The 62,228-nt window shown below is 48.1% G+C and overlaps 2 protein-coding genes across 2 annotated transcripts; one reads left to right on the forward strand and one right to left on the reverse strand.

Moving 5' to 3' along the window:
* Nucleotides 1–1,489: 1,489 nt before the first annotated feature.
* Nucleotides 1,490–3,789, forward strand: TPBGL (trophoblast glycoprotein like). The gene is made up of 2 exons (XM_075105365.1): nucleotides 1,490–3,224; nucleotides 3,414–3,789. Exon 1 carries the CDS (start codon nucleotides 1,722–1,724, stop codon nucleotides 2,784–2,786), a length of 1,065 nt encoding a protein of 354 aa, XP_074961466.1. The 5' UTR covers nucleotides 1,490–1,721; the 3' UTR covers nucleotides 2,787–3,224; nucleotides 3,414–3,789.
* Nucleotides 3,790–11,550: 7,761 nt separating this feature from the next.
* On the reverse strand, nucleotides 11,551–56,514 carry PGM2L1 (phosphoglucomutase 2 like 1). Its single transcript, XM_075105512.1, has 15 exons — nucleotides 56,408–56,514; nucleotides 56,084–56,311; nucleotides 38,717–38,884; nucleotides 31,514–31,620; nucleotides 28,807–28,891; nucleotides 27,740–27,823; nucleotides 25,980–26,173; nucleotides 24,854–25,043; nucleotides 24,513–24,610; nucleotides 23,204–23,384; nucleotides 21,490–21,583; nucleotides 20,211–20,340; nucleotides 18,610–18,799; nucleotides 17,947–18,080; nucleotides 11,551–15,668 (listed from the first exon to the last, which is right to left on the reverse strand). The coding sequence occupies exons 2-15, from the start codon at nucleotides 56,192–56,194 to the stop codon at nucleotides 15,566–15,568; spliced, it is 1,869 nt and encodes a 622-aa protein (XP_074961613.1). The 5' UTR covers nucleotides 56,195–56,311; nucleotides 56,408–56,514; the 3' UTR covers nucleotides 11,551–15,565.
* Nucleotides 56,515–62,228: the final 5,714 nt, after the last annotated feature.

A 62,228-nucleotide genomic window follows, 5' to 3' on the forward strand; every position in this document is an offset into this window, starting at 1 on the left:
TAGGGTTTGCCCAGTTTCTGGGAGTGCAGTAAAGCAGCTTAAGCCACCCGGTCACACCAAAATTTACCTGGTCCCTGCAAAATTCAGGAGAGCTTCAGGGAGGGGGAATCCCAAAGGGGGAAAAAATCCTTTGGGAGAAAGGGCAGGATGAGAGATAAAGTCAGGGAGGAGGAGAAAAATCAAGATCCGAGAGAAAATGGAGTTTATTTAATGCAACCCCTGGCTCAGGTCTGCAGAGGTTTTTAGGCACCCAAAGAGGGTCCAGCACCCAAATCCTGCCCTGCTGTGCATCGCTCCAGCATCCAAAAATCCCGTGCCCATCCCAACACCGTTGGCAGCCCCCTGGGACGGCGGTGAGACGAAGGCAGGCTTTGCAGTGGAGGTAATATCTTTTATTAGCCCGGCGGGTACAATAAAGAGAAAATAAAGCCGGGAGCACACAAGGGGCTGCATGCCCGACGCCGGTCGGGTTTTTTCCAAGCCTGTCTAATAAAAGCGATGACCTCTCCGTCCCTCAGCATCGTCTCTCCGGGGAGTGCGGGCCATCCTAGGGGCTGGACCCCATGGCTCCCCGCAAAGCTGGGGCGGGGATGGGGACCCACGAAGGATGATGTGACCGAGTCCCGAAAAGCAAAAGCAGTGGTAACTTGGAGGCAGCAGTGACAACCCTGCCTGCGCCTCTCTCGAGGCTGCAGCGCTCAGGGATGCTGCGGGGTGTCCGGCTTGCGGGGCAGGTCGGGGAGTGGGGAGCAGGGCTGGAAGGGGACTGGGAGAGCCCCCAAATCCTCCCTGGGCCGGAGGGGGGCTGAGAAAACCCCAAATCCTCCCCGGGCTGGAAGGGGACGGTGACAGCTCCCATCCCCCGCCGGGGGCTGGGGTGGGGGGGACCGCAGCAACCTCCAACTCCCTCCATGCTGGGGAAGGACCGGGACACCCCCAAATCCTCTTCGGAGCTGGAAGGGAGACCAGGACAGCCCTCAATCCCCGCCCCCCACCCGGGCTGGAAGGGGACCAGGACAGCCTCCAAATCCTCCCCAGGCTTAAAAGAGATCGGGACAGCCCCCAAACTCTCTCCGGGGACCGGGACACCACCCCACCCACCCCATCCTCAGAACCTCCCCGGGCTCGATGGGGACGGTGACAACCCCTAACCCCTCCCCGGGCTGCAAGAGGACCCCGTCAGCCCCCCTTCTCCCCCCCCACCCCAGCCCCCCCGCAGTAGCGGGGGTGCGGTGCAGGCCGGCGCTTGCGAGTGATGCCGAGCCGAGCCGAGTGGAGCCGAGCCGAGTGGAGCCGAGCCTAGCAAAGCCCAGCCGAGTCCAGCCGACAGAAGCCGAGCCCAGCGGAGCCGCGCCCCCTCCGACGGCAGCTGCCCGCGGCGCTCCTCCGCCCAGCCCGCAGCGCCAGGCAGCCCCAACCCGTCCCCCTTCCTCCTCCTCCTCCTCCTCCTCCTCCTCCTCCTCCTCCTCCTCCTTCCTCCCCCCTCCTCCCCCCCCCCAGCCCGATTTGGGCAGCGCCGCGGCCGCCGCTGTCAGCAGAGCCGCCGTGTGCGGGAGCCGCGCCGGAGGCAGCTCAGCCCCGGGGGGGGGAACTGAAGGGAGGCAGCTCCGTGCCCCCCCCGCCCCCAAACCCTCCATCACCCCTCCCCGACCCCCCCCAATCCGCACCACCCCCCCCCCCGACTCCCCCCACCCCCACCCCTGCATGCCCGGGCGGCGAGCATGGCCCGCAGGCAGGTGCGGGCAGCGGGCGGTGGGCGCTGGTTGCCCTGGCTAGGGCTCGCCTTGCTGCCCCTGGCCGTGCCCCCCGCCGCCGCCCCCGGGGGCTGCCCCTCTGCCTGCTACTGCGTGGCCACCCCGGAGCTGGTGCAATGTCGGTACGAGAGGTTGGAAGAACCGCCGAGAGAGCTGCCGGCCACCGTGCGCAACCTCAGCATCGTCGGCAGCAACCTGAGCGTGCTGCACCGCGCTGCCTTCGCTGCTCGCCCGCTGCCGGACCTCCGCCTGCTCCACCTGCGCCACGATAACATCCAAACCATCGAGGACATGGCTCTGCAAGGGTTGCCCGCTCTACGCACCCTCGACCTGAGCCACAACCCGCTGCTCTCGGTGGCCGCCGGCGCTTTCGCCGGCGCGCCGCTGCTGCATACGCTGCAGCTGAACCAGGCGCTGCTGGCCGCCCCGTTGGAGGAGCAGCTCGCCTTGGCCCTGCGCAACCTCAGCCTGCGGCGCTTGGAGCTGGCGGGCAACGCGCTGCGGGCGCTGCCTGCCGCTCTGCTGCCCGCAGGCCTGGAGGAGCTGGACCTGTGTAACAACTCGCTGCAGCGGCTGACGGCTGCTGAGCTGCGCAGCCTGGAAGCGCCGGGGTTGCAGAGGCTGCGGGTCACGTTGGGAGCCAACCCGCTGAGTTGCGACTGCGCCCTGCGCCCGCTCCTCACCTGGTTGCGCATCGCAGCCGCCCGGGTGCCCGACGCCCGCAGCCTGCGCTGCACCGCACCGCCACTGCTACGCAGGGCCGTCCTGCTGCACCTGCGGCCCGAGGCGCTGACGTGCGCGGCCTCCGAGCCCGGTCGGCTGGAGACGGCCTCTTACGTCTTCTTTGGCATCGTGTTGGCCCTCATCGGTATCGTCTTCCTCATGGTGCTCTACCTGAACCGCCGTGGCATCAAGCGTTGGCTGCACAACCTGCGCGAGGCTTGCCGCGACCAGATGGAGGGCTACCACTACCGCTACGAGCAGGACGCCGATCCCCGCCGCACCAGCACCATCGGCACCCCCGGCCTCTGACGGCATCCACCTGCCATGCCGCCGCTCGACGCCTCCGCTCCCAGCACCCGCCTCGCCCTGGCCCCATCCCCTTGCCATGGCATCACCGAAAATCAGCTTCCGAGGATGAGCCAGCCTTGGGGGTGGGTGCTGGGGCGCATCAGGGTGGAGAGCACCCTCCCCAGAGGGCTCCGGACCCGCTCTCCCTGCCCGTGCCCTAATCGACCCTGTAGCGCTCACTGATTCCCGCAGGGAACCAGGCTGGATCCGTTCTCCCCATCCCAGCGCCTGCGGGCAGGGGGAAGCGCATCCGGATCGCTCCTGCGGGATGCCGGCACGCGCAGCCCCGGTGCTCCGGTGAGGATTACGAGCTGCTTCCCGCGTCTCCTCTCCAGCGGCAGGTTTCTTCGGCGGACTGCGGGACGCCACGCTGCCGGCGGGGCTCGGCACCGCGCGCACGTGAGTGTTTGCTTGGCACATCCCGGGAAGCAGCGGGCGATACCTGAAACTGTCCTCCTGGATGTTCCTGGAGCCTGGACTTGACTTTGGCCATGTACAGCTCTCTTTCCTATTAGATTTCTATTTGACAGATGCAAAACTTAACTTGTTTTTTTTTCCTCTTTTTTTTTTTTTTTGCTCCAAACACAGAGGAAAACACACCGTCCAGCTGCTCCCCCGAGAAGCGACGTGCTTTTCCGAGCCCTTTTATCCATTTGGTTTTGTTCGATGGCATTTCCAGCTCTTTCCAGGCACAAAATGATGCAGCTGCGTAGGAAACGCCTCCGCCGGCTGCGTGCATGTTCCCCAGGGCACGCGGGGGCAGCCCCTTTCTGACTCTAAAATATATCCTAGACTAGGCTGTCTCAGCACTTTGTCATTTAAAATGAGCGCAGCAAAAGCTCTCGACCTAGTTCGCCCGCCCGTGTTTGCTTTAGAACCGTGCCTGTTACTATATCCTAGAGCAAATATATTGAAAGCTGCATCCACTCTATTGTCTATTTTCTATAAAGCTTCTTGCAACGTTTGCCGGTTACCCCTGTCGTGGTTTAACAGCCGAGGCGATGTCACAGCGGTTGGTTTGCCGGAGGAAGGGAGCTGTGGGCTCCTCCGTAGTTTGGCTGATGCTTAGAAACTTCTTTTCCTGGGCTGGTTTGGTGGTTTTGCATGGCTTGTGCGCAGAGCTCAGGCTCTGACGGTCCTAATCCTTCCCTGGTAGCGGGGCAGGGGCTCAGGAAAATGATCCAGGTAATAGGTTTTTAAGGCAGTTTTTATCTCCTGGGTGTTTTGGTACCTAATTCATGCGACACCGGAGTGCTGCGCACCTACAGACGCGGGGAGAGGCAGCGCGGGGCTGCGACTTGCAGTATTTCCCGAAATGAAGCCATAACTTTTGCAATGCGGCATCTTAAAAATGCTGAATTTCGGCTGAAAACTTTAGTGTTGCATTTTGATACCTCTGCGTTTGCCTTTCTTCGTACCGGGAGGCTGATAGGGGCAAACAGGCAGGGGTGAGGACGGGGGCTGCATCCCCGCTGCCGTGCTGGGACCAGCGCCGGTGTTTGCCAGGAGCTTTGGGGTCCTTGACACGGGGAGCTGCAGATACCTGGTGTATCAGGTTTGAAAATGAGAGTTTTCTGGGATTTAAGGTCCCTGAGCCTGCGCGCGTGTGTACTCAGCTGCCAGGCAGAAAGCTCTGCTGGGGGAAAGCACAATTATTTCCATCCCAGGTGTACCCGGAGGCCCCAGGGAATGACGCGACCTGGTGCGGGGTCCTTTTCATTTTACCCCTTTGCATTTCCTCCCCTTGCAAGCCCACGGTCGAGGTGGGCAAGCCTGTACGGAAAGGGGGCTGGGATGTGTGCAGAGCCGCGCATCTGAGCTGTGTTCAGGTCAGGATGCAGCACTGGGAGGCAAAATGAGTTTCCTGGGTGCTCCAGGCTGGTCCTGCTGCAAAGGGAGGTGGTTCCCCACCGCGGCTGGCTCCCAGCTCCTGGGGAAGCCCCAGAGACCCCCAAGGCTCAGCTCATCAAAGATGAGTTGCTCTGGCAGAAACTTTTTGCATTTTGGGGACCTTTTCCTGAGGTTTTCTCCCCATCCTAAGAGCTTGTGAGCTCTGGTCCCACCTCACCACCCTGTGCAATGAGTTACTGGGCAGGTTTATGGGGGAGAAATCTCAGTCTGCCTCACTGTCATCTGCTTTCCCACCTCTTCCTCAGTTTCCCATCCCCGTGGAGCCGAAACGCAGCCCCAGAGCAAGAGAAAGGGTGAAGGAGTGGATTTCACATCTGGCAGCCACATCTGGCAGAGCACGCCGTGCCGGGTGCGAACGCTGCTGAGCATCGCGGGTCGTCCCAGGCTGCGATTCCACTGGAGCACCATCCATTCGTGGGGATGGTGCTGAGGAAGTCCTGGCGAGATTTAACATCTTGCAGCGAGGAAGAGAAGTGCCCGGAGGGTTTTGCGGGCAGAGGGGTGGTTGTTGGACCAGGGAACACCTCATCCGCCTGGCAGCGGCCGCCGGTGCCTGGCAATAGATAATGGGAAGGAAATTACCTCCGGGCAGACAAAAAGGTGGCCAAACGCCTCCTGGCCCCCAAGCCCTTTGGCAAAGGGGGAGGCTGGCGTGGGTACCTGGTTGCTCCAGCTTTTCCCAAAGGGAGGGATGCAGTGGCTTTTGGTCCCTGGGGACGAGGATGCTCCTCCTTTCAGCACCAAGGAGCAGGAGGTTTAGAACATCCTCATCCTCACTGGGTGCACGGAGGCTCCGGGGTGCGTGCGCTGACCTCCTTCGGGGAGGTTAAAGCCCCGTCAGCCCGGCAAAGGCGACATACATGGTCAGACGTGGGTGGCTGGGTGGATAACGAGCTGTAGGAGCATAATTCTTGTGGTTTGTTAATATGGATATTATTCTGTACAGCACATACCCCACGCATGACAAATCAGCAGGATTAGGGAACCTCTAGATTAGCAAAACCAAGACCTGTCACCAAGCCAAGACTCAAAAAGTGCTTTTTGGGTTCCCAAAAGAGCCACCTGTTTAGAGAAGCCCGGCTGCCGTCAGGTTTCTGCGCGGTCCCTTTCCGCAAAGGGCTCAGTGAGGGGGACGCAAACCTGCCCCGAGCCTTCGGCAGCGAGCGGCTGCCCGAGTGGAAAGTTACCCCCACGGCTCCTCGAGCCGAGTGAAATGCAGGGTATAAACAGCATCTGCAATATGAATCAAGCGAAGGATGCTCAGAGCCCTCGGCCGTGGCTCGTTACTGATAAAGAGGGGAAAAAAAACAAAAAAGGGCTATTTATAAGCCCTGCATAGGAGATGCTGATAAGGTGTCAGTGCTTTGCAACTTTTCCTTCCTTAGTTTTCACATAGCTCAGGTGTTTCTTGGGCCAAGAGGTAAGGAGTGAGATTTAGCTGAGGAGGTGGACATGGGTGCAGGTGGAGTTGGGCCGGGCAACCCTGCCCGCCCTGCCTGCATCCATCCTCCCCCTGCACACGTCCTTGGAGGGTTTTTGGCGCTCACGTCGCTGGACCAGGGCATCCCGGGTGTGTTTTGAGAAGCGTTTTTGCTCAGGTTTGGTGGAAGTTGCTCCCTGGCACCCAGAGCCATAGGAGAGATGCTGAGCATGGTCACATTTAGCATGGAAGAGGCCAAAAATACCAGCGTGGTGATTGCTGCCTCATTTATCAAATGGAAATAACCGGGCTGGAACATCATCCTCGTCCCTGCTGAGTGCAGGGCTGCGATGCCCCAGCACTCGGGCAGGAGGGAAGAAAATGAGCCACTAGCTGCCTCCCCCTTCCAAAAATACATAGAATTAATAACAATTAATTCTCCCCAAGCAGCTTCACCCCCGAAAACCTTCACACCAGGCTCCTTCATTTTTGTCCTCCTCCTCCACTAGCAGGGATTGACCCAAACCTACAGAAGGAAAAAAATAACGAACCAACCTCTGCTTTTAATTTATCCCTTTAGGAAGAAGAAGTGGGAGCTGTTACCCTCATGCACTGGGGAAACTGAGGCACAAACAAAGCGGGGCCAAGTGCCTGATAGCGGGGAAGGGTTTGGGCAGAAAACACACAGAAATGGATTTCAAACCTCAGCAAGGTTCACTTAAAACTCTGGGCAGCTGTGGGACTTCCAAGCCTGGGACAGTCCCTGCTCTGTTTGTCCTTCCTCCGGCTCAGAGGAGACCCCTGCACCTTGCCAAAGAAATCAGGATTAAATAGGATCCCACCTATTTATCTGCGAGTGCTTCTATTAGCTGTGTTGGGGTAAGGCTGGAGGATGGGGTCTCCCAGTGCAGCTGAGCACCGGCCTGCTCAGCATAGCAATGAGCCCCCCGTGGCAGGGAGGGGGCTGTAGGCTGCAGCACCGCAGGGTTGGGGGCCTGACCTGAGAGAAAGGGGTTGGGGGGATGCAGCCCGGGCATGGGGGGGCAGGTCAAAGCCCCCAGCCTCAATAGCGGTGTGACCCCTCCCCGCTGCCCGTGGCCTGCCCTGGGGTGGCAGGGAGGGACAGGTAGGGGGCTGATGGGAGCTGGGCTGAGGGAGCAGCTCCCCACATCCCCCAAAGAGGTCTGAACCTCAGCAGCCCCCCAGGGCACCCCCAGCCCCCACAGCCTCACCCCCTCCCTGCCACACGGGTCCCCAGCGTGTGGCACCTCGTCCCCCCTCAGGGTGGGTTTTTCACCCTGGCATGTGTTTTCACCCAAGCCTGGCTCCGGGCAGCCCCGCAGGGGGCTGGCTCGGCCCTGCCCGGGCAGATGGGGAAGGATGTGTTTCCACTAATCTGCCCCAATCTGGATTATTTTTTCAAAATAAACCTGCTTTCCCAGCTGTTTTAAGCATGTTTTTGGCATGTTGGGGATAGGTGGGATCCTGAGGATGGGGAAGAAGCTGGCAGGGGTGGAAGCGATGGAGGGGGTGACATGTCTGCTGGGTGTCCCCCGCCTTTGCTTGGAGAGTGGGGACCAGAGCATCTCTGCGGTGGTTTTGGCAGCACATCACCCAACGCACGGGGCTGGGATCATGCTGTGGGGCTCACTCCGGGTGGGAGTGGGCGTCTTCGCTGAAGATTTCCCCTACCAAAAGCCACAGAGAAATAATTTACATTGAGGGACTGGTGTCAGCCATGAAGCCCATCTCTCCCCACCCCATCTCCCCCCCAAAGCAGAGCTGGGATCTTCTGCAGCTCCCATTGGGATAAAACAGCACAGAAAATGCCTCTGGCCATGGATGTCCAGGATGATCTATGTCAGCCAGTTTCTGGGGGTGTGGGGGTATCTCAGAGAGCCAGGGTGAGCAGGATCAATCTGGGACAGGTCAGTATTGGTCCCTGACCCTGCATAAGGATGCACCGGCACAGATAACCCCATGGAGCCGCTCCATCCTCCCAGCACGTTCCCCAAGCACTCGCCAGCCTGACATTTACAAATACCTATATTTAGATGAATTAATCACTTCTAATTGTTCAGGCTCCTCAGCCTCAGAGGACACATCCTCAGCTCGGATGGAGGCAAAACCAGTTCCCTCTCTCCAGTCCCAGTTCCCTTCCCCCTCATGTGGTTTTAACACCAGCGTGACCGGCCCCAGCCCTTGGCCCACTACCCCGGTAACGCTGCCACATTACAGATGCTCACAGCTCCATTCCCTTCCCATCACAGTACAATCAGCACAAAACATCCTGATTCAAGGGAATTCCCTAAGAAGGACCTTTCTGTGATGCCCTTCTCCATGTTCTTCATGAAGAGGAACCCAAATAATCTCTGTAAAGTGCAAGTGGAGAACCTGGGCCCCAAAGCCAGGGAGATGCTGCTCTGCATGTGCAGAATCAGCCCCTTTCCATCCCCAGGGGACAGGTTTCCAGAACCGAAGGGCAGCCCTTCCCTTCGGGATGGCCCAAACCGGCAGCCACTTGCAGTCATCTGGCTCAGGCTTGGGAGAGGAGAGGAGCTGGGGACCACAAGCACGCCGGGAGCTTAGCTCGGCCCTGCCCAGCTCCGCGCCCCTCGCAGAACGCGGGGACACCCCTCCAGCGCAGCAGTCACTGGGTGACATTGTGCCATTGGGGTAAGCACCCCGAAGGCTGGGGGGACCCAAGGTTGCAGCAACAGTCGCGGGGGATTCACCTCCTGCCCTGTCCCTCTCGGCTCGGCAGGAGCGAGAGCTGCCCGTGCCCGGCACGGTGACGGCACCGAGGAGAAGCAGCACGACCGCCCCTTCGCTGAGGGCCCCGTGGGTCAGTGACCCACAGGCAAGGTCCATCACCTGTGGGCCAGAGCTGGTGCTTGGGGGACATGGGCTGAATTTGGCTGTACTGCTCTTGGGTGGTGTTTCTCTCTTCCTTTGTGCCTCAGTTTCCCTTTCATGGAGCAACACAGTTTAGGGCCTCCCCTGGATGCCAGGAACTGAGTTTTGGGGGCTGCTGGCCCCACTCTGACCTCAAACCCTTTGAGGCAACTTCAGGAGCTCTAGCGTGCTCCGTATGTTGCTGCAAGCATAGAAACCACTCAGCTTTCCCCCATAACAGGATGGCTTCTTGCTGCCCTGACCACAGGGGGTACACGAATGCTGGCCCACAGCCCCCGCACCAGCAGCCGGGGCACCAGCTGTGTCCTCCTGTGGTGAGATGGATCCAACCAGCAGGACAAAAACCATGAGACACAAGCTCTGGAGATGGCTCCTGAGCCCTGGGAGAGCTGAGCCCAAGGGACAAGCCACATGGGCTGGGCTTGGCACGTTGGTAATTAATTTAGTAACTAAATTAACATTTAAATTGACAAGACCTGAATATGAAGCCAAGCACCGCTGTCTGCCAGGACTCACCAGCCTCCAGCGACCGCGGCTGCTCCCAGCCTGATGTCCCTGCGTCCTGGTGCTCAGCCGGCAGCACGGGGGGACCCCAGAGCCTCCATGCGATGCTCTGGTCCCCCAAATCACTCACACATGCCCTGGAGGAGGCTGTGTCGTGCAGGTCCTGGAAGAGATGTCTTTGTTTAGCAGGGATATGGGGCGCAGAGCCTGGCGCCGGCGGTCCTCCTCTCCCTGCTGAGGCATGCCCCGCTGCTCTGCGCCCCAGCCCCGCACCCCGGGGTGCCCAGCCCGTCCCTTGGTTGTCCCCACACCTTGCGGAGGGTGCAGCAGGCCAGCTGGGGCTCCGTCCCTCCGCACGGGCTTGTGGTGACATCCAGCGCCGGTTCCTGCAATTACAGACCGCTGGAGCCCGAGGAGGCTCAGCCATCGCTGACCCGACCAGGTCCTGTCCCTCCTGCTCCCTGCCCTGCTGTGTCCGCGGGTGGTACCACTGCTCCTCACCCCCAGCCCAAATAAACCCCTCCGTCTCCACGGCCATCCACTCTTTTCTCATTTAACAACCATGCTGAAGGCTTCAGGGGTATGGTTGAGCCTCTGCCTGGAAAGCACCATCCGTAGCACAGCAGAGGGAGTAATTCAGAGCTAATTCTGGTGAGTGGGCAGGAGGAGAGCGGCCCTGGTGCGGGGCGAGGGGGCTCGCAGCCTTGGCAAGGAAGAGGAACACAGTTCACATGCAGACCCCCCTGGGATGAAGCCTGCAGCCATCACTGAAGGGATGCGGGAACCCTCCTGACATGCTGCTGCGCCGCCAGGAACCATCTTCTATCGACCTGGACGATGCTTTAAAGCAGCCTTAAAATATTAAAGCCAAGGTGGGGTGAAATCAGTTCTTGCTTCAGTTTAACAGTAAGCATAAGAACCCCTTAAAGCCCTGAGCAGAGGGTGATCTGAGGACAGAGGCACCAGCAAGAGGATGGTCCCTCTCCTGCACCAACTTTCCTGGTGGGACTCTTATCTACGGAGCTGAAACCTTTCCTTTGGGCGAGTGCTGCCCTGAGTTGGACCCCGCTCTCTGTCCTCTGGTGCCCACCCCAGCTCACTGGCAACAGCAGCCGCTCTCCTCCTCTCCCCCAGCCCCCTTCTCCCCACCACAGGCTCACACACAGACCCCTTCGCTCCCCTCACCTGCTCCCTTCTAGGCTGTTGCTTGTCCTGAAGCAACTTCACCCTCAAAACACCGGCCTCTCCTTCCGGCTTGTGCTTGCCTCATGGCCCCAAACATTCACCTAAACCTGCTTGAGAGGATACCTGCGATGAACTTGCGCCTCTCCTGGAGCACAGGCCCCTTTACATCGTATTAGCCATCTGGTTTCTCTCCCGCATTCATGAAGATGAAGATGACCTCTATGTCACCCTAGCTAAAAGACGTCAGGCATGGCTGGGAAGCGTCCCTTGAGCAGGGAGCTGTAGACACGGGATGCTTTCTTCCTCTGGTTCCTGCCTGGGATAAAGGAAAAAGAGTAATTTATGTACGTGCCACCCATCAGACCCACTCTCCCCTGTTTTGGGTAGTCGCGCTCTCCGCTAATTCACCTGCCCTGGCTTGCACAGCGGCAGGTCACTCCCCATCTCGGTCCCCTGACCGTGGCTCTCTTCCCGTCTGTCCTGTGGTGGCATCGGTGGTGGTTCAGGTCACGACTAGCCTGACAGTACTCGGCGCTCTGCCCTGGGACTACTTCAGTGCTGAGCCCCTTGGAAACAGCGTCAGTTTGACACGACGGATATCATTTAGCGCCTTCATCAGAAGGATGAGCCTCACAACAGCTTCAGGGAAGGCTGCTGCTCCAGGGGCTTTAGGTATCCCAGTGGCACACGGTCAGTATTCCTCCCCCACCAAGTCAGGAACGGTTATCCACCAGCTCCTTTTTTTGAGCAACAGAGACTGACTAAAGACGACAGAAGACACATGAAGGATTGCTACTACGAAGAGAATATTTTATTACTTGTAACACTTCATTCGGCTAAATCCACATAGCAACACACAGAGAAATACTTCAGAAAAGTGCAAATTCTCACTCTGTATTTGTAATATGCCCTACTTTTACAGAAGAACTGACACCGGGTAAACAAGAGTACAGATCCAGAACTCCCCAGGATTCCAGACAAGGAGAACGACGCAGCTTCAGATACCTCAGTCACCTCGTACAAAGCTACTCGCGAGCACGCAAAGGGCAGGGGAGGATGGAGAATGTGCTGTGCACCCGGAACTTGGTGTCAGGGTGGACTCTGATCATCCAGGCGCCACCATGCAGAGAGTCCCCCTCTCTTACTTGTGGAGAGAAGAAGGCAAAAAGGGGGGAAAAGACAAAATGAAGTGATGACAACAATAGTTTTCAAATTGAAGAGAAGATCCAAGTGCTTTCTAACGCTTTTGGAAGTGCTTTCTGAGGCAGACCACACATTCCACCCTGCCCCAAATGACAGAAACCATTATTCCACCCTGTGGCCTCTCCCTCAGTACTCTGGCAGTTTCGCACAAACACGCTCCCTCGAACAAAAAAGAAACTGAAATCCCTAATACTTCAGGAGCCAGACGGAGAGGGGGCACAAAGTGCCACCCGAGTACTGCTAACACCAGGGGTTAACGCCAGAAATTTCAACACGCAGGTATCCTGCAAGCAGAGACACAGTGACAGCTTGAGGTTAGCCCAGAGCTGCCCCAGGCAGCGCGTACTGCATGTCGTACGTCACCCCAACGTCCGAAACAGAAACACACAGAATTCCAATTCTTAATTTAGCCCGGGGATGACACAAATAAGAATTTCCCCTCCTCAAAAGGAAGAGCTGGGTATTTAAAGTGATGGGAATTGGGAGACCTACGCAGGCAAGACCCCAGTTCTCCTGCAGCCCAAGGGAAAGCTGGCTTCTTTGAGCTGCAGCTGAGTGAGACAGAGATTAAGCCTGTCACGTCAAAAAGGGAAAAGACAAAAAACAAGCCCTCCTAATTTTATCAAATGCTAAAAGCAAATCATTGGCTCCATGATTACAGTTTAAGCCAACGATGACTTGTAGACCAACCTTCGGAAAGGCGTACTTTAACTGGAAGCGCCTAGTAAACAGCATCCACAATGCACTTTGATCTATTATCTGCTTCCTACTCAAGTTTGAAAAGCCTTTGTTCTTATCTGAAAAGTAGTAAAGAGCAGATAACAACTGAGAGAAGATCGTGCACGAGCCCAAACTCTAACACGATGTATAACAGTGTACAGGGCGATGGAATAAGAGATTAAAGTCCTTCACAGTAACAGAAGTAAGGGAAGCGAGATCAGAGGGAAGAGATAAAGGAGGAGCTCCACAAACGCAACAGTATAAATATATCAAACAGTTCAAATACAGTAGGAAAACAACGGTAGCAGCAGTTTTAAAACAGCAATAGTTATACCCTTAAAATACATTCAACACATTGTGCCTGTTGCTGTCATTCCAAAAGCACTACTATGTCTAGAACTTACTGCTCAAGTCTATCGACAAGAAGAATCCCAGATACTTAACTCCCTGTATTTGTTTTTTATTAAACATATTTAGAGTATGAAAAGTTACCGACTTCTAAGAATGCCGATTTGGAAACATAATCACAATTTTCTTCCATACTGCATTTCTAACACTTGCCTACTGAGATCAAGCAGATCTCTCCGGGAAATTGCAGATTCCCGCTCTTTGTAGGAGCACAGAGATAACTCACAAGACGTAACTCCTAAGCTAACTGCTACAATACACACACAGCTGGCCTCATCACACACACTTACGCTTTTTACAGTGTTCACTTCTCTTCAAAATAATGTTCCTACTCACTTCTCTTCTGAGCTACTAGCAGGCTGTCTAGAAACAAAAATCCAAAACGCCGACGGCTTTAATACGCTGCCAGCGGAACAAACGGCAAGGCCTCCTTCAAGTTCAGTGCAGTCGGGATCCAGATCTGCACCTTCTCGTGAAAACCGAAGACAAAGCAGCAGTCAGAAATGCCTTCGCACCTTCCGAGACCTACCCAGCACTGTACAACAACAGGAGTATACTCTAAGCGTAAATGCTTTCACCCATTTCCCCCCCCATCAGTCAAATGTACAATCAAGGGAAAAAAAAAAGGTTTTTGGCATTAGATACGTTTCACTCAATTGCAGAACAATTTGGGAATATTTTCTCTTAAAGTAAAAAATAAATAAATATCAGCGGCAAATAAGAATTTGTGCAACACAGACCTTCTGCAGTACATGTACATTCACATACAGCAAAATACTCAACGGCGGTGATAGTGCAAAGCTTCTGTCAGCATGAAAAACCCGATACCTCCACGGACACAGAAACCTCGGTGCTCTTTAAAGCCACCTAGATGCGACACACACAAACCCACGCTGCGTGAACCTACGCATCAAGCTGTAAGGGTATAATAATAAGATGGAGGACAAATGGAGAGATTTAACAATAGTGGCAAAACAACGGCTTTTACTTAAGTGCATCTTAGGTTCTCCTCCCGTAACCTTCAATACAGAGGTTAAGTGTTCGTTTTATCTGTTTTATCTAATTACTGTGAAGCGATAGGGGGAGACGTCCAGAACGTCACTGACTTTATTCTGAAGGCTTATTTTAGCAATTTAGTAGCCCACATTAACAAGTATTATTCTCCGTTAATCAATACGCAGTTTTTCTTGAAGGGTTCTTTCAGTTAAAGTATTTTCCACAGCTTTTCTGTGCCAAAACATGGTTTTTATTTCCTGAAATCCTAGATACCTACATGAGAATTTCTGTATTGGTCTTTTTTTTTTTTTGAAAAAATGATTAACAGTATCGCTTTCTGCTCAAAGGTAGGAAACAGGTAATGGGAAGTTGTTAAAAATGTGCCCTAAAAGATAAAGTATAATAGTATTTGCAAAGAAATTAGTTTACAAGATGTGAGAAAAAATATCATGATTTAGTAAAAAACAAAAAGAGAAATAAAAAAAATCAAGGGTGTCAGCATCTCACCTTCACTTTCTTCCCTTCTGTTTTTTTTCTAAATAGACAGCATGAACTCAAGCCATCAAAACAAAAAAAAAGTCTCTAACTGGAATTTTCATACAAAGATACTACATTTCTGAAACCTTTATTTAAAGAAAAAGCTGAAGTCCCTTCAGGGATGTGGGACAAAAATGGTTACAAAGCCTACAGGAGTTAGAATGGGCAACTGAACCAAGGAACGGACACACTGCTACTCCTTTGGAAGCCTTGGAAAGGCACTATGAAATTCAAAACCCAGCCGCAAGTGGAACTGCATGTGTTGCCACTATTGTTTCACCATCAAGTAAATATTTTAAGATACACACAGGAAAGATACAATGCACCAAGAGCACCTTTAACAACAGAAGGATACTTAAGTAGCTGAAAAATGTCATATTGAACAACTTGCCTCAACAAGAAACGCTAAGCGCTGAACTCTACTTCAACACGTCTGGAAATTAAGACCGCTAACAGCAATACCTACACTCGCACACAACAGCTAGGAAGAAGGCGGCTCTTTTGTCAGTCTGGAGCAATCACTTCCTTCAAATACTACGACTACCCAACTTTAAAACCTCTTCACACAAAAGGTATTGGGTGCCTGAAATTAGTTTAAGACAAGATCTACTGGCTAAGATGGGCTGCCTTAAACCCACTAGGGCGGTTCATTTGCATTGGTGTGTGTTAGTTAGTCTTTTGGTCAAAAGAACAGAAAATCATAATAATAAATTCCGCCCTTTTCTCTCACTTCCCCTCCTCATCCCAGTTTTCTAGCCCAGACTTTGGTGAAAAGCCTGACAAAAGAGTGCTGCTTCTTTATAGAATAAAAATGTAGCTGTTTGTTTAAACACACATACACACACACACACACGTATTAAAGTGAGTTCTGTTCTTGGTTCCTTTGTTTCACACGACGCAGTGCAGACGGTCACTTCTCTGAACACCAGTTCCAGGCGATCTAAGCAGAGCGCCAGATCAGTCCATTCTTATCAGGTTCAAGGAAATTCTCGATCAAAGCTTCAATAAGCTTCTGAAGTTCTTCTTCCAGCACGCTTCTGTCACTAGAAAGAGAACAATGCCGTGTCAGAGGTTTGATAAACACTAAGCATCTGTTAAAAAAAAAGTGATGGTGAGGGACTAGCTCCGTTATGTCTCCTCAGGCACCAAGGTGTAGAGACTCCAACCTCCTCGCTTTAACAAGCTACTTTTCGGTAGGGACTATTGCCATATTAATTTAAATTAATTTAATTAAATTAAAGAAAAAAATAATCGCCACTAGAGGGCTTCAGGCTAGCAGAGAGAACACGGGAACTAATGACTGCAAACCAGCGCGAGACCGGTCAGATGCAGACGGCAAATGCATTAAAAAGTAAGAACGAGCTACTAACAGAAGAGGTAGATGCCCTACATTCTTCTCTACACGGCATCCAGATGCCTGTCCAGGGTATCTGACTGTATTTTGACTAAAGTTCAATTTAGGGGGATTGAGTAATCAGGCAAAGTGTCACGGCTCACAAGGGGACACCACAATATACTGATCCTTTCCCTATTTAAATGCCCAGTTGTTCATTTGAGAAAAAAAACCCCAACATCCACATGCGCAAACACTAATGCGCTGCAGCACTCCTTTAAAAATGCATAACCCCTCTCCTACCCCAGAAGTCTCACTGGAGGGAGAGGAACTCAGTTTGTTTTTAAAGGAAAATAGGCAAAACAGGCTTATTTACATTTGCTTTGTTCATTTGTGGAATGGGCAAGATATCATTGCCCTTCAGGTCACCGCTTCCTTTTAAAAAAAACACCCCAAAAATGGTGCAATAAAACCAGCTTTCCTGATGCTCAGCTTTTAAGAATAAGCAATAAACAGCAACTCAGAGAAGTATCTGCAAAGCTGTCTCAGAGAAGAGTGCCTTTTGCGGTTCTTACAGACCCTTTTATGCCTTGAACCAGGGAAGCTTGAAAGCTTTTCAATTTCACGTTCCAAATAATAATTGCCATTAACCATAGGTATTACTAAAATCAGCGGTCGATGTGTTTTTCTGACTTAGCAGAATGAACAGCAGCAGAAGCCCAAATGATGCCTCAGAGCACCTCAGGTACTTTGTTTCTCTTCCCACCACCCTTACTCGTCTGGCGCTCACTTGTGTTAAGATGAGGTTATTTGTAGCGTTGATTTCCTCCTTGTTGACAGAGCTGTTTGCCTCAACTGCAGCTTACAGTTTCTTTAGCATTTACACCAGACGGTACCTTGCCCGCTCCCAGGTTTACGGAAGCGAGAACTTCCATACCCACATAACAAAGCAGCGCATTTGTCCGCCAGACGATCAGAAAGCTCTCTGCCCAAATAAATACAAGCTTCTGGCAAGAGCAGCCATTCAGAAAACCGGTGGGTAGAACTCCTACCGCTTCTCTGACCCGCTCTTTTTCCCCAGCCAGTTCAGAACAATTTAAAAACATGATTCAAAAGATGGGCCATACCTGTGTTAATACGCTTCATGTAGCAATAAACCGTGTTTTAAAGACTATTTCAGCAACCTGTGGAAAGCTGTCTAGGCATGGATCTGCGTATCCCCTCACATTTTACAGGCAAAGACAATCCACCACTCACTAACTACCGACTGCCTAGATCTGACCAAAGCATTCAGCCATAAAAACGTGCTCACCCTGAATTCCTGCCAACAAGCAGAAATAAATACCGAATCAGAGGTCCCTTTATGTTATTTTCAATTCTCTGCTCTACAGGAATGTTGGGACACGAGTCTAAAAGGAGGGGTACTCACGCAGTTTAGGCTAGGAATCCAGCTGAAGAGCCTGCTTCTCCCCATTAGCCAGGCTGAGAACCTAGGCTCCTCATTCACGCTCCGGATTTCAACGGTGTAAGGCTACCCCGTATTTCCCCCTCCCCTTTTAAACTGGAAGAAGCTCAATCCAGGTGGCTGTCAAAAGGGGGCAGACCTCTGCTTACTGTCCAGTAGCTCCGAGCCACACAGCAGATTCCCAAATGCAACAGGGATCCACCTGGGTTTAAGCATACTTGCCAGCAGCAGCAGAACTTTGTCACTTTTTAATTCTAATTAAGTGAATGAAGAATTGGGTTAATAAAAGAAGTTTCCTACTGTAGCAGATGCTGAAAATTCAATTCTTTGTCATATCCACTATGGAGGGGATCCCTTATGAGCAGGAATGCGCATCGCTGGCCAGCTTAACAAGCGGGAAGAGCCAGCTGAGGCTCAGGTTTCCAAGGAGGCAGCAGAGGAATCCCCCACCAGGCGGGGAATCAACTGCCACATGCGGACCTTGCGGCCCAAAGGCACCTCGCGATGTGGACCTGCTACTGACCTCTGTTCGGGAAGCGCGCACATCTCTGCGTAGTACTTGATCTTTGGTTCTGTTCCACTTGTCCGAAGTGTGGCAACGCAACCATTTTGAAATGTAAAAGTGATCATCTGACTGCTTTTACTCACCGGCAACACCTACATCAACGACAACAATTCAGTACAGAACCCCAACTAACAGAAAAGTGATTTGGGTTTTTGTTTTTAAATAAAACATTCTGTAGATACAAAGCTAAATAAACGTGCTGCAGTCCCCTGCGGTATGCATCCACCAGCCAATCGAGCAGACTAGAACAAGCTGTTTCAGCCCAACTGACAGGCCTATCACCCAGATCAGACTCAGTATTTCAGGGGAACAGGACAGTCTCTTACTCCCACTGGAATTCCGACATCTGGAAGCCTGCTAGACAGCTTAAGAGTTGCAGCAGCATCAAGCTCACTTCAACTAATAAAGTTCATTTGTTGTTATATCAAAATAGTCAAGACAATAGCCAAGCCATGTCACATTTAAGCAGTCTTCTCCCCAGTAAATGTTGTTAAGCAGAGGACGGTAATTATACTGCCTTCTTAGTTGACATAGTACATCTTCCTGCATAGTTCTTGGTGTATTTAACTTTCAGACTCTTCAAAAAGAGAACCCCCCCTGCAAAAATACCTTATAACTCACCGATTTCTTATTCGGCTGGCTGCTATCATAGCCAGTGGTAATATCTCGTACGTGTAATATATTGTAAATACCACAAAATTTTGGATAAGACTGAGGGTCATCGAAGTTCCGAAGTTTCTCAAATATCCTTTTGATAGTAGGAGGATCATAGCACAAGAAATAGGACGTCTTTGATATGTGATATCCATACCTACAAGCAGATTAACATTCTCAGCTATGAGATTCAGAAGTTTTCTGCACATTTGGTATCTAAATAAAGGCCCTGTTTGGAAAAGCAATAACAGAAAAAGAACATAGTTCTCACAGCTGTGGAGACAGATATTTATAGGCAAATGTTTGGACTCTGAAGCAGATTTCACTGCATTACTCAGATCATCTAAAGCTATTTTTAAATTCAGGCAAAGGTTTCAGTTCCAAGGAAATAAAAGCCAACCATTTGGCTAAGCGCAGCCTTGGTAGCCCTCAAGATATTAACATGCAGTATCATTCCCACACCATCAAAAATTGTCGGCTGTAGCCACACGAGCAGCCACAACAACAGATTATTTCAACAGCCTCTGAGGAAGGTGACTGATTATTTCATCCAAGTTAAAACTATTACCCCCGATCAGACCTAACGCAAACACTCACTAGGTGCAGCAACCGTGTTCGCACGTTGAAATGGTTGTTCTTCACTATATTCCACCCACTCGTCACTCTACAGAGACCCTTTTCTGCAGCTTAAAGAATTAAGTGTGACTGGAAGATGAATCCTGCTGTTATCGTTGTCACTGACAGCTTTTCAATCCAGCTGTGCAGAATCGGTTTTGCTACCGTTTGCATACGACAGAGCGAACTCCTGAGTGCCATAAAGCGATAAATGCTGACCATTGTTCGTGCTTCCTTGTTCCAAGTTTCTAAGGGCCACAGTCTCTCCTTCTGCTGGGCCAGCAGGAAAAGGAATGGCATATATGATTTGCTGTAACTGTGCCACCAGTTGCGTTAAAGCACGCTGTTAAAACTTCTCCTGATGAACTGGCCTCATCGCAGTACATGACTTAATTCTGACATAAACACATTCCTCATTTAATTGCCAGGAAATGTGGCATAGCTATTGAACGCAGGCCAGTCCTTTAACCCCTGTTCTAACACAAGTCTCTGCCAGAACAGCACGTGATCTTCTAACAAACCCCAGACCATGTTTAAGTGAAACTAGTAAGTGTTTGAAGCGAGGCACACAGCCCACAACTAAGATACGGCTACCCATCGGAAGGTAAGAGAAGTAACATAGCATGAATTAAATAAGAGAAAAGTTTGCCCTGGTGGGCCCGTATGCAAAATTCTACTCTTTCACAATTTAGTGCAGAAACACAAGAGAAAGGGCCTCTTTAGCCCTGTAGCACAGCACTATACCAGCTACAGCGAAGAAAATTAACTCTATCCCAGCTAAAACCATGACAGGTATTCAAGCAGTATCCGTAATACTGATGTAGTCCATCATAGCATCAGAAAAAACAACTTCCAACAAGAAAACATCTGAGGAATGCAGTAAAAATATTTACTAGATTACTCCCACCTCCAAAATAGTTACCTAGAACATACTAATGAAAACTATAACTTACGTTTCGTATATCTCAATGAGTTTCTGTGCTAGTGTCAGGTTCTTGCTCTCCAGGTAGGCTGCCATTTCAGCTATGACCACAGCTGCGCTTACGCCATCTTTATCCAACACTGATGTGCCACACATGAAGCCTAGAAATAAAAAAATTGGTTGTGGCAAAATAACACAACATACTGTTACACTGACTTCCTTGATTGAAGTTTTAACCTTTTTCCTGTAGAACAAAATTGGCCACTGTGTGTAAGCTGGTTTTATTACTGCATATGCATTCCCCTTTTCTAAGGAATCTGATTAACTTAGGGGTTATAGGGCTGGAATGTGCTGTAATCAATTAATTCCAGATCGATAACAACTGCTCTCTGTGGAGATCTGTCAGGGCTAAAATCTGCTTGTTTTGTGCAAGCACACAGATACTGCAGAGTCTCGCCAGTAATGTGAATCAAAAGAACGCATACAGATACAGCTTTGCTAACCCATAAACAAGCGCTCCACCCCGCTGCCAAGATGCCTCCTTTCTGAGGGAATGCACGAGAGAGATCTTAACTCCTTATGCTAAAAGCTTCTTTCATTTTATGAAGGAAGCTGGCACGGACACACATGCTCTTCAGTACATGCTTCATTTTCCAATGCCGTATTGTATGTGAACATGCTTTCCCAGAAAGCTGCCATTTATCCTAAGAAGCAGAGGATTCCTACAGCTGAAACGTTCACTGCAGAGGTCTCTACAGATACGCGGTGTCAGCAAGATTACCAAGGTAAACAGAGTGCTCAGGGCAAGGTAGGCAGGAATATTCACACACTTCCATACTTCTGTGTTACTCCTGCACGTGTCTGGATTCCTCATGTATTGTTCTGAAGTACAAGGGGACAGCGCAGAGCTCCCACAGCCACAGCAGTACTGGTGCGATGGTAGCCACCTCCCAGCTCTACATAGCCATTCAGAGTGAGTCCTCGCAGAGAGGACATCTAGGGTATTAAACCCATTAAGAGCAGATCCTGTGCTTAATCTCAGCTGAAAGGCCACAAAGCAACAGTAGTTTGGCTCGCACATCTCAGGCCTTTCAACCTGTACCAGAACAGGGCTGTATGGGGAAGCTGCACAAGCACAATACCAGGATCAGACGTTCACGCATCGTTTATTGTGATCGTTGGCAAGTTGATTTGATGAGAGCAATATTAGTAACTACAAGAATGAAAATAAAGTACTTCTGCGTTTCGTTTCATAACTAGGACCACCCGCCCCAGTTCTCAACATTTTGAAGTGATATTAACATACATACCAATAGACTCTTCAAATGCAAAGAGAACTTCTTTTCCATTATCCAGGAGATCTTTCACTCTACTTCCAATCCATTTAAAACCAGGGAGTGTTTCCTGAAACAGGGAAAAAAGAAAAAACAAAAAAGTGCATCAAATACACATTTTCAATGCAGTTTTCAAGTCAAAGAAGAAAGCGTAGCTGCTATTCCCTTCACTTCTGGGATGCTTCAGACTCAAAAAAGAAAAGGCGATGCATTCTGAATTTTGGGGTCAGTGGGAGAGACTGCTGCAGAGTCGAAACACTAAAGCTTAAGGATGCTTTTCTGATTTTCTTGAAGTAATTTCCCTGAATTTAAATCTAAATATTTGACAAACAGAATAGGGACAGTAAAGACAAAACGTTAGACAAGTTACATCTTCAGTTTAGATTATGAAACTAAGGCAGAGAGTCACTGGGTAGCATTTCCTAGTGAACACTCAAGTAGGACATGAATATCAAATCAAGGAGTAAGTGTGCTTGAGAGACTGAGGTTCTCTGAGATCAGATAAGCACCACGGAAGATCTTATCAGATGAGCAAGTTATTCAAAAGGAAAAGTTACAGAAATACAAACAGCAATCTGGGGGATGGGAAGGAAAAGCACTGCTTATGCTCTTCAAATCATGCAAAAGCAATCAAAAGCTTAGGAACAGTCCTTGGAGAGGAGGAAGGTACAAAGAGGGGAAGCTTTCGGGGGAGACCAAGGGGTTCTGTAAATTCATAGGGATTTTTCCCCCAGTCAAATTAATCCCTCTGTAAAAAAAAAAAAAAAAAAAAAGAATATTTAGTGAGATAATGAACAGTATTTAGTGAGATAATGACATTTACTACAAGGCAGCGATATTCAACCCGATTACGTGTATCTGGACAGTCACTCAAAATGGTGTTCAGAGTTGCTTTGAATTTTAGTTTTTAATTCCTCATTTTTTTGGCAAAATAGTTTTGCAGATTGCACATGGATTTAATTAAGACACGTATTAAACAAACCCGATCTTTGTGTGGTTAAGCTTTAGAGCACTTGCACCTCTTGTGGCTAACATCTGACAGTCTCACAGATCAGAGCAAGTACTTCATTTGAAGGCATGAACTAAAATAATGACTGTCAGTCTGTGGGGCGCCCTCCATTTTCTTTTTTAGCGAGTCCTTAATGAAACTTTTTAAAGATCTGAACATAAGAGTTCCTCTGTCTGTCACAATTTGAAGTAAAACCAAATTTAAAACCTACTAGTGATCTGGGCACCTGAGGGAACATTGTGTGACCTGTAAGTGTTTGTGACAAATCCATCAAAAAGCGCTCAATTTTTGTAGTAAACGTGTCGAAGTTGCACACACACTCATCCTCTCACGCAGAATTTATCTCTAGGAGAAAGAAATGCCTTTGGCTTGGTTAATTATAGGTAATTTGGGTTTTAATTTGTGTCACCTGTCACAGCCTCCTTGCAGCTTTGCATAAGTTGATGCCACAGCCTGCGTTCACTGTAACGTGCACTGAGAAACACTGCAGATGCTGAAGTCGGGCTCGTCTAGGTGAAACAGCATTCTCTGCAGGTGGGAATGGATAAAATCTCCCAGCCAAGAGACCGGAAGTCATCTGCCTATTTTTCATTTTGTTAAGTCATAAGCGGGGGGGCGAGATGGAGAACACAGCAATCCAATGTCAGGCTGCCAAGCAGACATCATAAACCCCACACTTACTTCAAAGTGAAATCCCTCTTTAAGTGCAATTGCCCTCAAAATTTTTGAGGAGACTGTGGTTGCTAACATGTAAACATTCTTCACATCAGCATCTTCAGAGCAGTTTTCCTTCCAGCAAGAAAACATCCACCACCCAAACAAAGCTGCCAGCTCGTTGCCAGTGAACACCTTCCAGCAGCCACTGCAGACAGGATAGAAAATGTAAGAGCTCTTTCAGGTTTCCCCCGAGCATCCGCTCAGGGGGGAGACATCTTCCGCAGTCCCTGGAACACCAGGAGCCTGAGCACACTACTGACACGCTGCTCTATACAAAGCCACTGTACTAACAGGACTCCACGTTCATCATGTCTTAGTGATTTACAAGCCCAGTGCACTCTGTTAGCAAGCAAAGATACCAATTAAGTATTCTTACTGTCAGCTTTAAAACAGCTCAGGTCTTTTTAATTTATCAAACAGTATAGCAGTCTATAGGCTGCAGTCAGGGAATGCCTGCGCTACCGCGCGTTACAGACAGTTACTTACACAGTGATCAGAATTTTGGCCTGTTAGTGGAAGAAAAATAATTTCTATTCAATAAGAAGCAGCCAGGGAAAAACAAACAAACAAACAAGCAACAACAACAAAAAAGAAACCAGCTAACTGTCCCAAGGCAGAATTTTCTTGCCTAATAGAAGCAAAAAAAACAGTAACAACAAGACTTTGCTGTCTTCAGTAACCAAACTTCTCAGTGAAGTTTTATTTGGCCATTTACTGTAACTCTGATAAGTGCTTGGTCTAATCTTTTCTAAGTTATTAACTGATTTTATTTAGAATACACTATTTCAAGAGGCTGGAGTGAGGTGGGAGTTGGTCTCTTCTCCCAAGTCACCAGTGACAGGACGAGAGGGAACGGCCTCAAGCTGCGTCAGGGGAGGTTTAGGTTGGATGTGAGGGAAAATGCCTTCCCTGCCAGAGCGGTCAGGCCCTGGCACAGGCTGCCCAGAGAGGTGGGGGAGTCACCGTCCCTGGGGGGGTTCAACCACCGTGTAGCCGTGGGACTTGGGGCCATGGTTTAGGAGGCCTGGGGGTGTTGGGTTGGGGGTTGGCCTTGATGACCCGAGAGGTCTTTTCCAACCTTAATGATTCTATGATTCTATTTCAGGTGGAGCTATGCCAAAAGATCAAGCTAGAAAGAAAAATATCTGAATAGCTAAGCCACAACAGGAAAGAGTGGGCTGAAGGTGTTTGCCTGTCAATCATCTGGGGACATTCTGCGATTTTCAGTACCTCTTCTGCAGAAAGAGATAAAATAAAATGTCACGTCACTTACTTTTCCCGCTGTTCTGCCACTGCTAGTCTATCTGCATCTGGATCAGTGGCCACTACTACTTTGGCATTTTCTTTCTCTGCAAGCCTCAGTGACAACTCCTGGTGGGAGAAGAGGGAGGGGGGAAATAAAAATAAATAAAACCCACAAGAGCAAATAAACCCACAGTCGTCCTACTTACATATAACATGCAGTGAAAGAAAATCTCATGTGGATTGCCCACTGTATTAACACAGCTAAAAGCCAGGTACTCCCTGTTCTCTTCCTCGATTTGTTTTTCGACACAGTACCATATCCAAACAGAGGAAAGCTCATAGACTACAATGAAGTAGAAACAAAAATACCAGCACAGATTCTCCTTCTTCAGGATTCGGGCATTTGACAGTAGAGAAGTCTGGATCTGGATCTTTTTGTTCAGGTACTGGAATGGGGGGCTGAAAGCCAAACGCTTTGAAAGCCAACTGCACGTAGTCGTGTCCCACTCCATGAAAAGAGGTATGAACAAACTTCAGATTTGTTTGCACATTTAGCTCCCTGAGAAGGAAAAAAAACTCAGTAAGGTTTTAATTATTTAATAAGACTACTTTCATGTGGGAAAGCAAAAGAAAATGCAATTACACTTTGTGCTAGTCTGCTGACTTCTGCATTAATTTCAAAGAAGGAATGAGTGAAAAGTGCTCATTTGGACTTTCACTACAAATTGCTGGTTTAAAGCTCCTTCTCATGAAAAATGAGATATTTACTTTCTGCTGAAACTGCTGGAAATCTCCCAAGAACAAACTGTTGATTTCTGCATCAAACTCAAGCTCTTCCACAACCCTGAATATCTTACTCTGGCTCTACTCTACCTACATTATCCATCCTCCTCCTTTTAGCCTTGTCTTCTGCCCCACTTAGCCTTTAAACTTAATCTTCTCATCTCTATTCCATGCATGTACACCTCACCCTTACTCTGAATTTCTGCATTTTATTCAAAACTCTTCAAGCATATTCATTTGCATAAAATTGATCACATGAGGGTGCTTTACTGTAGCTTTGTGTCCAAAGGCAGGCTGCTTTATAGTCAAGAGGTATGGTTTAGTCCTAACGATGGGGACCACCTAATTTCATGACACATCAGAGATGGGATGGGGTGAGGCAGGACATGACCCAAAATTGTTCCCACCATGAAGAGCACAGAGCAATGGCCCCAAGCAGACAGTGATGTCTGTAGCAGAGTGGAGCACCCAGCTGCTGTGAACCATGAAGGCAGAAATCGAGTCACTGATTTGTGACTATAAAAATCGCTATGGGCAGGTCTGAAACTATTAAAATTTTGGAAGAAAGCCCAGTCCCTCTACCCAGCTCAGAAGTGTTTACGTACGGCAGCATCACATGCTTTATTATTGAAGTCTATCCGTCAAGTTTTCCACATGTAACCCAGAGCTTACCTAAAAACATAATTTAAATACATTTTGTTTTATACAATACCTATGATAACAGATCTTTTTCAGATCTTCCATGTAACAGTCACAAATTTTCTTCAGAGGATCCCGTCTAAGGGGACTGGTGTCTACTAGATTCTCATTCCAAGAGCCACTCCATGGTTCGACGCACTCTTCTATACATTTTATAATTTCCTTATCGTGAGGAGAGGTGATCTGTGCTCCATTTTCCCAATAAACCTGGGGTAAGTTTAAGGAACACAAGACACGGTTTATTTACAAAGGTTATTAACTTGATAAAAATTCTTTTAGCTGTAGGATTCCACATGCTTCCTGCTTCTTGAAGTCATACAGGAAAGGTTAGCATCAGACTGGCTTGATTCGCAAAAGTCATTTGGAACCACAGCTTCTGATCTCGGGTATGTGGTGATAGCTGCTCAGCAACACGGCCTATTTTCAAAAACGCTGGCATTCAACTATTATGACTGAAATCATCAGGACGTGAGAAACCGAAACTGGACACTTACATTTGAGTGTTGTGCAAACTGCAGCAGAAGGAAAACATTACCTTCTACATAGTCAGGCATTCCTTTTGAAAAAGAAGCACAACTTGTTTTTGAAATCGAAGCAAAAGAGATAAGCAGCGTGCCAAGGTACATGTTTTCCCATCACTGAACAACTGTAATCTTTCAGCTAGAAACACTATCAAACCCTGAACTATAAACAGTCTTTGTTGAAGAATTATTTAGATGCCAGTTTTCCCACAGTTTGTTTCCAATAGCACAGCTGAGTTCACAGTGCAGACTTGCTAATCGGACCAATCTGTCTCTCTTTTCTCATCCGCTGGCTTTCATGAAACCCACAGGTACCGAGTATCTTCAAAACTATGGGTTCATTGAATTTGGTTAGAATTGTCCAAAACCTTCAGAAGCTGCTGAATTCACAGGGGAAATAGTGAAAGATAAAACAATTCCTGTGAAAGGCTAGAAAAGACAATATCCTGACAAAAGTAAAATGCTTTGCATCAGAAGACACAAACAGAAATGAAGCACCTGGAAGACTGGTGTGGCTTATTTTATTCATTGCTATGGATAAGCATAAGTAAAGCCTGGTGAAGTACTCCACAACTTGTCCTCTGCGGGACAAGTGCAGTACAACCACCTCCAAGAGTTACCTCTGTACAGAGTGCGGCTGGTTCTCCTATCATTGCTATGACTCACTGACCTGTTACTAAGCTTCTAGAATGCTGTTTAGTTGAAGTTCAGAGCTTACTTCAGATTCTTATAAAATTTAGGAAGGGAAATACTGTGTTACAATACTGCACAAGCAGCATTTGTTATGGATGGTTATTCTCTTCCAAGCTTCCCAAATGAAGCACCCGCCTCTCTCTCCATGCCCAGAAAAACAATCTTACAGGGAGTAACACACTTAAACCACCATCATATTCAGCAGTTATCTGCTATGTGGACTAATCCACCTAAGTTCTAGCTTAGTTTTAAACTCATTTTTAAGTCTAAGAAGTGAACACATTATAAATCGCTTAAGCATTTCTGCAGCTGCTGCTTAGACTCTATGAACGCCACAACACACTTGTGCTCAAGATACACAAGCAGTGTGGTCTTAAGTTCTACTCGCAGAAGAAAGCATGTGTATTTTAGGTTATAAAAGGATGAATTACTTGAAATCGTTTCCCTTCCTGATGTCCACGCATGCACGCTCCAGAGAACCCAAATGCCAAAGGCACATAGGTAATACGGGAAAGCAGCTGGCTGTGACGTGCCATGAGCTTCAACGTTCAAGCCTCACCTTGTACCCGTTGTCCTCCTTCCGGTTGTGGGATGCTGTGATCATCACACCAGCCACAGCTTTGAGCTGCTGAACAGCGTAGGGCTGCAAAGGAAACCCAGAAATGCCCATTTACCCAGGAGTTCTGCAGCCGGCACAAATGTTATTAGGACAGCAAGTGTTATTAGGACAGCAATAGGATGCTACAGAAGTGGCTCTTAATGTTTCACCAGTTTATTTGAAAATTGTATACAAATGCTCATCATTCTGTTTCCTGTAGCTAGTAACAGAGGGAAAGCTTGTTCTGTTCTGGTGCATTAGAACATAATTCTATTTACCAATTACATAAACACAATTGTTAATTGGCCAACTAGAGAAAGTCTATACTCGGATTAGTCTCATACTTTAAAGAGAAAAGAGGTTGAAACAGAATGAAGGAATTCACCAAAAGGCTTGTAGAAAAACAAGTTACAGGTATTTCCAGCTAAAGAGCAGCCAGTCCTTTCAGTCCTTCCCTCAAAACAAGACCCAGAGCACACACAGCACGCTAGAAAAGCTTGCAGAATTGAAAACAAGGATTTAAAACCCTACAAGAAAAAGCTTCTGTGACTAGAACAGAAAGCTCTGGTTTTGAAGATATTAAAAGCAGAGGCAATCCTTAGTTTCTTCCACTCTAAGCAGCGTAAGTCAAAGTCTCATGTCCAAAGCGATACAGTCCCTATCTATGTGTATATATTCACATACACGTCAACGCAATCTTCAACGCTTATGACACCCAGGTGTTCAAGCACAGAGAAGACTAGCAGAATGCTTCACCTGTACCCAACAGGGAAAGCCTGGGCTGCAGTAGCTATTGCCCTCACACAGCAGCCTGGGGTGAGTGTGATTCTGCTGGCTATCTGCACACAGGGGATTTCAGTGACATTCTTATTACAACCTCCTTGAAGAGCTAAGTGCATCAAGCAGCCTCTATTTTTCTCTTTAAGTAACAGAATTTGAGAAGAAAATCGCTAGTTCACATTTTCAGTACACTTTCAAACACTTCTTTGACTGCATGGTTCCACAATATAAAAGAGAAGATGACTCACCACAAACGGTGTAGGGACATACGTGGAAAAGAAGTATACGGGTACATCTTTAGCCAGTAAGACTGCTGCAGTGAGCTTGGCAAGTCTACCAACAGGAAAAAGAAAACATTCAGTCAATCCAACTCCCCACAACAATCCAAGAGCCGTATGGCATTACCATAACCTTCATTTCACCTGTTTCTTAAATCCCTCTACTGTTTTTTGGCTTACGCTGAGTTTGTATTACATTGCCCGTACAGTTTTCAGGCTGTAGAATCCAAGACCACGCTTTTATTTGTTGTTTGAAGAGCACAAGGCACTTCAGTCAACCACATAAATAAACCAGTGATCTCAAAACCAAAGATACAGAACCTACTGGTGTGACACTTGTCATTCGTTCAAGGACAGAAACAATCTCCAGAAAGGTTAAAGTGACAGATGTCTGCAATGGCAGGTTTGGAAAAGGATTCGGTATTCCGCACAGCAAAGCTCGTTTGCCAGCCTTCGTTCAGCAGCTTCAGACAATATCATAGAAACATAGAATCGTTAAGGTTGAAAAGACCCTTAAGATCATTGAGTCCAACCGCTAACCTGTCACTGCCAAGTCCACCACTAAACCATATCCTCAAGCACCACGTCTACCCTTCTTTTAAATACCTCCAGGGATGGAGACTCAACCACCTCCCCAGGCAGCCTGTTCCAATGCTTGACAGCCCTTTCGGGGACTAAGTTTTTCCTAATGTCCAACCTAAACTTCCCCTGGCGCAGCTTGAGGCCGTTTCCTCTCATCCTATCGCTAGTAACTTGGGAGCAGAGACCAACCCTCCCCCTCACTCCAGCCCCTCTCAGGCAGCTGCAGAGAGCGAGAAGGGCTCCCCTCAGCCTCCTCTTCTCCAGACTCGACAACCCCAGCTCCCTCAGCCACTCCTCATAAGACTTGTTCTCTAGACCCTTCACCAACTTCGTTGCCCATGAAGCAGATCTTATACTTCGGCAAACCAGCACACTGCGATCCCAGAAAGTTTAGAAAGAGTAACAGCACCCATGTGTTTAAACCTTGCCTTTACTACAAACTTCCCCTTCAAGCAGCAGGGAAACTCCTTCTCTTTCAGGTAACTGATATGAAACTGTTCCTCACAAGTCAGGTATGCACAGCTCGGCAGTTAATGAGAAGTCTCAGAGTCGAAACAGATGAGAGATTAAGTAGTGCAAGTTTGCTTTGCTCACTTGTTTTTACAGACAAGCATTAATGCTTGCTTCCTTATCTCCCGTGGTGAGTATACTGTGGTCTAAGTTTCAGTTACACAGAATTTCACTACAGCACCTATCAAATCTAGCCTGAAACCACTTAAAAAGAGTTTGAGAGCTCAGCTTGTAGCTGAAGCTACTGAAATTTTGCTTGTGTATCACAATGGTTTACATCAACTTAATTACGGGATACAGGTCTGCCATCTCCCTCGGCACTGGAACTGATGCACAGAAAGGTGCGCTCCTGCTCACATAGTGCTGGGTAAGCATGCTGATCCAACCGAAAACATGCTTCTGGGGAGGGTCAATTTGATTTTAGCACTACCATATCTGTGTGTCATCCCAAGGGGACAAAAGAAACACGTAGCTGAGAACTGATTTGCTCCTTTTATGTGTGGAACACAATGACCGCGCTGCCATCAAGTCTGAATTCCAAGCTTTGTGTGGCTGAAAAGGAATGTTTTTCTTATGCTCCACATGTTTAAGCTGTGCATAACCCAGACAATTCAGGCAGCAGCCTTGCAAACACAGTGTAACTGAGGAGTTTAAAATGCTTGTGCCAAAGCCTGGTGGGTAACACGCCCCATGTATCTGCAGGCCAGCGAGGAAGGTGTGGAGAGGCAGACTTCAGGGGAATGAAGAAACTGATACAAGAATCACTGGATTCTGAGCTCTGTTATACCAAGAACTTTTACATCCCTAGAACATTATATGGTGACAAAAATTTTAAAAAATTAACTACATTAGTTACAACAATCAACTACAATAACTACATTAACCTCAATAATTAACAACTCATTAACCAAATAATAATTAGCTACTAGGCTGGCTTTGTAAAGCATGCTGTTACAACATGTGCTTCCTTCCCCGAATTACAAGGCATTAGGACTCCTTATAGAATTCAGAAAGCAGCTCTTTTACAGATCCTCTCTCCCCTTTCCTTGCAAAGGGAATAATTTGGCATCACTGGAACTTTATGTTTTAAATTTCAGGTAAAATAATCCCAATGTGGAATAGGCTGAGACCACAGACTAGCATAAGGGTGCCAAAATCCAGAGTTACAGTAGGCTGCAGCTAGAATTCTCCTCCCCCAAGCAAACTTAAATCAGATGCATAATACAAAAGAACGACAGCATTAACAACAGTGCATTAACATTCAGTGATTTCAAGCTAGATGTTAGTATTCTGAATTTACCTTCACATTCAAATTTCTCTCCGGGCATATCAACTTCTTAATGTCTGCCTAATGTTCTTGTGCATTTAGACTCTAAATTCTCTGGTGACTAGCCTGACATTCCACATTGGCTGGCAACTAGTATTACAGAGGCTTTAGTCCATGCCTCTCCCCATTACGATTAGGGGGGATTTAGGGGGGTGGGGAAAGAGTGTGCGCAGTTCATGACAAATATTCTGAGAGAATGGAATGCATTTAAAGCCACAATTTAATTTCTAGTCTTGCAAATGTAATCAATACTCATACTTCTTACTGCTGCAGTTGCTGGTCACCTGACCTCGTGTGTCATATCCAACAACAAAGCCTCTCTGCTTAAAGTCTGAAAAACACCTCTCAAGATACTTGTAGATCCCCTGGAAAAAAAAAGACAAAAAAAAAAAAGCAGAGAAGAATTAGCTCTAGTGCAGCACACACAGACATTAAGAGTGATCTTTCACTGTAAAATATATATATATATATATATCTGTGTGTAATATAATGTCAGTAGGCAAAATACAGCTCAGCAAAAACGTCAATAATGATATCCACAAAAGCAGCATATTTATTTTTCCCCAAAGTGTTCACAGACAGAAAAAGAGCAAAAGAAAAACAGCTGTGGGAAATAAAAGCAGAACAACAGTAAGTGACCAAACAGCATAACCAGAAAGCTCGAGCCAGCAAAATCCTCAAGCAGCAACCACTTGTTTTCAGTCCATTCTGTGCGTATGTATTCAAACCATTTTCTTAAAGACCCAATGGAGAAAAATCCATTTTTTGAAAGTCCATCCACTCAGGCAATATAAGGCTAGTGCTAGTCAGCGCTAGTCTTTACGCTTGTGTTTGCAGGACGAGCCGGACACCTTTTCAGCTCCGCTTCCAAAGCGTTAGTTCTAAATTTACATTAAAAAGATGCTTCATCCTTACCCTCTTTTTCAAATGACAGTTTATTATAGTGACCTGCTCCAGGTGGACAGATGAAATTCCTCGATTTACATATTCTGCAGATACAATAGCACAAATACAAGCCGTCTTCTACACATGAAGGCAGACCATTTCCAGGCAAAGTATCAGAGAAGACCCCCAGTGCAGGGAGAAAAAAGGGGAGCAGATGAAGAGAGTAAATTTTTAAACCACATTCGGGGTGAGGAGAAACATGCACTGAAACGCACACAGGAGAGAAACAAACAGCCTCCGAGTCAGCCACCCTCTCTCTCCAGAGCAGGAGGAGAGAGGTGCTCTTTGAAATAGCACATCCCATGGTGTTCCAGCTTCACCTTCCCTGCAGCCTTCACACCCATTCATTTCCCAGTTAGAATCTCTGGAGATCCACCACAGAAACAACCCAGAGTGGATCAGCAGTTTTGGACAAAGATGGAAGCACTGTTGCTAACAGACATTTGCAGAGGCCACAGGTGACTACAGTCAGAAAGCAGCCTCCCCTAACACAAAACACCTTACTGGGAACTTACCATAGCTAGGCTTATCCTAAAAAGGCCACCTCTTATGAGGGTACAAGCTTCCTCTTGATAGGAGTGGGGGTGTTTTGTACTAGAATTAAACAGATTCCCCCCCCAGCATTAAATGCAATTCTTTGAGATGTTCTTACCTTGATCTGACTCGATATCACCAATAAGTAGTCTCTCAACTGGAAAGCTAGCCTCACTCCTACCCATGAAATTCAGTTGAGCTCTTTTTTAATGGTTCTTGCCCTTTCCACCGAAGAAGGAGCTTCAAAGCACAAACAAGTGGATACTGGCATCTCTTTGGAGAACTATTTCAGCTGCAGATATAGTGTGTCTATAGGGGGATTCGTAGAGAGAGAAAAAAAACAACCCCAAACTTTAAAATAAATACAAAACTTTGAATACTGACGGAACTGGAAGCTGTGCCATGGCACGATTGCCAGCTGAAGTCACCTTCACCCTGACCTGGAATGTGTTTATACCCGGCACCCTGACAGCTTATCAAGAACTTTCATGCACAGTTGTAACGAGATGAGCGATGGAGGAATGGGGAAAACTCATTCGAGTTTGACTAGAACAGATTGAATAACATTTAAAGAGACTAACAGCAGATTTGTTAACAACAGATCCCTTATTTAGGCTGGTGGTACCTTGAGGTCAGAGCACATTGCAGAGTTTTATCTGAACTAGTTCTTCAAACATCAAGAAACTGCACAAAAAAGAAAGTTTACAGAAGAAGCAGGACCATGTTAGACAAACCGGTACTCGGCAGAAGCAGAAAACACACAGGGGCATATAAACTTCCAGAAGCAGCATGAATCAAGGTAAGTTCAGACCTGTCTGCATAAGAAAGTCAATACATTCCAAACCACTCTTTACAAACCTAAGACTGTTACGCATGATTTCTATTTCACACCTACCCCCTAGGAGGTCTCCCTCGACAGCAGGCATCTCTTGAACCTTCTGGTGACCCTGGCATCTCTAGGGTTCTGCACATCAACAGTCTTCCTCACCCCTTACTTCCCACGGACAGCCATCAGAGCTGGTTTGGCTCCTTGGCTCTAATGCCCACACCCTTGTACATCTCCCAGCTTTCCATTCCCTCATTCCACAAACACAGAACAACTGGTTTATTTTTGTTGCAAAGTAAGGACCTATAGTGATCTTTTTAGTACAGAAGATCCAGTCTACACCATCCCCACTATTTCTGCCTGAGCATTTTTGGCAGCTGTGGGGTGCCACTAAATCTAAGTGACACTCTCCTCAAGGGTGAGGTGAGATTTTTTCCCGGGGACACACCCTTAAACCAGCTTCACTGTCTGACAGGGATCAAAAATTTCATATTAATAAGAAGTGCAGTGTCTTTACTTTCTGCCACAGAGAAGTTTTGCTTAAGACACCACGTTATATGCTATATAAGAACAAAATCTTTAAGCTTAGCCAAACATCCGACAGCTGTTAGGGTTAGTCCAGCCCTGCCAGTCTTGTTTACTATCCAAACACCTTTATCAAAGCTGCAGGAAATAAAAATAAATAAAAAATGACAGTGAGAGGGAGTGAATACAGAGCACCTCTGCTCTCTGAACCCTCTACTCAAGCTCACACCTATTTTCTTCCAGGTGTCACTCTACCTTTCTCAGCAGGCAGTTAGTAACTCCAACACCTCTTGGGATAAGTCTCTTCTTTAGTAAGTTGCTCAGTTTAAAGAATTCCTATTTCCTTTTTACAAGACTCAGGGTTTGACAGCGTCCCCATCTAATTTTTCCTGGGACAATTACTGCTTCCAAATTGAAGTCACCCAAGCCAACATCATGCCGTTACATACTCGGTGATAATTAATAACTTATTAGCAAGTGTCAGCATACAAATGTGTAGCCGCCTCAGTGGATCTGAAATGAAATTCTCTTTAGGTGCACTGAAGTATTACAAATATTTATACCACTGCACAGTTCAGGTCAATTCCCTATCTAAAATTCACAGACTGATCTAGCCGTGCTTTAAATAATCCTCTTGCATGTCCAGTCCCTTATGATCAGAAGAGAAGTGAGGGGAAAGTGATGGTATCAAGAATGGGATGGAAAGATTTTCAGTTGATGTATCAAGAGTGATAGTAACAGCTTTATGAAGTCCAATATTAAAATTTTTCAGCTATTATCTTTAGCTTTGCTTATATAGCAACGGGAAACTCATAGCAGTGATGCAAAGGTGACCGGGTTTGCCATCATGGAGGTCAGTGGCAGGTTACTTACCTGTTAACAAAAGCAATTGGTTCAGCAGGACAGAAGCGGTACCGGAGCTGGAAAATCTAGGCTTTACGCGTAGGTCATGTACCTACAATTTCCACATGAGTTCAAAAGCAACTTCTGCATATCCTGTACCTTTCTGGATCTGACTTTTCATGATATCAATAAAATCATTCAAATCAAGAACACAGCATGCCCTTAAGCATGCAACTTAACTAAGGTTTATTTTAATTAAAGGAAATATTTTCATTACACTGAAGTCTCCTTTTTTTGAATGGCCCTTTATTCCTGTAGCAGGTAAGGACAAATACAGAGAGACAGGGTTGCCCATTTTCAGATTAGGTTCAGCAAAATTGTTAGCATTCTTAGCTTCTGAAACAAGTGCACACAGATTAAATCTGATGCAGTTTACTTCAGAAACAAGTTTTAATTCCCTTCCCAGAAACTGCTTTTTCTAACTTGATACATGGCTCTAATAAACAACTAAAAATAGAAGCTCTACAGAGGGAGCAAATGAATACAACCCAGTTTGTTACTTTCAGAAACCGGTAATGCCCGTGTAACTGAACTTGCAAACACATTCCCAGCTGACCAAAATGAAACTTTTCATTTTCTGCCAAGAACGCGTATCAGTCAGCCGATCCAAGCTCAGCCACGCTTTCCCGAGACTGGAAACACAAAGGCAGCATGCAACGTTCAGGCGCCGGGAGCACGAGCAACTTCAAGTTCAACAGACTGCACAGGCCAAAAAGTAAAGTGACTATTATTAACTTCCTCTGCATTATCAAGATGTTTACTCTGCTTCAAAGAGAAGCAGACTTGTTTAAAGGAACTTCAGTACCCTTAACAATTCCATCACTGGTGACAAACTACTAGGTTTTAAACTATTTTTTTTTCTTAATCTCTTCAGCTCATTCCCACCAGACCAGCAGGGACCACCTGTACCACATCAGTAAGTTTTGTTCATACCATTACAGTATCTGCAGCAGATGAGTTTGGCATACTCAGATCAGCAAGGCTAGAATTAAAGGGAGCATTATTCTAAGGCATGCCTAGTTTAGAGGTCAGAAACCTAAAGAAAACTTTCTGTTAGACCCAAGGCAAAACTGAAGAGAAAAAAAATGGTCAGATACACGCTGGGTTTCAAGCACTACCAATGGGCTCCAACATGCTACTTCTATTCTCTTCAAAGCCTGTATAAGCAGCTGTTGGCATCTAGTTTCACTGCAAAAGTTTGGGCTCCAGTTGTAGAAGCCAGCCATCAGCAGTATGACAAACAGCTTAATAAAGTCCCAGCTCTTCCAAGTTTTAAGCACACCACTTCACCCTGAGCCAACAGAAATTATTTCAGTCGTGTCTGCTGAGGGACTTGTATCAGAGCATTAACCTGCAAAGAGATGACTATTTTAAAATACAGTATTAAATGAGAGGTTTTATAAACCCTTTGTAAATCATGTAGTAAAGCACCTTTTATCACATGCCTGAAGCTCCATTTATAAGAGTCCTTGACAAAGCGGGTAAGATTCAGTAGGTTCATCATAACGAAAACTGTTTATTGATGTTCCAAGTACAGTGGTTACAAATACATCAGTTATTGTATTTTCAGTAGCCAAAACTAGAGGTGGGAACAGATAATATATTGAAGTATATTTCATATGCGCAGTCCAAACCCATTTGTATGTGTTCATAAGGAAAGAAAATAGGGAACATCCATTTTCTGACTCATGCTACTTGCTTTCAAAAGGATTCAACACTTCTCTTTCCTTGCCTCCCACGACCTTCACTGGGGTGAGAGAAAGCTATATTTTACAGATTAAGAACCCAACTGCTTTTTGCTTAAGATTTATCATGATAAAGTATGTGCAAGAATGACTGCTGAAGTCAGGAATGATAGTTTAACAGGACTACAACCCCCAATAAATCAATGTTCAAACTCAGACTCCTCTTCCACGTGCTCAAAGTCTGCATAACATCAGATCAACCTCCCCTGTACTCTGAAGCAGCTTCTTATGAAGTTTAGTTGTGAACATTAGTTATTTAGCCTACTTGTTTGGGGGAAAAAAAATGATAGAGGAACACATCAGCCGAAAAGCACCCTGGTACTGTACAATAAGCAAATTTAAGAACAAATCCAGCATGAGACAGCAATATAGAAAAGGAGCATGGAGCACTTTTGATCAAAAACTGATTCAACATCAGCTGTTCTCCTTCCCAAGGTGTTTATTGAAAAAGTGAGGAAAGAAATGAGACAACAGGGGACCAAGTTCTTTGGGAACATATATATAATCGGCCCTTGAATGAAACAGTGCTTCAAAGAAAAGCAGAGGTGATTAAGCCTAATATTAATCAACAGGTTGATTTATTCGGACAACCAATACACATACAACTCATTAACATTGCTTGAAAGAGAAGCAGGGAGGGAAATGAAGAAGCATGATCATTTTCCAGCCCTCTTTTGGCATGCAAGACCAAAATCAAGAGAGGAAAAAAGGAGGGTAAAAGACTCTGAAGATACAAGTCCAGAAAACTGTATTTTTGGTTGTTCATCAGCTTAAACAGCTAGTCAAACGAACCTAAAACATGGTTCAAGGAAAAGACGTGTCAGAAGCAAGAAGTCTCTGCCACCGGTCTTCCCCACCACAGCACCGATACTGTTCATGGCCCCACGGCAGCCTCCACGCAGCTCCTCAACTCCACGTACCAGCTTCTGTGCCCTTCTAAATGTACATCGAGCGCCACCACCAAGTGGAGCCTAATCTCTGGCAGAGGAGCAGGAAATTAGGACTGAAGCCTCCCTGGCCAAAACTTTAGCCCACACACACACCCATCCCAACAGACCCTTTCCAACAACACTAATAGACAACTACCAAAATGGCAGTCAAGAGCTACATTTAAGTTCCAAGATCTCTGTATCCAAATCAAGAAGTCCACCCCAGAATAATCTACTCCAAACTTCAAAGAACTAGTCCTCAGAAAGATCAACATCTGTTTACAATGTTTTCTTAGAAAGTAATTCAATAATGATATCTCTAACCTAAATCCACAAATATTAAATCATGAATAAACCACAAATCATCAACCTTTCTGATACAAACTGAAACTCTCCAACTGCAAATCTTATGTTACGTGTTGTATCTCAAATGACTTTCTTGCATCTCTACTTGGCACTAAAGTGCCAAGAGCTACAGACAGAGCTACAGTAATGCCAGCGCACTGACCTACAACGGATTGGATAGCTGTAAACACTGTTGTTAACACAACCAGTGTTACTGGAAGGACTCCCCAGAAGCTAAAAAATTTACAGTACAGATGTTCGTCACAGTCAGCCTACATTTGCTTTTTCATCTTATTTCCTGTTCATTTCCTTAGTAAAACCTGCTAATTTTGTATAGCTATTCACAACTTCGGCTGAAAAGGAAAGAAGAGGCTTGTTTGGTTGGGGATGGGTTTGTTTTGGGGGTTTTCGGTTTAATTTTCGCCAAATACTACAAGTTCTTATGACAGCTATTGGTTTCCAGCTTCAGAGCAGTATAATAGACTTTAGCTACTGGCCAAATTCCAGTGGAAGTGATTATATTCTGCCTCCTAGGATGTCCAATTAAACCTGTTCAAGCTACTTTATTTTCTAAACATTTCTTGCTGTCACTCTACTGTCAAATGGCTGCTGCGTTTCACCCTCAGCTTGTATTTCAGTGGTACACTATATGACCCAAACGTTTACTGTGAAACCATTCAGTTGTCTCCTACGCAACTACTGAGCTTACCTGCGTTGACTGGATCACAGTAAGATCATTGATGTAGCAAAAGCCTGCTCCCATAGCAGAGCGAAGGCCAGCAGTCCCAAAGGTCAGCCTGCAGCAGAGACGATCCCGTAACTCTTCATGCTTTCCATTCTGTAACAAGCTTTCAATCTGTTCTTTTGTTTTTTGGTTCTGCAAAAGAAGATTAAGGTCTTCATTTAGTTTTGAAATCAGGATCTGAACTGTATACTTTAAATATGTTTTTAAATAATTCCTAGATCTGCAGTGCAACAAATTCTTCCTATCCTATTAGGTGCCCGTCTGCTCAAACTAGCCGTCACTGTAACTCTCATTTCTATCATATTCTCTTTTCTCTATCATCCTGATTTATAAAAGATTCAAGAGCTCTCGCTGCCATCGATAAGCTGATGTGTTTGCCTACACTTTGCAGCTACATAAAGCCTCTAAGTGAGGAACACAGACTTTAGAACAGGTTTTTCCAAGGCTGGCAACACAAGTTAATTCTCAATCTGTGCTGCTGGAAGACAGACAAAAATCCTAACTTCAAAGCTGTATTTCCTTCTTCCCACCTGCAGGAAACCTCTGTAAAGACATTGCACAGTAAAATAAAGCTGACATTGTAAAACCAAAAATAAAGTTTGCCTGTTCAAGTGACATTGATCGTTAGTGAGGTGGGTACAAGAGCGTCAAAGTCCCCAGTTAACACAAACTCTCATATAAAGGTGGGTATTTCCCTGTCAGAGAATCCCAGCCATTTTTGACACTTCCCCTGCTCAGTATGTACACTTGACATGACCAGGTTGAAAAAAAAAAGTTCTTACTCCTGAAGGTATCACATGTATCATCTTAACAGCCACTTTCACCACCCTCCAAACTTAGATTTTAAACTGTAGTTAGGAGGGTCTCAAGAATCTTGTCAGTAAAACCCAGAGAATTAAGAACAAGTCTCTGCAATTACTTAAAGTTCAGAAAGAATGAATTTTACACACAGTATGTGATACAGCCACTAAAGAATTCTCCAAAGAAGTCACTGGATGTATCTTTATGAGCCAGCATCTTTCTAAAGAGCTAAAGAAGAGAATTCTGCTCCCAAAAGCAGCCCTCACAGCAGTGAAACATGACTTCAACAACACCGAAAGGACATGGACCTGTTGGAGCGGGGCCAGAGGGGGCACAGAAATGCTCCGGGGGCTGGAGCCCCTCTGCTGCGAGGCCGGGCTGGGAGAGCTGGGGTTGTTCAGCCTGGGGAAGAGAAGGCTGCGGGGAGACCTTATTGCGGCCTCCCAGCGCTTAAAGGGAGGCTGTAGGAAGGGTGGGGGTGACCTCTTTAGCAAGGCCTGCTGTGACAGGCCAAGGGGGATGGGTTTACACTAAAAGAGGGAAAATTCAGAATACATATAAGGAAGAAATGTTTTATAATGCAGGTGGTGAGACACAGGCCCAGGTTGCCCCGAGAGGTGGTCGATGCCCCATCCCTGGACACATTCCAGGTGAGGCTGGACGGGGCTCTGAGCGACCTGATCGAGTTGAGGATGTCCCTGCCCATGGCAGGGGGTTGGACTAGGTGAGCTCTAACGGTCCCTTCCCACCCAAACCATTCTGTGATTCTATGATTTATTGTTGGTCTTAGAGAACACAGAGATAGCAGTTGCTTTATGATTTGCTCCCAAACCCAGCAAAATATACACTAACCTACTCACAGGAAACATTTTAAAACCAAATACTATGCAAATCTGTTAATTTTATGTATATCAATTTATTAAGAGTTCTATGGTTGCTATGGAAGAACCAGAGACTTTCTCCCTTTCTGGTGTCATTGTTAGCTGACGGTTACTCCACTTCACTTGCACAGCTTATTGCAACCGAAAGCCCCCTGCAGTTAGGTGCTGATGCCTGGACAGTGCATATCACAGCGGGGACTTGCTTCTCGGCTCCTCTGCCGTTACCTGAAAGAGGCCGTACCAGGTCAGACCAAAGGTTAGTCCAGCACCCTGACAGCAACTAGAAAAATGCATAAGGAATCTGGAGAAAGGTGCAAGGGCGATCTCAGCATTTCCTACGTAGGGAGCTCCTGATCGGCACAGGGTGGGTCCTTGTACCAACAAAAGGGATACAAACGCCAGACAAGTCAGGACAGAGCATTTTTTAAAGTGTTGTCATCCCATGCCTTGCTCATCTAAAACTCTTGACTGAAAGGAATGGCCACCTGACAAGGAAATATTTTGGTTAAATAGAGGAGCAGGGAGGAATTCTTCCCATCTGAAACTCACTCCATTTTAAGCAGAGTCATTGCATTTGCAAAAGAATATAAGTGTTTATCATTTCCAAGTATAGAGAATACAAATTACCATTCCCCTTCAGCTGAGGGAGTGATTATACACATCTCTGAAAGGCTTAATTCAAGTATTTACCTTCAGGCAAGAAATGCTACAGTCCTAGGAATGTTTTAAAGCCAGTGCTATGCAGCACACAGTACGGAACATAGCAGGGTGGGTAACACACAGTGATTATTGAAGTCTTCCTCTGGTCATTCAGTATTTTCCCAAACTTGCATTACTGTCAAAGCTATGAACTTCCAAGTGCACAAAACACACGTGCACACAATTTGCTCTTCATAGTTATTCTGCACCCTCAACTAATACTGAGGCTAGAAAACAATGGGACAAAACAGGGAAACTTTAATATTCATCATCTATGATTAGATAATTAGGTAGTCGTGGTAATACCAGCCACACTGTCCTGGACGTGCCTGGGGAGACCTGGGGAGTAGCGAGAGAAGGCGAGTCTGGTTTGATAAAGAAAGATGACGATAGAATAGCAGTGATGTCTGTCCTTTCACATGTACTAACAGGGAGCCATTCACCTGCAGGATGCTGTCTTGAAAACAGCAGATGAGTTAGTACCCATATTTTATAACGCAAGGTTTTGAAGGCTTTATAAATTCATTTGGTCATCAAGAAACTCAGGCTGTCAACTGACATCCAGTTTGGGCAGGACACTTCACAGCTATAATAAACACAGCGCAGCCCAGCCAGGCCTGCCAACACCACCGAGAGCGTGGAAGGCAATTGGGAGACAGCTGTAAAAAACAATTACTCCAGCTGTATGGCAGTACAGCTTGGGCTGCACAAGCGCTTCTCTAGAACGGTGCTGCTTCAAGCAGGGTCCTAAGGAAGGGTTAAAAAAGGCAAATGGAATCTGAAAGACAAGGATGAAGCACCCCTGACATTTAAAATAGAGGTCAGCCAGCTTCAGCTCCCACACTGCCTGACCAGGCAGCCCCTGCAGCAGAGGGAAACACGCTCTGCGCAGAGGGAGGTTCTTCAGGAGGATTTGAAAAATGCTGGGAGAAGCACAATGGTATGAGCTGCATGAGCCTTCATTAGTGAAAAAATATCCAGTAAAACTTGTTCAAAATCTGAAACTGTTTCCACTGCTTGACAACAGATCTTGAACACTAGCAGGATGAGACACGTGAATTTAAAATAAATTTTAATTTCTTTGTGCCTTAAGCCAAAAAGGCAAGCCATTATTGTTCAGATGGCTCTGCCACCAAAGCAAGCCATTACTCCTAACACAGCTAAAAAAAGGCCTAAAAATAAAACAAAAGCAACAAGGCACAACAAATATTAAATCCCAGATGTGAAAGCTTCTCTTTTAGCTGTTCATAGGCAGTCAACCAGAAAACAAATGATTAATCTGAAGAGAGTCTGAGGCAAGAGTACATGAAAACCTCATTTCACGCTATCATAATTCAATATAGTTTTGCTTTAGAACAAGGTTGTTATATTACACAGCATATTTAATACCTTTTTAGGATACGCTGTATTGCTCGCCTGCAACAACGGAGTAACATGTAGTACATTGCAAAGTTTATGGAGTTTTGCAAAACTGAGGCAATACTTTCCTGAAGCAATAGCGCAAACATTTATTTTACAAATGGATAAACAGGCATTTTTTAGTGAAGCCATATTATTTCCTAGGAACAAAAATAAGCCAGCCAAAATAGTGTCCACATAATGTTTTAATTTGCTCAGGTCACACTCAGCTAAAACCGCTTGCAATCAGAAAAGAAGAAAGGGGGAAGTTACAAGCTAAAGAAGAAAACATCAAAGCTTTCCACGTATGACCTGAAATTCCTGGGGCAACAGGAAGAAGGAATTTTACAAGGCTTGCTATAAATTCAGGTGTGGTGATGATCTGTCTCACACTCTGGGTTATGTATTCAACAGCTTCAGAAGACTGATCTGAAGACAGCTGTCCGTGGCACAATCCTTCCTGCTTTTTGTTGTTTCCTGCTTTTCATTTTCCCTCTGAGTTGGAACTTCAAAGCCTATGGACCAGTTTAGCTTCTTGCAACATACTGCTCAGGTACAAACACTATTTACCATACTAAACTGAGAAATTCAAAAGGCACTGCACTCAGGTGGGGCTAAAAGATAACGACAGCTTCCACTGTTGACACTTAACCCTATTGCAAATTCTCAAAAAACAGTGCAGTTGCTGGTTTGCTTTACAGTTACCAAATAAAGTAACACATCTGAAAGTTTCACCGTAGATCTTACCAAGGTTTGTTTTTCAAAGCTGAATAGTTGTAACGTTAAAACACAGACTTTAACATTAGAAAGTGGGGTTATGAAGAAGAAAGTCTAGCATACCTTTACACAAAGCATATTTTTGGAAGTCATTAGCATCACTGCCCAGTCACTCTCTCCATCAGCACTAACCTTCCTGTCAGGTGAAGCAAGAGGCACTAGGAGGGTATATCAGGTTACTCAAGCTATGCAGCACCCCCTTGTATTTCCAAGTTCCAAGGAACTACCACCAATGCCACCTGCGGATGCAATTACGCGACACTGAGGTGCGAGGCTTACTAGCAGCTTTAAGTACTTCACTGATACATTCAAAAGTAACTAAAACAGATCACTGCTTAGAAACTAAATTTCTCAAGCTTCTGAAACCAAGCAAGGCAGCAGCATGGCATTAGCACCAAACTCAATGAGCTTAGAAACACAAACGCACAACAACTAAAGTGCCCGCTCTTAACCGTTGCCTGGATTAGTATGTCAGCAAGCTCCGTTCATCACAACGCAGAAGCCCAGCATAAGCATTAGAGAAGTTCCTCAGAGATTATCAGCTACAGTGTTTGGATATTATTTTTAATATCCTTAAAAAGAAAACAACGCAAGACTGCCTAAAGCTTCCCATCTTAAGAAGAAATAAACTAGGCTGTTTCATACAAAAATAGTAATTCCTTAATAAAAGCAATGCTCCAAGACGTCCTTGCATCAGCAACGGCTCTAACAAAGCAATTCAAACTCTTCTCATGGATTTAGTGATTTGAGAAGCCCACAGAATTTAGTGTTCTTCTAAAGTCAAGCACTTATGTGGATATCAATGATATGAAAACAGCATTTCTTTTGGTATCCACCAAACATTCTAAGTCCCTGCGCTGCGGGCCAGCAAGATTTTCCGGAAGCGCAGCTGAAGCCCTCCTGGACAGTGGAGCAGCACAGTGGGTACAGGTCGGCGTAGGGACCCCAGCCACCATGCCAACAAGTGCAGCATCACTGTTGGAGGCACCAAGGGTGGGAGACAGGTCCTTCAAGTCCAGAGGGGCCAACCTCCCAAAGACAAGGAGGGCAGGGAAGAGGGCAGCACTGGGGATGGAGGTGAGACGCCCCCCACAGACCCACATCCTCTGAGCACACAGGGATGGGGGGCGACCTCTGCTGCCAGCAAAACAGCTTTCCCCACATCTGAGAAGCAGCCACCACACCGTAGGGCCCCATCCCTCACAGCCACATGCATGCACGCAGATATATGTATAGACACACGTCAGGAGGCAGGACAAGGATGCAATCAAGAAGCAGCACATGCTGCTCCTCCTGCTCCAGGTGTAGAAGGGGTCCTGGCCACTGCCAGCAGCATGCAAGGAGGCGGCAGATAAGGTGACAGCAGCCAGGGCTGTGGAAGGAGGCTCACACTACCTGAATGTACACTGTTGAGGCCAGAAAGGCACAGGGAAGGAAAGAGGTGCCTCTGGCTGGTGACTGTGCCAGAGCTGGGTTTCTGACTGTGTCTTTCCCCTTGGTCCAGCAGGGAGAGCGTAAGCAGGAGAAATAGCACCAGTTCCCCCAGTCTCACCTCCCAAGGCAAGCACTCTGGCCTCCAGCAATCTTGGAGCCCCTCCGCTGAACCTGCCCCAGATTGTCAATCCCTATCTTGTACTGGGGGGCCCAAAACCAGACATGGTACCTGAATGCGGGCTAACAAGTGCCGAGCAAAGGGAGATAATTCTTTCCCCACGATGGCCCAGGATGCTGTTGACCGCCTCCGCTGTCAGGCGAGGCTGCTGGCTCCTGTTCAGCGTGCTGCCTACAGAGGCTCCCAGGGCCTTTTCAGAGCCAAGCCCCAGCTTGCCCTGCCCCAGGGGGTTCCTCTTTCTCAGGGGCAGCCTGTCCTCTCCGACTTTAACTTAACGTCCCTGCTGGTCCCTTCGTCTGGACTGTCTACTTCCACCTGAATGGCAGCTCTGCCCTCAGCTGTCTACTTCCCAAGCTGGCAGCACCTACAAACATGATGCAAGCACCCTCAGAGACACTAATTTACCATTTTAAGATGCAAATTTGTGAAGCTTTCTTAATGTTTAAATAGCTTTGAGGCTTGCCATTTGATACTTGGGAAGCAAAGAGCAACCAGAGGTCAGGCAATGTTTTCCTATCCCATTTCAAGAGGACTCTACCAAGTGCAGTCAGGGAGCCCTCTCACTCTCACAGGGAACGGGGTTTTCATTACAAACAAGCTGGGAGGAGGGAGGAGACCCTCAGAACCTCCCCTGCAGTACTTCAGATTCACTGTCACAAAGAAATGGAAACAACAAAACATTTGAGCCAGAGGCAGGCAGGCAGGCAGCACAGGTGAGAGTCTGAACATAGTTCTGCACTTACCTGAGTACCAGAAAAAAAAAAGGAAAAAAAAGGCATTATTTTTCATACAAAATTATTACACTAACCTGCCATCTCTAGAAAGCTAGTAATACTTCCTCACAATAAGGGGTTTTTGTTTTTGTTTTTTTTTTTTTTTTTTTTACAAGTTACCTGCGTTGTAACAAGTTAACTGCGTTTAGTTCTGTCATGAACTTTATATAACCTATATTAGTGGTCCTGTGGAGTTAAATTTTAAAGCAGTTATAATGGCTTTTAAGAAGAGGGAAGGGGAAGAGCCTGCTGGGGATGCGAGATATACTTTAAACAACTACTTATAAACCTACTTATAAAAATTTACTGCCAGAATCAGATGTGGGGCAGAACCGTGGGGTCATATCCTGCAGCAGTCTAATCTAGCAGTTGAGTCTCTGCAACATCAACAATATTAAGAAAGGTTTGAGGTTTTATTAAACAAAAAATTAGATTCTCTGCTAAATTCAGTGTTATGCTTCTTCACCCTCAGCTTTCTGCGTACTGCACAGTTGCCTACTGAGAGAGAATCACACTTTTTTTGTAGCTCATCAGGATACATAATCTGAAACACCTGGAGAATTAGAGTACAAGGGCATTAGCTGAGTATTTTTTACTGGTTCTTTCACCCCCAGTCATGTTAACAATGTGTATTAGTGCCAGAGTTGGGTTTCAAAGCTAATATCCTGTCAACAGAAGTGGCAGTTTACAACTCTCATAGCAATCATTTTTTCTCTTGCACACACTCTTTGCCTGGAAGAAGGGAGGGTGAGGGGGAAAAGGTCTCAAATTTGCTTAGAATTCAGCAAATTTGACAGCTGCAAGTTAAGTGCATCAAGCTTTGCCAGCCAGTCTTTGGTTTTTAATCAGCAATTGTTTTAAGCTTTTTTTCAAGTAAAATCAGGGCCAGTCTCTAAGACCCAAACACACCAAAGTATCTGTTGGTAGGACCTCCTAACGAAGAGAAACACAGCACGGGCTGTGGCACAGCTAATCATCTTATATACGCAACTTAAGACTAGCAGTGGCACCTGCATCAAGTTCTCATTTACAATTTCTCTTAGAAATTGTAGGTTCTCACTTCCTCTTGTTAAGTAAAAAATGTTTGTTTTCTAGTCAGCAACCACACCAACATTTTTACATGAAAATCAGTTGGGTAACTGCAGGCAAGCAGTCTCTTGGGGTAGTTACTGCAGTGGGAGGGAAAGGCAACAGTAGAGCAAATGCAGCCTCTACATATGGCTGTCGGTACCGTACTAGAGAGGTAGGAGGTTCCCTACAGAACATCCCTGTCTCTGCCAACCCTCTGGGGGTACATTTACATTGTGGTTTTGTCTTGCCCTAGTTTGTTCCCAAATCCTGCTCCCTCAGCAAGCCACAACACCTCCGTAACAGTTGGCTGCTTCTGCTGGGAGCCTCTAAGAGCAGAGGAAGGCAGGTTGAAAGAACATTTTAGGTACAGTCTACATCCATTCTGCCTGTCTGGAGTGAACTGAGGGCTAGTTTTGCTCCATGCACCCAAACCAGTCCTCCAGTGCTGTCTCCAAAGGTCCTCCCCGATACGTCATACATCAACCCATGTCCACAGGACTCAAGTCTTCGCACTACCAAAACCATCACCTCACCAGCACTTTGAACCAACAAGAGCAACGAGCTCCTGTGGCATGGAGGCCACATGCACCATACAAGATGGGTCTCAACCAAGCACCACTCAGCATTCATAGCGCCCATCCACCTCAGAGGGTAGGAGGCCACAAACAGCGCAACTAGAGCCACAGTGCACTGACAGCCACACGCTGACATGCTACTTCCCTCCGAGAGGGAGAGGCACGTCGTGCTGTCTTAGCATTCCTGAAAAAACCTGGAAACCTGTATCTGCAAGGAAGTGTTGTAAAAAGCTCCAAACTAGCAACTCTCTGCTTAGCGACCCACAGTCACGTTTCAGAAAGCCCAGAAAACAAAAGCCCAAATGCTAATGGCAAGCGGAGCAGCAAACAAAGTACAGCTTGAAGTCCTTTAATTAACTCTGTGGCTCAGGAAGAGGTCACAGGCAAAGCAGGCCACATTGCTGCGTTGTTCAACAATTCAAACCAGTTCACAGCACACAGATTTCACGTGGTTCTCTGCTCTTCCTGAGGGTCATGGTAAGATTGCATCTAGTAAACAAGAGAACATCTTTCTGTTGGCATTCATTTTACTACTTCTATTTTTGTAGAAGATTTTGCAGAGTTTATATTAAAAAGTTCAAGTAGACTTCTGTTTCACAGAACAGGACCTTCAGAGGTCATCTTTTCCAGCCCTCCTGCTCAAGCCAGTTGCCCCAGACCCTGACTAGACAGCTACTGAATATCCCCAAGGACAGAGACTTCACCACTGTCCTGGGCAGCCTGTGCCAGTGCTCGGTCACCCTCATGGTAAAAAAGGTGTTTCCTGGTGTTCCTGGAGAGTACCTCCTGTGTTTGAGTTTGTGCCCATTTCTTCTGGTCCTGTCAGTTAAAGAGGATGTAATACTTTTGCAGTGAAGCAAGGAGGTGGAAGCTAATTTATGTATTTTGTTCCAGTGTCTAACTCAGGTGCATAGCACAGGACAGTCCCTGGCAAAAATCTCTGGTTCATGTCAGGGAGAGGAAGATGCGAGTCCTGTGGTTCACACTGACATGTCCTCAGCAACTCATGGATGCAGGGTTTGGCACTGGACATGGCTTTAATCTCAAACATGCGAACTAATACCTCCAATCAACTTGACAAGCATTTTTCTTCCAGAATTTAGCCTTCAAACCCACAAATCTCAGCAGCACGAGTCTTTAAAACTGGGCAGTACACAGGACCTGTTGCTTTTAATTTTATTTTAACCTTTGCTCATCTGCTGTTCTTTAAATTGCTGCTATAGATACTTAGTTTCCCTCCCCAGCATTATCAGTTGTTACTATTGTTTTATTAATATTTCTTTCTTATTATTTGAATGTTCCATGTCACAGTGATGTGGCAGCCCTGCTGACGTCACAGGGGCACTGGTGACACAGCCAGCCCCAGATGGGCACGCCACGGGCTGCGCCACACAGGGGAGGGCAGAGTGGCTGTTCCCCCTTTGCTGCTTCCTTCCTACTAGCAATGCAGTGTCATGTGGTGGCCCATGTCACTGCAGGGTGGGTGGCACAGTTGGCCTAGGAGGGGCATCTCCTGGCCATTGGAGACATGGGATGGGCAGCCTTGGCAGGAGGCTGGGAGCGCCCCAGGCAGGGGAGGTCTGAGGTGATGGAAGGTGACTGCTTAATTGTCAATTCTCCCCTCTTTGGCAGCTGCAGCCCCAGGTACGGGCATAACGAGACCAGAGCCTCTGCTATTCAGGGTGTGCTGCACCTTTCTACAAGAACATTGATCTAAGGGTAAGGAAACACACACAGCCCCAGTCTGTACTGACCTACAGGCAGCTGGAAGCTCCCCACAGCTGAGGGCAAAAAGATCTCTGCACCACCCACCATCTCCGAACCCTGTCATGACCCTACACATAGCTGGAAGCTCCCCACAGCTGAAGGCAAAGGCAGCACCGCACCACCAAACACCTTCTCCATAAGTCATCATGGGTCTACAGGCAGCTGGAAGTTCCCCACAGCCGCACATAGGGATCTCTGCACCACCGACCACCTCTGTATTCCACCACCTCCATACTCCCTCATCACCTTACAGGTAGCTAGAGACTCCCCACAGCCACAGCCAAACATATCCTCCCCACCACCCTCCACCTCTCTACCCATAACCCTACTGGCAGCTAGAGAATCCCCACAGCCATGAACAGAGTAGCCTCCCCACCACCCACCTGAAGTACAAAAAGTTCCTCAAAATAAAGTTTCCAGTTCGTGAGCCCATTGTCTGGGTCTTCCAGTTTGTGCTGTCTTTTTTGGTAAGTTTTTGGGGTTGTTCCTTGCTCTCTTTGTTTCTCTATTTTTATGCATCTTTAAATACATGTGTGTATATATATGCATGTGACATGCATACATAACATATTAGATATATAAAATGTACCTATGGATCAATCTGAGAGCTGCACAGAGGAACCTGGGTGGGTGGAAGGCACTAGGGCTGTGTGCTGCAGGGCTCCCCGGCTTCACAGCCCAGCAGACAAGTCACCTCTTTTCTGTATTGGGCCAATATAATCAAGAAAAAAAAAAAACCCTTACCTAACTGCTTTTTTTTTCCCCAGTCATTTCCGCATGTCTCATTAAATAAACTGGATTGAAACTTATTGTAGTAATGCTTTATAGTTCACTGCTGCTGGAGGAGGGAGTTACCTTCCCAGACAGCTCCCACTAACTTGCTGGCCCCTTTCATGTGTCAGGGAAAGCATTTAGGCAGCTGCAGTGAGTCTGATCAATAATAAATCCACTCCCTTCCCCTCCACCACCCTGGATCCATTCCCTAAATATTGTGCCAGCTCAGGCAGGTAGGGAGGGGAAGTACAGCAATGAGGACAGGGCATGCTACCTTCTTTCTGCAATTCTCTCCTTGTGATCTGATGCAGAATAAAAACCATCCATTTCTAAGAACATTTTAAAATCATTAGAGCACTCAAATATGTTTAGACCAGCAGTTAAAAAAAATAAACACACACAAAGGAAGCTACATGATACAGAATACTTACATTTATGGACTCAGAAGTACCTAATACAGGGGAGTTCCAAATTATACATAGCAAGTCTTAATGCTGAAATCTTATTTCTGGTGTCTGACAGTCAGAGCGCGTCAACGCAGAACAGCAATACCCTTTTCCACCTTCATGACACCACCCAGCAATATAGCTTATTTGTCAATACAGACAGTAATGCCATGAAGCTTCAAGACTATCCTGATGGACTTCATCTAGTTTAACATCTTAGGATGGGCACTAAAGCACAGTACCTGTGCTATTTCAGAGCTTCCCCCATCTCACTGAGTCGTTTACGCACTCTCTGCAGTCTTGGTTGTACCAAGATGTGTTTAGTGCCCCCGGCTACCCAGATCAACTATCTGAATAAATCACTATTTTATCTCCCATGTTTTAGAGCGTGCAATGCATACATGTAATTTTGAAGACTTATCTTCTTGTTTGTGGCCAATTCTTACACTTTATTTTTGCATTTTTATTTTTTAAAAAAAATCACTTAAGATTTTAATAAGAAAAAATACTGCAAATTGAATGACAGAGGCAGGCTATTTGTGTCTAATTACCAAGCCCATTTCCTCTTGAAACACATTGTAAAAGCCAAAAAATTAAAAGAATTAACACTCAGGGGCACTCCAAAAAAACCCAAACCAACCAAGCCACCTTGTTAGCAAGTAGGAAGTTATCCATGCTCCATCCATGCGCTGACAATGAGCCCACAAATTAGTACACTAAGATGAGAGTACAGTGACAGGGGCCTGCACATGCAGCTCCTAGAAAATTAATTTAAGTTTTTCCCCCATGTGTTGTTCTAATAGTGCCTTTGTAATAACCACAAACCATCCCCTTCTCCCAGGCACGCTCCACCATAGCCCAGGAACAGTTTGTGTACAAACACAAAATCCCAGAATGGCGAGGCTTGGAAGGGCCCTCTGGAGCTCATCCCATCCCACCCCCTGCTGGAGCAGGCACACCCAGAGCAGGGGCACAGGGCCGCGTCCAGGCGGGGGGTGAATGTCTCCAGGGAAGGGACCCCACAGCCTCTCTGGGCAGCCTGTGCCCCTGCTCTGGCACCCGCACAGCAAAGGGGTTTCTCCTCATGTTCAGGTGGAACTTCCCATGTTCCAGCTTGTGCCCGTTGCCCCTTGGCCTGGCGTTGGGCACCACTGAAAAGAGCCCGGCCCCATCACCCTGACACCCACCCTTCAGATATTTATAAGCACTGATGAGATCCCCCTCAGGCTTTTCTTCTCCAGGCTGAACAAGCCCAGGTCTCTCAGCCTTTCCTCACAAGGGAGATGCTCCAGCCCCTGATCCCCTTGGCAGCTCTGCACTGGCCTTGCTTGAGCAGTTCCCTGCCCTTCTTGAACTGGGGGGCCCAGAACTGGACACAGCCCTCCAGATGTGGCCTCACTGGGGCAGAGCAGAGGGGGAGGAAAACCTCCCTCGCCCTGCTGGCCACACGCCTTTCCATGCCCCCCAGGGCATCGCTGGCCCCCTTGGCCCCGAGGGCCCGGTGCTGGCTCAGGGTCACCTCGCTGCCCCCCAGCACTGCCAGGGCCTTCTCAACAAAGCTGCTTTCCAGTAGGTCACCCCCAAACTGTATTGGTGCAGGTGAGGTGTACTCCTACATCTCTTCCCTGAAGACAGGCAAAACTAAGCTACATGGAACATGCCCAAGGACCAGGATTCTTGTCAGCTGTCCTCCAGGGCTAATTAATAAAACTCAAGCTGTTTGCTGCTGGTTAAGTGTCATTTTTACAGTGTGAGGACTTAGTGAGGGAATGCAAGAGGGTACCCATTATCAACTCTGACTTGTAAGCAAAGCTGTGAATCTTTCTTTGGGACCAGATTTTTCATTAAGTAGATCAGGATCTTAATCATACTGTTCTCTCCCACCAGCTGCTGACCCCCAGCCTTACACTGAAACCCTCTCTGCCACATCCAACAATTGCTTAGCTACTGTACCGAACACGCCTCATTTTTGTGCCACTCTGTGTGTGGCACATTCTTCTCACTCTCTCAAGCCATCTAAGACAAGCACATAGTCATAACTACAACCAAGGGCCGAAATTCTAACACTTGCTCTAAAGAGAAGCAGTTTTCTTTGAGACAACTGCTCTGACACAGCTTTCTACACAAGCCAGATCCTTTAGGAGACCCAAGGCAGATGTGAAAGTACAATAGGAAAGAGTGGATGAAGAGAAATTAAAGAGAGAAAGTATAGAACAATGACTAATTGTTCACATAGTTTACTGATGAGGACCGCACAAAAGGGGGGTACCTTGTGCCTCCAAGCAGGTCTCAAAGGAAAATGTAAACACACAGCAATCAAGAAGAGAGAACGGGAAAGGAGAGAGATGCAGTTAGTGAGCTTCCTTTAAGCCAGTTGCTAGAAGCATTAATGAAGATGCATACCAGTGAGGGAGAGAAGGAAAGCAGAAAGATCATTGTATGGTCAGGTTTCCTCCACCCACCCACCCCCAGTCCATAATCAGTTATGGTTTTAGAAGAGGTTAGCACATATAGCCAAATCGGAATGGATGAAGAGCACAGCTCTGAGAATTAATTACAGCAAGTAATTTTCAATTAAGTTAGAGGACAAAAGCTCCCCGCAGCTAAATACAGCTGTGAATGGAGTACATAGATTTTTCCTTAATCAGAGGCAGCCAAAGCCCCTACAGCCAAGGAAACTGGGGGCGGGGAAGGGGCGAGACAGAGACAACTCCATGCCAAGTCCTTTGGTACGCAGCAAGCCTATAGAGACCTCATTTCCTAGGTTTGTGGTGACATGGGCATGGGACAAATAATCCCTCCTCATGCCTCACTTGCTGGTTTCTCCTCGTCTTCCACAACACCTTCACCTCTTTTGTTCATATCCCCTACAGAACAACTGCAAATGCTTCTGAAGCAGGCACACCCCAGCCCTGCAGCCCCCACTCCTGCAGGAGCACCAAGTCCTCCTTCTCCAGGCAGTATCGAATTTTCAATATTCACAGGAGCTCTCTTTGAAATTTCTCCAAGCAAGAAGTTCAAACAGTCGCGTAGGAAATGTCACAACGATCACCTAGGGAACTAAGGGTAAACAGGTACAATGAAAACGACACTTCAGTTTGTGCTTTTGTTTAATTTCAGCCTTAAAAGGAGCTAGAGAAACAGTAACATTTCACTATTGCTGGTTTTCACAGAATCCCAGACTGGTGGGGGTTGGAAGGGCCCTCTGGAGCCCATCCCGTCCCACCCCTGCTGGAGCAGGCACACCCAGAGCAGGGGCACAGGGCCGGGTCCAGGCGGGGGGTGAATGTCTCCAGGGAAGGGACCTCACAGCCTCTCTGGGCAGCCTGTGCCCCTGCTCTGGCACCCGCACAGCAAAGGGGTTTCTCCTCATGTTCAGGTGGAACTTCCCATGTTCCAGCTTGTGCCCATGGCCCCTTGGCCTGGCGTTGGGCACCACTGAAAAGAGCCCGGCCCCATCACCCTGACATCCGCCCTTCAGATATTTATAAGCACTGATGAGATCCCCCCTCAGGCTTTTCTTCTCCAGGCTGAACAAGCCCAGGTCTCTCAGCCTTTCCTCACAAGGGAGATGCTCCAGCCCCTGATCCCCTTGGCAGCTCTGCACTGGCCTCGCTCCAGCAGTTCCCTGCCCTTCTTGAACTGGGGGGCCCAGAACTGGACACAGTACCTCAACCAAGGGGAAATCCTCCTTTGTCCAGAGTTTCTCTCTCACCTCTGGGGGCTGGGATGCCTGAGGGCCAGCCTTAGCAGTAAAGACCAAAGCAAAGAAGGCATTCAGTAACTTGCCTTCTCTGCGTCCTGCCTCACCTCGGCCAGCAGCAGGCCCACAGTTTCCTCAGTCTTTCTTTTACTACTGAGGTACTTGAAGAAGCCCTTCTTGTTGTCCTGGACATCCCTCGCCAGATTTAATTCCAAGTGGGCCTTGGCCTTCCTCGTCACATCTCTGCATACCCTGACAACGTTCCTATATCCCTCCCAAGTGGCCAGTCCCCTTTCCCACATCCTGTAAGCCTCCTTTGTCCATTTGAGCTTCTCTGGAAGCTCTTTGCTCATCCCTGCGGGTCTCCTGGCTCCTTTGCTTGACTTCTTCCTCCCAGGGATGCACCGATCTTGAGCCTGGAGGAAGTGGTCCTTAAATACTGTCCATCTCTCTTGGACCCCCCTGCCTTCTAGAGCCCCAACCCATGGGGTTCCCCCAAGCAGGTCTTTGAGGAGGCCAAACTTGGCTCTCCTGAAGGCCAGGGCTGTAATCCTGCTTGTCGCCCTGCTTCTACCACGCAGGATCCTGAACTCCACCATCTCCCGGTTGCTGCAGCCAAGGCTGCCCCAACCCCCACAGCCTCAGCCAGACCTTCCCTGTTTGTTGGTACAAGGCCAGCAGCACATCTCGCCTCATTGGCTCCCCCACCACCTGCATCAAAAAGTTATCCCTGATGCTCTGAAGGAATCAAAGTATTTTCACTCAGTAACCTCGATGCTCTGCAGGTATCAAAGTGATTTTACCCAGTAACCTTAACATTAAAAAGTTCTACTTCAGACAGCTTTACAAGAAGCATATTAATCTCTTAAAAAAAAAAAAAAAAAAAGCATTTCAATACAGTAACTGGAAGTTATAAAAAACCTACTGGAGTTCAATCTGGGTTAGCAAATGTGTTATCAGGAAAGCTATTTCCCTTTTCCACTCCCTCCCTCATGCCATCATTCCCCGATGTTTTCACAACAGCAGCTCTGAGCGCAGAAGGCGCAGATGGCAAGTGTTAATTCCTGCAAAAATGAAAGAAGAGAGCCTATTTCCAAGCAGCAGAAAGCTCATCTAAGAGCCGTCACGCAGAGTTTACTTGTAGCCCTCCTGCTTTCATCCCGACAGGACGAAACTGAAGGGGAAACAGTATAAACACATTCACAATCACAGTCAAGTAAAAAGAAGAAAAAAAAGTAGAAGGAAGCCACATACAGAAACCTAAGCCACTGGTGCACTGGTAGTTTACCCTCATCCCTCTCCAAGATATTTTTTAAAGCACAGGCCATGATGTTTGGACAAATGAGATGAAAAAAAACAAGTAACCCCTTCAACAATGAGTTAAGTAAAATAACCTCCAACACCATATTATTATAGGCCCAGATTTGCTTTTATGGTTTAATGAGAACTAACCAACCCTGCAGTTCTCTTGACACCCTGTTGGAGCTGAAAGGGAAAGGAGTGTGCCAGAATGCAGACCTCTGGAACCTCTCTTTCCTGGGGAGGGTGTTAAATTCAGGAAGCTAAGGAAAGCAAAATTATGCCATTCGACACTAACTGCATTTTAAGCCATTAAAATCCTTCCTTAAACCCGATTTCACAAGACGCGTGCTTCTGTCTGAATGCAGGAGCGGTAGCAACACGAAGCAGGTGCCGTACTCCATGTGCCAGCAAGATGACATCATACCATCCCTTCACCAGGTACAGGCCCCAGATGGCCACACGCCTCACCTCTCCCAGGTTAAAAACGTCTCAGTTACAGCCTGCCAAGACCCAGACAGTTATTTTTCGGGGGATACCCACCACAACAAGGCTACCCCCGATCTCAGGGGAAAGGGAATCAAGGGAATGCGGAGGGCCTCGGGGAGGGAGAAGGGACCAAACGCCACCCCTCGCACCAAGTGGGATGGGAAGGAGAGGGCGTACGTGACGGGACCGGTGACAAAACAACCCCGGCAGGGCGGAGGAGCCCCCGCCGAGGGGCGGGAGGGGTGTTCCCGCCGCCACACACCCACCTTGTCCCAGCTCAGCCACTGCCACACCGCCTTGTCGAGCTGCGCGTCGCCGGTGCTGCGAGCGACGAGCACGTTGGAGTTCACGTCCCCGGGAGCTCCGCACTCGCCCATGTCGCCGCCTGCGGAGGGTGGCGGGTGGAAGGAAAGGGCGAGGGGGGGGCGGCGGGAGTGGGAACGGAGGTGACGGCTTCTTCACTCCGCGACGCCGGCCGCGACACCGCGCATCGCCTGAGAGAGGGGAAGAAGGAAAGGAGGTGGGACGGTGCCCCAGCGCTCGGGGGAGGCAGGGAGCACGCGATACTCCTTTCGGCCGCCGCTATTTACCTCAGCAAAACGGTCGTAACGGCGAATAACGGCGAGTAACGGCGATCGCCTCCTCAGCCGGCAACGGTCGGGGCGCGCGCCCGCCCCCGCCAGCAGCCCCTCCCCGCGCGCGCCCAAGCCCCGCCCACCTCCGCAGCTCGACAACAACCGAGGCCCCGCCCCCGCGCCGCGGCGCCGCCAATCAGGCCTCGCTCACACCCCACAGGAGGGACACGGCGGGGAGGGGAGAGGGAAGGAAGGTGGTCGCAATGCGTGACGGGAAGTGTAGTCCGGGAGCCCCGGCGGGCCGCGGAGGTGAGGGGCTGGAGGGCGCGGAGAAACTACAACTCCCGGCAGGCGTCGCGGCGCGCCCCGCTCGGCTCAGGGTGAGGGGGAGCTGACAGGGCTGAGGGCGCGGCGGCTCTGTCTCCCCTCCGCCGGCCCCGCTCAGGGGGCTCGGCCTCGCCCGCCGCACATCCTCTCCGGTAGCAGCATCTCTCCCTCAGGAGCCCCGGCTCCGTCCTCCCCGGGGATCGGGAGGTGGTACTGGCCCCGCGGGCCTTCGGTGTCACGCAGCGCTTGGCCCTCAGGAGGCCTGAGCGGGGTGACGGTGGAGGCGGAGAGGGCTGGGCGGAGACTCCGTGCTTTTGCTTGATGCGAACAAAAATGTACAGTATACATCTTGCGGCCTCGCTAAAGGGGTGCTCTCTGCCTCCTGGGAGAGAGCATTAAATGCCCTGAGCTGGGAGGGACCCACAAGGACCATCGAGCCCAGCTCCCGTCCCTGCACAGGACACCCCAAATTCACACCAGGTCTCTGAGGGCCTTGGCCAAGTGCTTCTGGAATATCGCCAGGCTGGTGCCCTGATGCCTCCCTGGGGAGCCTGTTCCAGGGCTCCACCACCCTCGGGGGGAAGAACCTTCTCCTAATGCCCAGCCTAACCCTCCCCTGGCACATCTCCCTGCCATTCCCTCGGGGCCTGGCGTTGGGCACCAGAGAGCAGAGACCAGCCCTGCCCCTCCTCCTGCCCTCGGGAGGGAGCTGCAGAGCGCCATGGGGCTGCCCTCGGCCTCCTCTGCTCCAGCTGAACAAACCCAGGGACTCCAGCCGCCCCTCGTACGGTTTCCCCTCTAAACCCTTCCCCAGCTCCGTGGCGGGGAATCCTTCTCCCACTCTCCAGCAGCTTTATACCCTCCATGTCCTGCGGCGCCCAATGCTGCCCACAGCACTCGGGGTGAGGCCGCCCCAGCGCGGGGCAGAGCGGGACAATCCCCCCCTCGCCCGGCTGCGATGCAGGGCTCGGTGCCCCCCAGGGCACGGCTGGCCCTCTGGGCTGCCAGGGCACGCTGGGGGCTCATGTTCAACTTGCCGTCAGCCAGAGCCCCCAGGTCCCTCTGCGGAGCTGCTCCCCAGCCCCTCGTGCCCCCATCTGTCTGTGCAGCCAGGGCTGCCGCGCCCCAGGTGTAAAACCAAAAAATATGAGGAAAAACTAAAAACCTCCCTGGTTGTGCCCTTCCTTCAGCCTCCGAGGCACTCTTTGCGCTGCTGAGTGCATTATCTGTTCCCCCTGAAAGGATAATGGAAACGGCGCTACGCCGGGGGATGACCTCATTGTTCAGAAGCATTTCTAGACAGGCTTCAGCAGCAATTAAATTGCCATTAGGAGGAAAATCGTAACTCCCATCTCCCCTTCCCAGGCTGCATCAGCTCTAATTGAATTGCCTGTCCCCAAGCAAAAGGCCGTGGTGGTGACCACATCCCGCAGCACATCCTCATCCCACAGAGCATCCTTATCCTTGCAGAGCATCCTCATCCTCGCAGAGGTTGCCATAGTGATAGCAGGCACTGCAGAGGGATTTGAGGCTTTGGGAAGATGGGCGGAGGGCAGTGGGACTGCTGCCTGGGAGACGTTGCATGTGACGGGAGGTATGAAAAGGCGGGTTTGTGAGCGGCACAGGCTCCTGGGGGAGGTGGAAAGAGGGTCTGAGAAGAGAGGAATATGCAATGGGGGATGAGAAAGACGTGGGGAGGTGTTTTGTGATACCCGAGCAGCACAGCAAAGGATGTTGTTGAAAACTGTGTATATAGAAGGGAACGATCCACTGTATGAAAGCTTAGAAATTTCAGTTTAACATCCCTCCCCTTCGAAACTCTCGAGTCAGTGTCCCGACAGGACCTCTTTCTTGGCTGTGGAGACAAACAAATCCTCCAGTCCAGAGGTCTGTCTCGCTGTGGGGACCTGAACCTTTAAATTGGTCTAATACAGTAAATTACTGCCAGAAGTCAACAGACGATAAAGATAATAAGAGGGAAATAAGGTAACATAAGTCTTCCGTTATCACTAAAGGACTCTCCTAAGGTTGTTTCTGGTATAGGAGGAGAAGAGTCTGGACACTGGTAAAGTTACAGTGAGGAAATCAGACACAATAGATTAATCCAGCAGCAAGTGGGGTACTCTGTCTCTGGATGGATTTGGGAGATCCGTCCCTTGGTACTGATGCTCGGAGAAGCAGTGGGCCTGCGAGGCAGTAGGAGAGGGCCCTACAAGCAGAGCTGCCATGCCGTGAGCCTCGCAGGACCACACGCCAGAGGTGACCCTGCCAGCCCAACCCGAGAGCAGGACTACGCAGCTCCATGCTTCCACCAGCTCTGGCTTCACCCTGTGGGCTTCTGTACCCAATGCCTCCACGTTGTTTCCTCTCCTGTTCTTATTTTTTCTCTTTCTGCCACGTCTCCACATAAAGAGGTGGCATCTGTAGCCGCGCTGATGCTGTCCTGAGCCCAGCAGTCTTATTAAAACCATGTCCCAAACAGCCAGATGCTGGCCCATTTCTCCAGATCTCAGAATAACTGACGAGGGTGGCTCCTGCGGTGAATTTGCACCTGAGAGTCAGCATGAGGCGCAGCACCTGCTTCTTATACCTTTGCTGCTCTTTTCTCCTCCTTTCTCAAGGAAAGAAGACCAGAGCCCAGCATAACAGGAACTTCAGCCCATAAAGCCTTTGTTTTCCCCCAAAAACAGAACAATGGCCATGTTAAATACCTCTACAAAGCCTGCTAAACGGCAGTGTTTCTTACAAAAACCCTGTACCTATTTGGGAAGGCAGTAAGAGAAGTTGTGAAAATGAAATTTTGTACCTCAAATGCTTCAATTCTTGCCTCCTTTTTTTTTTTCCTGTGTACTTAATGAAAGCTTGAACTTATTCGGAACGGTGACTTTATCGTCAGAGCTGGCAGGCTCTTTCCGCACGTGAAACCTTGAACCTCATTAAGTGGTTTCACGCAGGACAGTGGCAGCCATGCCCACACCCTGCGTTATCAGTGCTCAGGTGCCCAGCCATGATTAAAAGCAGGATTTTCTCTTCAGATACCTATATAGGAGAATTATCATTCCCTCAGACTCACCATGTTCCTCCGTGATTATTTCCCTGAAGAACAGATAAAACAGCCTCATAGAAGATTAAAGTCTCCGCCTTTACCTTTTACCAGGAATAACGACAGCGTGGAGGGTTTTAAACTTCTCAGGACCTTGCCAAAACATTCTGAAGTCAGAGAGTGACGATGTGGCTTCCAAATATTTCCCTGTGAGAGGACTTTGGTGAGCTAGCTCCGAGGCACGACAGCGCACGTAGCCCATGCCATGCAGCCCGAGCAGCTCCAGAGCAGGGCAATCATGTAAAAAGATTATAGGTGATATGGCTTAGATCGCGCTTATGGAGATTTGTTGTGTTTGCTTGGAGAAAACACTGACCTCACGGGAGTTGACAACTAAGCCCAATGTATTTGAGGGTTAATCAGCCACCAGAAGAATTTTTAAAGCTGATTATATTGCTACAGGGAGGATAAACTGAGTCCCATCTGCTTTCGTGCTGCCACGGAGAGCAAGAGAGAAGAAGCCAGCACGCTGCGCTGTGCTGGGGCCCAGCACATCACGGCTCCCCCGGGCCTTTGGGGTGATTGTGGAGCCTCCCTGCACTCACTGGCCATGCATGCTGCCAGCAGAAATCTCTCTTTTCATCTATTACTAATGACAAAATTTGCAGTTGTTATGGAGGAAAGCCAGAAAATAGGAAATTAATGTGCAAGCCAACAAAAGCCAACATTTCTAAGTCTTCACCCTCATGTATCATTTCGCCTAATTGAGGCACAGCATGCTCAGACCAAACTGAGCAACAGCAAACAGTCTGGGGGCTAAAATGTGGGAGAGACCACATTGCCAGCGATGAATATGAGCCAGGCTGGGAGGAGAAGGGCTGACAGGCTGCTGACAGCCGCCAGCTCGTGTGCTGGGAGCTGCCAGGGCCAGCGGGGACCGTGGCAGGGCTCAGCTGCGGGGAATGGCTTCTTCCTAGCCAAAATGAGCGTGTGCATCCACATATGCATATGCATGACTGCGTACACACATCGCTCCTGCTTTCAGGGAAAAGCCCTGCTTTCTGTGCCGTGTTATAAAACCCAGAGTTCCCACATGTAGCATAATTGCAACCCTGAAATGGCAGGTAACTGTCTGTGCCCCCTAAATGAGGGTTTTCTTGTGACATAAATGAGATCATCTAAGGTAATCGAGACTTGTTAATAACACACAGCTCCTGTCTGGGATTTGCAGATGCGCAATGCAGGGGTAAAGAGCATATCCATTCTCCTTTACATGGTTAAATGTATCCGTCCTCCTGGCAGGGTTGGGTTTGCCGCGTCTCAGTATCGTACCCCTGCCCAACAATGCACATATTTTGTTCTTACCAATGCGTTTAATGTTTTTTTTCCACAGAAGGACACCTAAGCACACAGCGATGCCACCGAATAACAGAAATAAAAACCATCTGTACGGTCACGTTAGGACCCGCAGCGACCTGGTACCGCAAACCAAATCCTCACCCGCAACAAACCAGATAAGTTCTGTCAATGGCACTGCTCTGCCCAGCCCTGCGCCGAGAGCCTCAAGGCTGAACCCAGCTGGTACAGTGTTTCCATGGCAATTTTACCACACGCAGTTTATCCCAGATCTCCTGCAAATGGCCCAGGGCTCCTGTGATATTCCAGGTTGTTTTTCTGCCCCTGGTTCCTGCAGTCAGCCAGAGTCATAGAATCACAGAATCATAGGATGGTTTGGGTGGGGACCTTTAGAGCTCATCCAGTCCAACCCCCTGCCACAGGCAGGGACATCTTCAGCTCCATCAGGTCTCTCACAGCCCCATCCAGCCTCACCTGGGATGTGCCCAGGGATGGGGCATCGACCACCTCTCGGGGCAACCTGGGCCAGTGTCTCACCACCCTCAGCGTAAAACATTTCTCCCTTCGATCCAGTCTGAATCTCCCCTCCTTTAGTGTAAAACCATCCCCCCTTGGCCTGTCACAGCAGGCCTTGCTAAAGAGGTCGCCCCCACCCTTCCTACAGCCCCCCTTTAAGCCCTGGGAGGCCGCAATAAGGTCTCCCCGCAGCCTGCTCTTCCCCAGGCTGAACAACCCCAGCTCTCCCAGCCCGGCCTCGCAGCAGAGGGGCTCCAGCCCCCGGAGCATTTCTGTGCCCCCTCTGGCCCCGCTCCAGCAGCCCCGTGTCTGTCCCGTGCTGAGGAGCCCCGAGCTGGAGGCGGCGCTGCAGGGGGGTCTCCCAGAGCGGGGCAGGGGGGCAGCACCCCCTCCCTCGCCCTGCTGCCCGCGCTGCTGGGGATGCAGCCCAGGGCACGGTTGGGGGTCTGGGCTGCGAGCGGACGTTGCCGGCTCGTGTCCAGCTTTTCACCCCCAGCACCCCCAAGCCCTTCTCGGCAGGGCAGTCATGTGGGATGAACCCAGCACATCCTTCCAGCTTACTGCCGAGCCTCGTCTTTTGTTGTAGAATTTATG

The sequence above is a fragment of the Phalacrocorax aristotelis genome, chromosome 1 (genome assembly GCF_949628215.1).
Source record: "Phalacrocorax aristotelis chromosome 1, bGulAri2.1, whole genome shotgun sequence".
Taxonomy (NCBI): domain Eukaryota; kingdom Metazoa; phylum Chordata; class Aves; order Suliformes; family Phalacrocoracidae; genus Phalacrocorax; species Phalacrocorax aristotelis.

Excerpts from the sequence above, each read along its gene's own strand:
- TPBGL (XM_075105365.1), top strand. The coding sequence starts at position 1,722 with ATGGCCCGCAGGCAGGTGCGGGCAGCGGGCGGTGGGCGCTGGTTGCCC.
- PGM2L1 (XM_075105512.1), bottom strand. The coding sequence starts at position 56,194 with ATGGGCGAGTGCGGAGCTCCCGGGGACGTGAACTCCAACGTGCTCGTC. Across the intron at positions 23,385-24,512 it reads GTGGCAGAACAGCGGGAAAA|TGGCTGCTGGAAGGTGTTCA; the intron begins GTAAGTGACGTG and ends TCCTGTCTGCAG. Across the intron at positions 18,800-20,210 it reads CTCATTGAGATATACGAAAC|GTATGGATATCACATATCAA; the intron begins GTAAGTTATAGT and ends ATCTGCTTGTAG.